The 60,948-nt window shown below is 44.5% G+C and overlaps 1 protein-coding gene and 1 long non-coding RNA gene across 5 annotated transcripts; both read right to left on the reverse strand.

Annotated features, from left to right (window-relative positions):
- Window positions 1–18,883: 18,883 nt before the first annotated feature.
- On the reverse strand, window positions 18,884–46,285 carry TMEM260 (transmembrane protein 260). Of its 2 annotated transcripts, XM_085549637.1 has the most exons (16): window positions 46,164–46,285; window positions 42,678–42,709; window positions 41,723–41,874; window positions 31,201–31,378; window positions 29,688–29,801; window positions 27,669–27,848; window positions 26,316–26,356; window positions 26,051–26,134; window positions 25,557–25,674; window positions 24,809–24,981; window positions 24,004–24,175; window positions 23,116–23,264; window positions 21,935–22,111; window positions 21,309–21,362; window positions 20,887–20,977; window positions 18,884–19,380 (listed from the first exon to the last, which is right to left on the reverse strand). In XM_085549637.1, exons 1-16 carry the CDS (start codon window positions 46,279–46,281, stop codon window positions 19,108–19,110), a joined length of 2,106 nt encoding a protein of 701 aa, XP_085405763.1. In that variant the 5' UTR covers window positions 46,282–46,285; the 3' UTR covers window positions 18,884–19,107. The 2 variants fall into 2 exon arrangements, with proteins under 2 accessions (XP_085405763.1, XP_085405764.1); XM_085549638.1 differs by lacking the exons at window positions 41,723–41,874; window positions 42,678–42,709; window positions 46,164–46,285 and adding an exon at window positions 36,809–36,879.
- Window positions 46,286–49,834: 3,549 nt separating this feature from the next.
- LOC146760851 (uncharacterized) lies at window positions 49,835–60,651 on the reverse strand. 3 transcript variants are annotated; one of them, XR_014946838.1, is made up of 6 exons: window positions 60,577–60,651; window positions 58,676–58,872; window positions 56,544–56,654; window positions 55,786–55,864; window positions 54,649–54,742; window positions 49,835–50,358 (listed from the first exon to the last, which is right to left on the reverse strand). It is a non-coding gene; the product is annotated as an uncharacterized LOC146760851 (long non-coding RNA). The 3 variants fall into 3 exon arrangements; XR_014946839.1 differs by lacking the exon at window positions 58,676–58,872; XR_014946840.1 differs by lacking the exons at window positions 56,544–56,654; window positions 60,577–60,651.
- Between the last annotated feature and the right edge of the window lie 297 nt (window positions 60,652–60,948).

Raw genomic sequence — 60,948 nt, forward strand, 5'->3', positions numbered from 1 at the left:
GCAGTTCCAGTTTCCAGTAATGGAATCTGCTGCTTGCAGCTGGTCTGAGGGTAGGACCACAGAGCTGCTATGAGGTGAGCACACCAAATGCAAACTGGCCTACAAATGAATCCTTACAATACACGAGCCAGTGTGTTCATCTGCTTTTTGAGCAGAGGGACAGCTGCCACAGTGGGAGAGAACGGCTCAGACCCAGCACTGCCTTGGCTGCCATGACCTGTCTCCTCAATAGCCACGTGTGAAATTGCTTCTAAGATGAATGAAGCATCCCCACATGCAGAACAATTACAAAATCAGAGCTGTAAGATGTTCATCCTCGCTTTATCTGGGCTCTTGCTGAGGTGTCCTTGGGGACTGCATGGGATCCACAGCTAAAACCCACATTTTTCAACCAAGTGGGGTTCACAACCCCACCCAAGGCAGTGGGGTTGGAGGTAGGTGAACTTTAAGGTCCCCTCCAACCTCAGACGTTCAATGCTGCTATGATTTCACCCTCTTTTCTAGAATGATGTCCAGACACTGACCTAAGACAGCCGCACGGGGGATATTATATAACAATGGAGATTGTATGCGTAGTTTATGTAAAAACACTTAATCTCACAGCTGCTTCCCTCCCCTACATCCTCGGCAAAATTCTCCTTTCATCTCCCATTTAAATACCTGATATTTAATCATTTCACAGGGTTGGCAAAACAAGCACAATGGAGGCAGTGTTTCCTCAGACCTATTTTTGTGTGGATGCGCGCGCGTGAATTTTTGGCAGAACCGGTGTTTGCAAGGAGCAGATAAAACTTTTCTGTTCAAGAACCACTGACAGCCAGGAATTGCTGCCTGCCAGCAAATCTCTGCACACCAGGGGAGATCATGTCATTGTTAGCCAGGTAGAGGAGCCGGGGATGGAAATCTAGAGAGCTTCCTTGTTAGGCTGTCAATGGAAGGGTTGTTTAGCAATTACTCTAAGACAGCAAATCTCTGTGTGTGGACCCACTTCAAGATAAAATCCAGACTTGGTTTGCCCTGCTTATACAGCACGGATGCATATGCTTCCTGGAAGCGACATAACCCGGTAATATTTTATTCACATCACACTCCAAGGAGCTCACTGACTGGAATTCAATAGAAACTGTTCTCTGTGTGAAAGTAATTTCAGAAAGTAATCTAGTTTATGGAAATGAAAGGCATCAAAACACAAAAAACACTGTTTCTGTACAAGTGCTTTGCTTCAAATATTTGACATGGAAATTTATATAATCCCTCTGGGGCACATGGGTTTCACGAGTGTTAACATCTTTTGAAATGAATTTCACAAATGTTTATTTGGAATAGCAGGCATACAAATAATTTAGAATATCAAGGCATCTTGTTGAATCAGTCTTAATGATATAGATCTCAGATGGCTGCGGAGGTTAAAAGGTATGAATTTTAATTGAGTGTATGGGAGATGTCATTTCAAATCATTGCGCTGCACTGCCACAGCTATCACTCTCCAATTCTAAGCTCCCTGCTAACTCCTCCTCAACTCTCTGTTACTTAAAGACCAAAATGAAACATTTTTCACATTTTATTTGAGTGCTGGGCATGTATTAAATTCAGAGTTTTGTCTCCTATCTTGGTTCGTACAGGACCACATCATCATTGTATTGCAACACTTCTCAAGCAAGAAAAAGGGCGACTTTTTCTAGATAGATGGTAGCACATTGTTATTTCAGCCTTAGGAAAAAGCTTAATGATGAAAAGCAAACAGTGTTGAGGCCATCTACAGCACAAATGGTTGTTAAGACTCTGGCCAAAGTCAGATTTCCTTCCCTGCTCCCATGGTGGCCCCTACTTGAAGTACAGCATAAAGCCGAAGAGAAATTATTTTGCTGTTTAAAAGCTAGCTTTTAATTAGTAGATAGATATTTATTTGTGGCTTGGGGCAATGAGATGGATAAGCATGAAAAGAAAAATGAACTGGGTACCTGTTTGGAGATCTTTGCCCATCCTGTGTGGCAAAGGAGCAAGGATCCTGTGGGAAAAGATATCGTGTGATTGGGTAATTAAAAATTATCATAAGCCATAGGCAGTAGGAAGGCAAATTAAGCCTGCAAAGGCAGCATGCGTTCTGAGAGCTCCTCAGATATTGAGTGCTCAATATTACAACTTCAACGCTCGTTTAAAGTTCATTCGTAACCTAGATTTGTAATCAGCGGGATTTTATCCAAGTTCTTATTTGCCTGCGTGTGACACACACACACACACACATAAACTGGGGAAGAAAAATAAAAGAGCACTTTACTCACATGGAACAAAATGGTTGGGCCCATTGGTAACTTGGTGCTTGGCTAACCTTGTGCTGCTTAGAGCCTAGATGCGTTCCATCAATGCAAGAGGGTCAAGTCAGGCACGTTCCAGGGGGAAAAAGTCCCTCTGCCATTCAACAGACCTGGGCCAGAGCAGGTGACATGCAGACCATGCCTTCAGAGAAATGCAGCTGCCAAATGTCAGCAAACCTCTAAAGAACATGCACAAGGCTGATAACCTGGCCAAACATGGATGGATTTCAACAAGGGCGTGAAGAGCACTTTGTTTGCAGGCTGCATACGGCCAATTTCATTTCTTCTCCCAAGAGTGACGATAAAAGCTCAGCAAATGGCTGTGATTTTGTTTTTCTTTTTGCAAGCAGAAATTTATTCCAAGAAATACTCCTTGTTTTCATTAAAATTTCTTTTGTCAGCAGTAAGATAAAATATGTTTGAGGCAACAATCTGAGCCACACAAGTTTGAACCTCTAGCAGAAAAACATCGGTGTTTTTGTATGACACATTCAAGATGCCTTGCTATGGGCTGAATCATCACCTGGAGTGACTCTGGTTTCAAATAAATTTCTGTTTGCCAGCTTTTATGATCTTAACCAGTTGATAATAATAATTCTGGATCAGACAATGGGCAGTCATGTCACTGACTCTGGCAACTACTCAGAACAAGAAGAGAGTAAGTACATAATTGTGCTTCTTCAGAGTAACCTTCCAGCCTCTGGAAATCTTTAGGGATTTGTGAGGCAACTGACCCTAAACAAGTAGGACTGAATGGAACTGACCCCCTGCAAGGCAGAGATGATCCCAGGACATCCCTGAGAGCTGGGAATCCATATTCATAGAACCAGAGAATCATTTGAGTTGGAAGGGACCCTTCTGGGTCATCTAGTCCAATTCCCCTGCAAAGAACAGGGACAGGTGATCCTTTGGGGCCACTTCAGGGTTTCAACAGCTTCCACAAGCAGAAGGTATTTCCTGGCATCCTCTTTAAGATTCTTTCATCTTAGGGGAAATTGGGCACAACATTTGTCCTTGTTTCCAGCAGTGCCGTGCTCCTGCCGCATCCCCTCTCCATGGTGTTTGAGCACACCCTGCCCATTATCAGCCCTGAAACTCCCCTCTTGTTAGGGCAGGCTGGGAGGAACACAAAGCCCTCTGTTCTGCTTGATTCTCTCCTGTGAATAGGTGAAGTAAATGAGAAGCACAGAAAGCAAGAGAGGTCGTTCAAATGGGGAAATGACTTCTCTCAGGGAAGGGCTTTTCCTTCCTCTCTGGTGCTTACACTGCACTGGCTGATCCAAAAAGGTCTGCACAGGTATTATACAATTATAGAATCATTAAGGCTGGAAAAGACCACTAAGATGCCAAGGTGCCAGTTTGACTTAGCTGAAGTAGAGTAGGCAGCTACTGGACCTGCTACTCCAAGTGCAACTATAAAATGATAAAAATTGTTTTTTGCAATATATATCAAGTTGCATTAGAAGTCACTATTCAAGAAAGAGGATTCAAATGGATGGTTCCCTGTAATGTGTCTCTCAAGGGCAGGAAAGCAGTGCAGAACATTCAATTGTACAACAACCGCATCCCTTCCTTGCAAGTATGGCAGCACTCCTGGGGTGTACACCTCATCCAGGGCACCCATGCTTCATCCCTACTTGCCTGAGTTTGCATAAAGCCTAAAACAGCATCAAACTGCCAGTATCTCCAACGCATGATGGCAGCTCCAGGATTTTCTAGGAAGCAACACCAGCGCTGAAGAGGAAACTAAAGCATCCTAAAACACATCTGAGGACAAGAAGAGCCCCCTTTAATCACCAAGTCCTCCCATCACTTTCCACAGCAACCAAGGCACACAAATCCCATTTCACAGGCTGAACGAGCGTCAACTTCAAATGAACTGGAGCGTCTGCCCCAAGGCCATTCCCAAATCTCGGTTGTCTGAGAGTCTCAAACTCTCTTCTGATATCCAGCTTGAATATATTTCTCCTCACTTCATGTCTCTCCGTATTTGCAGCAGTGCAGTCCGTCAAAGCTAAACAGTTCCACTCCTCTCACAACCAGCAGCTGCAGCCTCTTCAGCCAACATCACACCAAGTTAAATCCTTCTGGCTCTGCCCATCTCTGCTCTTCATTCCTGCCTCATTCCAAGAAGTCCCTGCTCCTGGAGTCCCCAGCTCTTGCAAAGATCCATGTCAAAAAGCAGAGATGCACAAAGGATATTACATCTTTTCCTTGCAGAGACAAAATCAGGGGCAGGACAATTAGTCTTATTAGGTGGAAGCTAACCCTGGCTAACAGCCTTTCCTTCCCCTGAAATGAAATCCTTCCTTAGACAAGCCCTCAAGGTGGGATAGGAATTTTCAATAGAGTATAGAAATCTGTACGGGCTTTCCAACACCCAGATGGCCACTATAAAACACCTTCATCAATGGACACCATAAGTACTTTTACATCATGGTTGATCTAATGATGGGCAATTAGCCAAATCACCCAATGGGAAGGAGCTAGTCCTTGGGACAATTCACTCAGGAGAACAACCACATTTCTAGAAATCACTGAATCATCTGAGACCATTAAAGGCCATCTGGTCCAAACCAGAGCAGGGACACCCACAGCTCCATCAGGGGCCCCATCCACCCTGACCTTGGGCGTCTCCATGGAGGGATCATCCACCACCTCTGTGAGCAACCTGTGCCACTGCCTCACCATTCTTTTTGCAAAGAACTTCTCCGGTACATCCAGTCTAAATCTCATCTCTTTTAGTTTAAAACTATTTCCCTTTGTCCTGTCACAACAGACCCTGCTACAGAGCCTAAATGCAAGCCTTCTAATGAAGAAGGTGACCAAGCATCACTGAAATCATTCTGAGTCATTGGCTTTGTTTCAGTGCTGCTTAAGTACTTCTTTGGAAGGATTTTTAACCCATTTCTCCACTCTTGTCTGTTTGATGGCACTCATTGCAATCAGTGTTTATTCTGATCTGAACAATTATTGTTGTGTAGATTGGTAAGGAAGGATCACATCTACAGCACATCATCTTGCTTGCAGAAAAATAAGTTAAAAAAAAAACAACCCACAATCAGCATCAAGTGGATTGCTTGGAAAATAATTTCTCGTCCAAAATGTAATCATCTATATTGGATGCAATGTTTATTTCTTAAAAAGAGAATAAAAATGGAGTTTGGGAGCTCTTGTGTCTATAAAAAGACTACTTTTCCCAGCATTTATAAATATTAATATGGAACGCCAGTGAAGAACAATACATAACAATAATGAGAATCACCAAATCCCATCATTTTTGACATCGTCATATCAACAGCTTAAGGATTAGCAGGTGAACTTTAAACATATTGCTTCCAAATAATAATAATAACAGTGGCGATAATAACATCAGGATGAAAAAAACCCTCTCACCGCATTATATATTCTTGATGGCTTTCTTCTTCTAATAGCGTTTACGGGATCATTGCTTTGAACATTTGGATGACATGCTTAAAAAATTAACCTGAAGAAGGGGGAGGTCTTCTTATCTCCTTCCTTTCTTGCGAAGCTTTGCTTAGCCCCGTCTTTGTTTCCCACTAACCCCTGACACTGACAGAGTCAAAGGCCTATCATCTAATACCCTAATTTCAGTGGGATTTTATATATACGTATATCTATGCATGTCTGAAAATACTGTGTGTGCCATCTCTATGTCTGTGCACGAACTGAAGCAGCGTTGTTAAAAGACAAAGTTGCACCAGGTGCCAGTTCTCACACCTTCCGCTGAATACATACGGTAAAAAACGATGCCATAATTTCATTGGAAATCCAAGCTATTGAGATCTAATCGCTGCTTAAGCTGTGGCTTTATTCAAATCTGGATCACCAATAGGGCTCAGGATGTAAATGAAGTGCAAAGAGAAATAAAGCAAAGGGGGAAAAAAAAAATAAATCTATGATAGCCCTTTTCCTTCAGCCATTTGATTCTCAAGTCCTTATCAGTCAATTAATGCATACTAAAACTTTGGTGGCAGCCTCAGTTTAACAGACCTAATAGCTGCAGCAAGTCCCAAGCATTAGCCAAACAAAACACACTTTCAGCAGCCTTAATATGAGACTGAAAAAAGGTCAAAATAGACAGGCTTTACAGAATAAATCCCGACGATCCATTCTAATTTCCACTCAAGGATCTTTTAAGCAGTTCTTGGATGCTCTTTATGGTACTTTGATCCAAGCATAGTTTCATTAAAACTTTGTGGCTCGGTATTTTTAAACCTGATAGCTTCACTAAACTAGTTCTCAAAATGTTAGCTAAGCCGCTATGCATAAAACTACTTTACTGTCATGGTGTCTTCTAATATCACCTAAGTACAGGCTGCTGCAATTCTGAAAACGAACCTTTTCTACATTCACCAGATCTCAGCTTGGGAATTTTTTGCTTTCACACTTGAAGGCTGTCTCGCAGCATAAAGGGAAGGTGCTGCCTTACCCCCTTCCTCTCCCCCTCCTTGAAACCTAAAACTAAAATTAGCTGCTGTACCTTATTTGTTCTGGAAGCAAGTTACACAGTACTTCTATCCACCATGGTTTCCAATTGCGGGATTAACACTGGATGCTAAAAGAGAGAAAAAAAAAAAAAAAAAAAAAAAAGGAAAGGAAAAAACCCTCGAAAAAATAACAAAACATTAAATGGTGGTTTAAAATCCCGTTTAATGATGGCAAGATAAATTCCCTAAAGACTCAGGAAAACAAATGTTACTTCCCACCTTCATAACTTGGCATGTTAATAAATCTGATTTAACTGCCCGTGGACAAAAATCTCTGTGCCTCCAGAGAGTGTCCTTTGCTCCCCTGAAAATGAGGAGGGCTGTGAGGTTAGGTGACAATTTTCTTCCTTTCTTCCTGTGTTCACAAAAGCCTTGATTTCTTGAGGAGCTCTTGTGGGAAGCTCGCAGTACAGTATTTTAGAGAACTAAAGAAAGATGGCTTCAGAAGAGGCTGGGCTGAGTTCTCAGGAGAAAATACAAAGGATTGTTTTTAAAACTAATAACAATAAATACAATAATAAAACTGCTTTACCAGGCACTGAAGTCCAGACTTGCTATTGCTTGAGCCATTTGTCAACCTGCTGCCTGGCTTTTGTGGGAGCACATGGCTGGTGCTGGGAAACATCCAGCAGAACATATAAAATTGCCCAAAAAAACCCTCATATGGCCCTTGGGTGGGAGATTCCTTTCCTGTATGATGGACATTCAGGGAACCACACAATCCCATGCTGAAATGAGCATCTAATCCAGGGTCTGAGCCCAGAGACCCAGAGTCCAGCTGAGTCTAACAGTCCTCTGCTCATAACACCAAAGCCAAAGGAGGCAGAAGTGCGTATGATCATAGAATCATAACATTGGTTGAGTTGGAAGGGACCCTTAAAGGCCATCTGATCCAACCCCCGTGCAATGAACAGGGACACCCACAGCTCCAGCAGTGCTCAGAGACCCATCCAACCTGAGTGTGTCTCCAGGGATGGGGTACCTCTGTGGGCAACCTGTGCCAGTGTCTCACTACCCTTAGTGAGGATACTTTTTCCACAACAGACCCTGCTAAAAGTGTCTGTCCCCTTTTTTCTCACAGTCCCCCCTTTAGACACTGAAGGTTTGCAGCGAGATCTCCCCATAAACCCCCAAAACACAGGATATCCCAAACACTCATGAGAGAATAATAGCTTGGGAAAAAAAAAACCTGCCCCACTGACCATGTCTTGGGCAAGACTTGCTTCTGAATATCTCATGGGAAAGGCCACCGAACACTCCCTCTTTAATTCCCTTGGATGCTTACTGAAAAAGCCTATGAGTTACCCATTTTGCCAGCAGCCACAGTCCGGTGGGCTGGGACAAGGCTGTCCCACTCCATCTCCATCACCTGGCAGAAATATTTGGGTGTTTTCACGGCTTCACACACCTCACACAGGTCGGAGGCAAATCTGGTCAACTCAATGTCTGACAAAAGCGTCCTGATGTCAGGTATAAAGAATGCCACCTACAGCTTAACGTCTGCAAAAAACCCTCCGAGTTCGGGCAAACAATGAACGTTTTTGTCTTCTTAATGCCCTGTATGCAATCGAGTGGAAATGCTACTTCCATCCTTAATCTACAAATGAAATTAAAGTTGTTGAAAGACACATGATAAACCGGGATCCTTTGTTTCTTACAGAAGAAGGGAAAAAATTGAAACCACTAAATATTTTAGCAGATTTACTAAATTTCCAATTAAATCTGGAATTATGGCAGAGCCTGTATCTGCCTCTCACTCCACCACACACATTTTCTATTTGAATAAAGTAGGTTAGATGCAGCGCTCCCTCCACCCGCCTGCCCCAGCAAGAATATTAATGAAGCAGATCCATCGTGCTGGGCCAGCAGGGATGCTCGGGCATCCCTGTGCCCGGGTGGGTGGGAAGGGCTGGTATAAAGGGGAACAGCCCCGGCTATCCGGAGGGAGAGGGATATGCTAGGCAAGAGCACCCTCTGCCCGCTGGCAGGAGGGTCTGGCTCTATAAGCATGCCCCCATCGCTCCCCCTCCTTCCCTCTGCTGAGGAAAGGTCACGGGAAGCAGCTTACACAAGCCAGATGAGGTGGAGACCAAATCGGGACCAAGATTATGTGTCAGGGACTTAAAAGGAGGAGCAGAACGGCAAGTAACGCTGGTGCGTGATTTCTGCCTGTTTACTGCCCTTCCTTTCATCCCACATAGCCTTATAATCAAGGATAACTTCTGGTCCCTCCTGCCAAGCTTTCCAGCACACATGGCCAAGTTGGCCCCTGCTTGGCCAAAAAGGTTTGGGAGAGCTGGGTGTGCTTATGGCTCTTCCAAGCTGGCCCACATCTATTCAAAATGAAAGAGAAGGTAGATGCTGAAAAGGAATGGGGATGCATGGTTGGCCCTCCTGACTGACAGAGCCTCGTATGTTTGGGGGAAAGATGGAGATTTTTCCCCTGCCAAAGGAACCTCTGACCACAGAGCTCAGATCACCAAACCATAGCACTGGCTATTAATAACTGGGTATAAGGAAGAACCTACCTCCAACCCCAAGTGCTCTAGACACATCCCAAGCCTGGCTTTTGCATTTAAGGCCATCCCTCTGCATTTTGACTCCACATAAGTGGGTCTATCTCAGAGATATAACTGAGATACAACTGTTCATCACAGATCTCTTATTTCTCTCATGCATTCCACTTCTCCTCTCTGGACTCTGCACATCACTCTCAGATGCACACAAGAGGCTTTTTGCCCTGTGCAGCAGCTAAGCCCATGCCAAGTTACTGCAAGGTTTGTTGTGGCACAGAGCAGTTGAGCATAAGGCCAAAGAAATCCAAAACTGCACTTTATTTTAGTCTCTTATAGACAGCCAGACCGGTCCATTGCAACTCACTCCTACTGCCTTTATTTGTATCTTTGCTTCTAGGCAGCTGCCAATTGATGCTGCACATTGGCATTGGGGGGAATATACAACTCTAAAGTGATCTTACAATCATATTTTGATATTTTTCTTTACAGATGTCTTGTATGAGGACCAGTATTTCACAACCTTGTCTGCAATAGAACAGAGAAGCTTTACTTGCTTGCAGTCAGAAAATGCTTATTACAGCCACAGGAGGGTTTGCCATCTTGCATGGGATTTCCTACACTGCAGTTCTCACACCTCGGCTCCCTTCTGGGCTGGGGTGAGAAGGGGACCCAAACCTTATGATCTCCATGGGATGGCTGTGTTGGGATGGGATGGGGTGGAATTATGTGGGATGGGATGGGGTTCACCTTCTGGAGTCTCTGCCCAACTGGGTTTCCATCCTGAACCTCACCACCAGAGCAGGAGATCAGCAATGTTAGGGGCATTCTGGGGAATGTGGTCCAGCAACAACAGTTCAGAGATGAGTTATATTAGCAAAACCCTCATCCTCTCAATCACTCCCAGCATGCTGCCTATGATCTTGAAGAAGCCCACAAGGCAAATAAAATCCTTCAGTTTTTTCCTATTGTTTTTATTTCTCTGCTCTGCTAACAAAGGACTGAGAAATATATCAGCCTACCCCAACAAAGACCTGAAATCATGTTTTCAGACATCTATGAACTACCACTACCTGAATCAAAAGTAACCCTGAAACACTAGAACTGTATTCAGGTAGAATTCAGGACATTTCATAGAATCACATCAGAATCATAGAATGGTTTGGGTTGGAAGGGACCTAAAAAGGAAAGGATGAGAGCTATGAATTCAAAAGGCTGAAAAAAATTCTTCCATGTGAAGCAAACCATTTCACTGCTGGCTGAATGGAGAACTGCAAGGGTGTATTTTGACAGCAGAAAAGATGACCTAGTCTAACCTACACTGACCTCCTTCCAAAACCAACAGTTTCCAGAGTTCCCAGCAGGAATCCCTCTTTGTCATTGCCATGTGGTGACAGAGGTACCCACTACTATCAACCAACCTTGGTTGGAGAAGGACACTGGGACACCTGCTGCCTCATTGCAGTTGTGGGTTTCTACTTTTCACTACTCAGGATTAGAAGGCAACCTCCCCAGCCTGACAGTGACTGAGCAATGCCTTGGGGTTGTAAACCTTGGAGCCCAGTGCCTTGGGAACCACCTATGTTCCTACATATGGAGGAAGCAAAGGGTCAGGATGACTTGCTCCTACCGGGCTTGTAGACACTACCATAGGTTATGTGATTAAACAGCAGCTCTGAGTTTTGCAAAGCTGTCAATCCATACCTTTCATCAGCACTTAATTCACTGAAAAATAAAATAAAATAAAATAAAATAAAATAAAATAAAATAAAATAAAATAAAATAAAATAAAATAAAATAAAGAGGAAAAAACAAAAAACAAAAAAACAACCAGCCACACTAACCCTTAAAAGCTTTGGAGATGGCATTTCTCATGGCTGCAATAATACTTACAATATGGACTCTATAGCTGCTTTTTATGTAACTGCTGCTCTTAATCAGCTCAGTATTAGCAGCTCTAACCTGCTCTTCCTTGATTTATTTTATTTTATTTCTAAAACAAACATAGATTTACAATCTCTCTGATTTCCCAGCTTTTATGCCACTCCACTGAGGCGCTTTAAACATCTCATTTATCTCCCATACGTCGGGAAATTACAACCCCCTCCTCTACAAAACAAACAAGCAAGGAGAAAAAAAAACCTCCAGCTAAAATCTACACAGTTGGGAAGTGTTGATTTAAACAATAACCCTGAAACAAGATAGGGAAGAGATGAGAACATGAAAACAGACTGGTTGGGGTTTTTTTTTCCCCCTTTGCACAGATTGAGCTGTGAGGTTGTTTGCATCAAATGTTGACTTGTTCCAAGGCAGCATCCATTTCTATGTTGTGGAACCGCAAGGAAGCAGCGTGAAATAATAATTTCCAGTATTTTGGGGAAAGACTGCATCATTCCATTTGTTTCAGCACATGTTTTCTACCACGTTTTCCTACTTCCACATCTGTCCTTCTGCAAAGCTGGAAACCATGGCAGTCATTTTAAGTATTGGGCTGTCCAAGTGAGGTTTGGATAGGAAGTACGTGTTAACATTCTTTCTGATCTGTATCATTTATGAAGAAAATCCTTCCCTAATTAGGCAGACGATTTAAGCTGTGATTGCCACCGATGGGTGTTTGCTGAATACAAAGGGCCATACCTAAACAGAGTACCCACAGATTTTGCACTGGGGAAAGCAACTCTGCGCAGCAACGCCAGGATCTATTTTGTTAATTGCAAAATTCATAGAGTGCAAGTAGTAGATTTTTACATTTCTGCTGGTTTAGATGCCCTTGTGCCTTTCTCTCATTTCTCTCTTTAGTCTATATTATACGAAACTAATATGAAGCATTCTCTTCCCAATCAATATATTGTAATACATAAACAAGCAACTCACATTTTTCCATGAATAAAAGGAATAATATTCTCTTCCTCAGCATTACCTCCAACTTCTGCTTTTTTCATTCAAATGATGTTTTTATTTACCTGTGGCAAAATTACTGCCAGAAAACTCTCCTCTGTGAGATGCATCACCTCCCTGCTAGCAGTCAAGGTTGGGAATCTGAATTCAAAACAACCTCCAAACACCAAAACTGCTCCCTGTACTTTATGCAGCAAACCCAACAATTCAACACTCCCCCCTTGAAAAGAGAAAGCGATCAAACCCAAAAAGTCTCCTTTGTGTCAATGGGGGCGCAGGGGGGACAGTTACAAATCTAAGCCCTCCATTCCAGCGCACATCCCCAGATGTAAATAAGCACACAAAAGCATGTTGCTACATATTTTTACCAAAGCAATTACCAACAGCCTTATCAGCAGCGCGCTCCGCACGGCGCGCATTACTTATCCGTTGTGCCCTCTGCTGGATGCGGCACACAAGGCAAGCACTATTATTTCCAATTAATTTTTGGCATCATCACTTGGCATCTGCTTTAGGAATGCAAAGCGTGAAATTTGTAGTAGCAGGTTTAATATTTGATCCAGCCAAAAAGATTTTTGCTACAAGGACTTACCTTTGGTGGTGTTTTCCTCCCTGCCCCCTCCTCTCCGTGCTGCCGAGCCTTGTTTGTGGTCCAAACTCAAAAATCTGCCACCGAACGCCGTACGTGGCTGGAATAATTTTATGCTGTGCAAAATTTGTTTCATTTCACATCCTGTAAGAATAATTACTTAGCATAATGCCACTTAAGCTGCGTTTCTAGGTGCAAACATTAAGGAAATGGTAAAAAGCTTGATCCCGGTTGGGAGAAAAAAAAAGAAGGGTATTTAGGGGTTGGTGGGGTTCCATAAGGCTAGATGCTTTTAATGCCAGGGACAGCAAGGAGAATTAAAAGGTCGGAAGTGCTATCACCAAATTTAAAAAAACAATAAAATTGGGCACCTTGAGAGCACACTGCTTTCACACATACAGGACAGTGCTCCTGGTCTGTATTGCCTCAAGTTTCCTGTGTTTTCTGTAATTAGGTTTATTTGAAGGTGATAATTGCCCAAGCAGCCTTGAATAAAAGAGCAAGAGTAGATCTTGCTGGTGGCATGTTACTGACTGATTCTGACTGATTACATAATGGAGAACAGGAGAAGGTAGGTTTGGAGGAAACTTGATGTGGCACATGAGAGGGGTGTGTTGAACGAATTTCAGCATAAGCACCTTAGTGCATCGGGGCACTGTGATACACAGTACCAAGGAGGCTCTGATCTCCTCTCTGGACCTCCCAAGAGGGGAAGCTTCTCTCTGTCCTAAGAAATTACTCATGGTTCACTCTGTAAAGATGGACTTACCTCCAGCAGAATCAATCTGTAGCCAAATCCAAGGGCAATCCTAATTGAGTAACCTCAATTTTAAGGATCAAAATCTAAATTCTGATTCTTAGTTTTCCTTTTCTACATGGTGGTGAGAAATGATCTCCAGTGAAGAAGAACATCCCTTGAGAAGCATCTTATTGCCTCGTGCTTTATCTAGCAACAACAACGCACTTGCGCACCCAGTATCTTCATCTTCCTCAAGGCTGTTGTGTCTCTTCCTCATCTGTAGTGTGGCCAACAAAGATTTGCAAGCACAAATTCACTGATGACCGTTCAGAGTTTCACACTCTCAGAAACACAGCTTGAATTTTGGGTGGTGCTGCATGGAATCAGAGGTTGGACTCAATGAACTCTGTGGGTCTCTTCCAACTTTGGGTATTCTATGATTGTATGAAATCCCCTCACTTCCACTCACCTGGAACAAGTTATTCCAATTTGTACTCATTCTTGTTTTCACTCCATTTTGAACAGGCCTTTTTTGAAACACCAGGTTTGAATATGGTAGAAGAGTCAAAAGGCAACAAGGGATAAAAAATTACTTATTTTAGGAAAAAAAAGATAACAATTTGGGCACACAGGTCCTTCTTATGGTCTGAATTAGGCAGCAGACCCTCCCTGAGGAGGTTTCATGAGCAGCAGTTCTTCAGATGAGCTTTTTATACTACTTAGTACTTTGTACTTTTACTATACACTTTGTACAAAGTGGCTTTGCTGCTAAATCAAAGGCCAAGACAAAGAGGAGAAATAAACAAAAGGCCCCCAAACAATCTAAATGGAGGGCTTCTTCCCCTTCAATGAGTTTTTTCCTCTGGAAAATTGGCAAGTTGCTGCCCTATCTGACCAGCAGTGTGTCACAGCTGTCCAAAACCTGCTCAACTACTCATGCACAAGGGGCAATGTGTGAAGGACACGGTGCCACTGGTGCTCCTCATCCTCCCTGCAGGGCCTTTGGTGGCCACAAAGCATGGTCTCTCCATGTACAAACCTGGCAAGAGCAGTGCTGCAAGCACTCACTCCAGCTTTGCTGGGCAGATCTAAGCCAAACATCCTCTCGGAGGGTACTGACAAGGACATCTTCATCCCCTGCTGTGAGCAGAGCAGCTTTAGTCTTTGTTTGCTCTCATAGCACTGTGCCAAGCTCCAACTCTGCAGGTCCCTGGAGTGGGCTGCAGCCAGGCCATGCTGGGGGCTTCCTATCCCCATAGACATCACCCAGAGATGCCATCTGTAACATGGGTGCCTTGTTTCCTGAATCTTAGAGACGCTGGGGAACACAGCAGTAGGATTTTGAGCTCTCTATTCCCTGCCTGATGTCTTCAGGCTGAGGTGGCCCAAAACACCTCCAGTAGATGAGATGCTTATATGACCTGGCGAGTTTTATTCACTTTGAACATGCAGTGCGGAAGACAGAGAAGTAAGGCAGTAAATACATTCAAATTAACACAGCATTTACCAAAAACAACATAAAAACTCACAAAAGAACACAAAAGTGGTTCCACTTTGAAGCCCTTCCCAGCTATAACTTATTTCTCACCAAACCTAGGGATGAATCCAGGGTAGCCAGTGCTGTCCCTGGATGTGCTGTAACTTCAGCACCACTCTGCTTGACAGTCAAGAGGCTGCAAGCCATCCCAAATATCTGTGCCACCCTACAGACCCTCTTGAGGCTGCTTTGCAAAGTCTAACCATTAGCAGGTTTTGGTAAGGTATGTGTGTGTCTGTAAGGCACGGGGATTTCAGCTGTGCTTCAGGATGGATGGCCCCGCTCAGCATCCGGCTCCACGACGCTCCTTTCAGCAGCAAATATAAGTTACCAACATCTTGGCGAAGGCCAAGCCCAACGATTTAGCAATTGCCTCCCTTTATTTCTTTTTAAAGACCGAGCTGAATCACGATGGGATTTGGGGGTTTTGTTTTAATGGCAAGGCAAGAATTCGCTGATCCTCCCCACGGCGAAGTTACTTTCAAGTCAGGGAAAGTTCTTGGCCCATGATGAAAAGTCTTTGCCAATTAGCGCTCAACAACCTCAATTCATTCCTCCTGGTTCAAGATGAGTAGGAACCTAATAAGGCTGTGATAAAAGGGCAAAAGGCACCGAGTACCCAAAGGGGATTAATGGGCTCTTCCATTTATTTGTCTTCCCAACAGCTGAACTGTTACAAGTATTGACGGGCTTCAAACAGCCCCGCGCCCAACGCGGCCGGCACCGGCCCCAATGGCCACCTCCAGCCCCAGCCGCGCAGGGCAAGGGGCTTCCCCCTGGGCGATGCCAAAACCAACAAAGCGCCGGGGATCAGGTAATGAAACTTCAGCTTTTCCCCCTTTGAGATTTATTTACTGGCAGCTGACAAGGGGCAAATTCAGCTCGGATTGTGTAGTCAAGGCCCTGTCAAGCCTTCAGAGGCACCCTTATGTCGAATCACCTTCCTGACTGGCATGTCGCTGAAAAGCCCTCGGCGCTGGTCCTTAACAGCTCCCGACAGCACAAAGGACACTCCAGACAGATGCCTACATGGCATCCTGCAGCATTTTAAAAGAGAATTAGTGGTTTTAATTATGGTCGTCGTATGAAAGGAAACCATGCAAGCTCCGCAGGAGACCTTTGATCAAACCCTTTTGCTAGCACAATGCCGCGGAACTGTGACTATTCCTAGCAAGGGGCCTTTTCTCGCTGAATGACTCACCAGTGATCTTTGAATGCAGACAAGTTCCTCGCCCTCCCTCTTCATTAGTGAGCATTTCTATACAGGCCCTATATAGCGCATGGAGTCTAGGAGCTATACAATGGGGGGGAAAAAAGAATCCCTACAGATTCTGGCCTCTACTTAGGAAGTGCTGAAGGACTCTGAGTGACTTTATTCATTAAAACAGGTTGCTATTAATTAACTGTCATAATAAAATAAAGAACTATTATTTGCATTTCTTAGTGCACTCCCTTTAGTAATATGTATAAAAGATGCTTGTAACAAAAATGAATTTATAAGGGAGAAAAAGCCCTCTGAAGTCTCCCCCCCACCCCCCCTTCCCTTTATTTTTAAGGTCTAGGCAGCAGGAGTCTGACTAATTATTAGGGCCGGTTCTGCAAGAGAACAAATAGAGGTAAAACACAAATATGAAAGTAATTAGGAAAATGCAAAATCCTGTTTACTTGGCAACCAACGCATGCAACTGAGACTAACGAAGAGCAAATCAGCTTTGCTTGTTTGATAAACTTAGGGGTGCCACCTAAGAGGAGCTGATAAAAATTAAACTTCTGCCAGCATCCCTCAGCACTGCCTTTCAGCGAACGGGGGCTTACCAACACACACAGCTTCGTCTGAAAGCACCAGCAAATCTAATTGGAACAGATTCACAGGAGGAAATCTCACACTTCTTTCTCTGTTAAAACGTTTTCACCTTTGCAATCTGCCATTGCTGATACCTTCCGGCTGAGCATCCAGCACAGCCACCCGTGTTTACATGGGCGAACTCACAGATGCAAGCATTTCTGGTCTTGCTCCTTAAATAAAAGCATCAACGTTTCCACTGCTGCTCACACCTGGGAATGCATGTGCCGGTGGGAAAGTTCTGCTTGCAGTTTGCATTGCTGCTTATTACAATACACTGTGACACATCACTCGAAGCAGACTGCAGCTTACATACCTTTGTAGAGCCCCTCTTTTCTCCCAAGCAGATAGTAGAACCCACAAAAGCTTCCAATTATTTCAAGACTATGCGGCTAAGGAGAGGCATCTAATCAAGATAAAGAAAACTCTTGGCTCAATATATTTGCTTGAATGGATTTTCAATAATGCAGGTAACAAAAGCACTCAAAAATTGGATTCCTAATGCTTTTCTGCCAGCCTGAAGGACTGATTCTGAGAAGCGAGAAGAAAGCCAGCCTTGAGAAAGCTGCATGGAGGAATGTATGACATTCTCTCCCTCTGTACAAACACTTCTGCAGGAACTGACAATAAGGAAGAGATTTAAGTGAGGCACAGTCGACCTGAAATGTAGTCAATTACAACACAAAGAGTTAAAATGACACCCCTGAGACGCTCTTCTTCACTCTCCCCTCTGCTTTGTGGCTTTACAACCCACAAGCCTGAGTTTAATTTTTCTTTTTCGTTGCTCATTTCCTTTCTCCTGCTTGGACAAGGGGGTGAGCAGTGATAGGACAAGGGGGAATGGTTTTAAATTTAAACAGGGGAGGTTTAGGTTGGATCTTAGGAGGAGTTTTTTCCCCCAGAGGGTGGTGACGCACTGGAACAGGTTGCCCAAGGAGGCTGTGGATGCCCCATCCCTGCAGGCATTCAAGGCCAGGCTGGATGTGGCTCTGGGCAGCCTGGGCTGCTGGTTGGTGACCCTGCACATAGCAGGGGGTTGGAGCTGGATGAGCACTGTGGGCCTTTGCAACCCAGGCCATTCTATGACTCTATGACAAGAATTGTTCATAGATGGACAGGGGAGAATCACTATGGGAATCACACTGTGAAAAAGAAATAATCAGAATGAAAGGGAGAAAACCAAAGAAAAATGAAAAAATTCCAAAGAGCAGTTTGATTTGTATGTATACAGCACATAGCAATGAAATGAAAGTGCCCAGGTTTTCCCACAATGAGGTAGAGGGACCAACAAAAAACTCCTCTTAAAGGGATCTACTAAGTTTAGAAAGTACCCAAGCCTAAATCTGCACCTATAGGTGTGCACAGCACAGCATACCTGGCACTCAAACTATACACCAAGTTCTGCAGGAGAGCACCTCAGCCTCCCTACCCAGACTCACACAGCACAGGAGATGCCATGATGCTGCATACAGTCAGGCTGGTCTGTGAAGAAAAACAGAAATTACTTGCTATAGGAAAAGCAGTGCAATGAAGTCTATCACAGCATAAAATCCCACTGCAATGAAAACAGCCCTCTCTGCAGAGAGCTGGCTTTGTTTCCACCCAACACCACCTCCCCACAGCAGTTGCTGCATTTGTTCCCAGGGGGTCATTTTGGCAGCACCGAAGAGGCACAGCCAAAGCATGGAGGGCACCTGAAACAGCACACAGTCATGCACCTGCAAGGGCTCCATCCTGCATGCTTGTCCTGATGGAAACCCACCTACCCATGCTGCCCCATGACAACTGTAGAAATACACAGACACACAGACTAAGGAAAAATGTAGTAAAACTTTGCCTAACAACAGTAGCAATGTTTAAGGGCAAAAATTGAATTTTTTGCATCTATAAACAATGATGCATCTAAAAACAAATGTAAATGATATTCACAGTGCTGCCTTTAGGAGGAAACTCTTCTCAAAACATCGTACTTTATTTTGTGATGAGCTTCTTCACGTACAAACTGTTCATTTGGCAACAGCAATCAGATTCCAAACAACTGTGTGTTCCTGCAGAGCTCTTTTGGTCACCGTTTACCAGCATTCTCACATTGTCCATGACCAGCTCAAAGCTCTGGACCTCATAAACCTCAGCACCTGAGAAGGAGTGCAGTGGAAAAGGCACTATCCAGCTTGCCGCTTCAGCTCAGCTTTCATTCCCCTCAGCCCCTGCAGCTCTTTCTGGAGATGCTTCACAGCCTGTAGAATATCCTGCCGCTGGGGATCATCCTCTGCTTTCTGGGTGTAGAGGAGGAAATGTTTAACGGTTTCAGAGAGCAACGCCTCGGGGTCTTCACCCACACGATGGAGACGCAACATCCTCTCGCAGGCTATTGCGTAGTTTTTGTGCCAGTTCACTGGGTGATGTGGATGAGAGCTGACAATTTCTTTGTAGGACTGTTAAATGGCAAAAAAAGAAAAGAAAAGAAAAAAAAGGGGACAAATTAAGCAAACAAAGGGGACCAACAGCTCTTAACAGTGCTTCAGAACTGTCTGTAAAGGAACAGATGCTTATTTAGATGTCTACATCATCCAGAGTAAGAGCAGTTCTGAAACTCACTCTGTGTTTACCATGTGATTTGTGGTAGCGTGAATCCAAAATCCAGGGATTTTGTGCAGCAGTTGTTTGTTTAGAAACATTACAGACAACTGAGATAACCCCAGAGCACATTATGCCCTTCCTGAAGACGGAATCAGGCTGGGCAAAGAGGAATTTCCCTGCTGTGCCTGGGAAAACATTGACTCAGTGTTCCAGGAGATCGAGACATCTTCAACAGGACTTGTGTAGTTTGAATCATAGAATAATAGAAACACTGAATGGCCTGGGTTGCAAAGGCCCACAGTGCTCATCTAATCCCAACCCCCTGCTATGTGCAGGGTCACCAACCAGCAGCCCAGGCTGCCCAGAGCCACATCCAGCCTGGCCTTGAATGCCTGCAGGGATGGGGCATCCACAGCCTCCTTGGGCAACCTGTTCCAGTGCGTCACCACCCTCTGGGTGAAAATCTTCCTCCTCATATCCAAACTAAACCTCTCCTGTCTCAGTTTCAAACCATTACCCCTTGTCCTATCACTGTCCACCCTCATAAACAGTCATTCCCCCTCCTGTTTAAAGGCTCCCTTTAAGCACTGGAAGGCCACAATGAGGTATCCTCGGTGCCTTCTCCAAGCTAAACAAGCCCAATTCCCTCAACCTTTCCTCACAGCAGAAGAGTTTGCACAGGAGGGTTTGCTAAGCATCAGTATTGATAAGCTCAACAACATGCCTGGGAACATCGCAGAACAGAACAGCAAAAATGACAGAGAAATGGGCAAAATTTTAAAGGAAGCTATTTACAGACTATTTGCTGGGATATAAAACATCTCCTCTCTGCTGACACACACTGATCATTTCGTGCATCTGCTGGCATCTCTGGCAGTGCAGCATTTATTGAGATACCTACACCAGCTTACGTGTGTCATTCTCTGCTGTGAAATGCAGCAGAATTAATTTGCAGTGAGAAGACTGTCGGATTTTACACTTGCTGGCTCAGATGCACGACTGTGTAATGACAGAGAGGACAAGTGCATAGAGGGGACGTTAGGACAAGCAATCTCTTGGCACGAGTTCGGAGCCCAGCGCAGACAACATAATTATAGCAAAAGGAGGGTGTTGACTGGTTAGCTTTTGGCATCCTCCGTGACCAAGAGGGCAAGCAGGAATGGATAAAATCCCTGAACAAATCTCTTTGAATCTGCTATGCTACTGATTTGGATGAATGAGAGAGAATGCAGATTACAGGACAGCCTATCTAGATACACTGCAATATTTCCATGTGGTCAAAAGAATTAAAGGAAAAAAAAAAAACCAAAAAAAACAGATGAAGACTGCAGACAGTATTTGTAACAAAATATATTACTTACAGTGTATGCCAATGTGTACAGCCGTGATTTCATTTCTGCAGGCACACTGGCAGTTTCTGCAAGGCCAAATATAAAGAAAGCTGTTTTCATCCTAGGAGAACAAGAGAAGAAAACACATCATAGCAAGTGCTTAACATAACCAGCTCACATCCCTGATCACGTCTTCAACGTGTCCATAAAGCTCTTTAATTGTATGAGACAGTAAACAAGATTTTTTCAAGTCACCAGTGATACAGATTTCTTTCCATCGCATGCCCAAACTACCCTCTGTTCATCAAGATGCTTTGAGCAGAACCTTTAGGTGAATGAAACCATTGCTTTCCTTCTGAAGTTTGGCACGTTAAGATCCAATAAGGTCATGCACCATCAGGCTGCCTGCTTTGGTGTGTATTTCCACGCACTGGGGAGCAAAAGAGCATCACCTGGCTTGCCACATCTCCTCATTGGCGACAGCTTCCCAGGAAGAGGGCTTGAAACTAAATGGGAATTCAAATAAAATTCAGCCATCAGATCCATGTCACTGTGTTTTGCTCCCCGCACAATCATCCCTTCTAACCCAAGCAGCGACAGACCTCCCAGGCAGCAGAAAACCTGTCATGAAGCCTACGGCTCTGACAGCAGGGAATTCAGCTGATCCTCAGTCATTCATAAAACTTTATTCCTCTCCCTGCACATGAGGAGCCTCTGGTGTTTATATCAGGTGATTCACAGCATCCCAGCTATCCACAAGGCAAGAGATGATTTTTACCATCCCTTCATGGCTCAGCCTACAACATTTAAAGCTTTGGGTGTCCCATGTCCTCAATGGTTTTGGGCTCCCAGTCAAGTTTTAGGATCAGAATTGGACCTGACAGTTGACTAGAAACGTCCTCTTTGTTTTTAACAGTAGCAAAAAAAAGCCCAAACCCAACACATGCATAGCTATCATGTGTTCCAAAACACAAAGCATTAAGATTAAAGCCCACATTTAATTTCTCTAACACTGCAATGGATGTGGTCATGAGGAATAGCAAGCAGGAAGGCACAGAGCTGTGCCTCTGCCTCATACCTCCCATATTCTTCCGTCCAGTTATAGAGATTTCTTGTCAGACGAATCCACTCTTCTGGGTCAAAGACAGCATCAGATGGAACCAACTTTTCACAGGTACCCCATGGCCAAAGTGAGTAACTCCTCCTCCACGTTGAGTCCCCTTCATGAAGACCTATGCAGACAAACACTTCTTTACTGCCAAAAAAAGGAACAGAGAGAGGAATGGTGAAGCCATTTTACAGGCCCTGGGCAATCCCATGTGCTTGAGCTCCCCACCCAACCCATGTTGGTGCAGCAGACAGGTTTCAAGCAGCACAGCTGTACATGTCCCTGTTCAGTGCAGGGGAGCTGAACCAGATGACCTTTAAGAGTACCTTCCAACTCAAACAACTCTATGATTCTATTACTTTCTAAAGCACAGGTACCCACCCAGAGCATCTCACAGTGGTACATGCACGTCTCTGGGGCAGTTTGCTGAACAGCTCTGCAGACAAATGCCCCCATGGTACTACAAACCTCATGCACCTGAGTAGAAGGCACCTCCAGGGGAGTGGTCCTCTCTGTGTCACACCTTACATCCATGTCAAAGCAGGAGAAGCCCACTTCGTCCCAACAGCACCTGGCCCTGCTTGTCTGCCTCCCCACACTCACCCCAGCTAGTCTAACTGCAGATGCTATTCTTATTCATGGGAGTATCTAATCCTTTCTCCACTCTTACTAAGCTATTTTTATATGATGATTATTCCTGGAATACATTCATTCTATGCTAATCACTTGGCCACAATGCTCAGGAAGGAGAAGCTGCAGCAATTTACTCTCCAACCATCATCATTTTGAGTACACAGGAATGTTTCTTTTTTTGTGTGTGTGATGAATTGTGTCAGCAAAAGAGAAAAACAAACCAACAAACCTTATTTTTCCTTCCTAAAATCCAAACTTACCTCAAAACAATGAGAATTATTACACCTTGTTCAGCAAGATATAGTATTGTTCAACAGTGCTGAACAACATTATATCTGGATGGACTTACTTCTGTGCAGATATTTGCTTTAATTGCAAAAATAATCTCACCACTGGGGAGGAAGTCAGTAGAGAAAATTGGTCTTTTGGATGCAGCACCAAGCTGTTCCATAAACAATTTCAAGAGGAAAAAGGTTGAAGATTTTAGGAAAGCTGTTACATATGAAAGAAATGCTTACTGTTTGTTTGCTTTGAGGAAACTGTGGAGATTAAAAGTGAGCGTCCCATCGGGTAATATTCCTTCCACAGGGTTCCACCGGTTCCCAGGAAAATGAACACCAGGTAAATGCTTTGCCAGCTTGGGTAAATACCATTCATAAGTCATCATCTATCACCAAAAACATTATCGTAATTAAAATAAGAAGCACAGTTTCCATCCATTTTAAACTAGCAGCTGTAGAAATGCCTTCTGTGTGAATAATGATTCCATTTATTCAATAAGGGCTTTCTCTCGTCTCAGCAGTGACCCAGGAGGACCGGGCCATCAGATCAAACCAGCAATGGCTTCTACTTGGAGGAACGTGATCATTGCCACTGAGAATAACTCTATGGAGACACAAAATAGCTACAGCTGTTAGGAGACACAAGAGAGCTTTGGTTAGACATGAGGCATTGGGTGAAGGCTTCACCAAAAATGACAGTCCCCTGTTGGAAAGCCAATTGCAATGATTATGTGCTCGTAGAAGTACAGCTGTGTCTTTCTGCAAAGAGGATTCTTCTCTTGCCATTACTCAGGGGAAAAAAAGCGCAACCACAACCCTAGGGGACACAGCATCTCCATTTGAATTAAAAAAAAAGAGAGAAGTCTCCACAAGCACCTTTGCTGGACCAAAATAACATAGGAGACCTCAAGAAATGAGCTTCAACATGGCAGAGACCTAGTGAAAAAGCACAAAGCCCCATTGCCCAAGAGGTGCTGGCTGACCCTCAGCCCTCCAGACTGCTCCCAACATGCAATTTTCTGAACACAGAAAGGATGAAGCTTCCTCAGCAAGGTAAACATCAGCCCTGTACAACAATTGGATATCTGCCATGTTGTCTCCTTCAGTATCACCTTCTGAACATACCTCTTGGTCCACTAACGTGATATCTGGCCTCACTCCTTCAACATAATGCTGGTAACGAAGGGCGTTCCCAGGTAAGTCTCCTCTTAGCAAAATCACTGCACCCATTGGCATAGAGGACAGCAGGTTTCTTGCAAACTTATCAACGATGTCATTATTGCTCTGATCACAATCGCTTAAGGAAACAGATGAAAAAGAGCATTTCAAAGCCAGGTTCTTGCATGGTTTTGCCCATCTTTAGAACAATTTTATGCAATAAGCATCCAGTGGTGAGGTCTTTCCCCTTGGTCAGATCTGGCTAAACAGCATCATGTCCACATAGAAGATACAAACTGGAAGCCTTTAGACTACTGTTCCCCAGAAGCTAGAACCAGAGTCATACCACTACAGTTATGCAGAAGGACACACACACAGTGCATGCATTCATCTCAATTCTGGTCCTTTTTAGCTGATTTTTCTTCATGGGCTAAACCTAAAGATTTATTAGCTGGAAATGGAAGTGCCACTACATTGTAAGTATTTGAAACCCTCCCTACCCTCTGAACACTTTTAATTAAGATTAGCCAGTGGATGTGCAAAGCAAGGATTTCTGCCTATGGAGTCTGTGAGCTCCACCTGAGCAGCCCTACTACTATACTGATTTTTACCTAACCCACTGCAGAGTTCTCAGTGTGGTTATGGAATAAGGAAGATCACAACATGTAATTCATAAAAATATGAAAGAAAAACTAAGAAAAAGTACTAGGCACCAGGAAACCTGAAGTAAAGCATGGGAAAAGAGAAGGTGATGCCCCAGAGGATGTCTTACCTATAATTGGCCCAAAGTTGAGCAGTGACGAGAGCCCCAGCAGAAAGCCACTCCAGCCATGGCAACACCCGGCTGCCCTGCAGCACAGCACCTCCAAGGGACACAAGAGCAGGCAGTCCCAGCCCAGCCAGCACTGCCACAGCCGCATTGCTCTGCATCCAGAACCTCTCCACCTAGGACACAAGGTGCTACATGCCAGCTGATGTGGCAATGCTTCCTTGGGATGCAAGTCTACACTTTTGGAGTGGGAGTCTCCCAGCTGAAAAGCTCACAATTGAAGAGCAGACAGAATAAGGAAAGGAGAAGTTTCTTTCCTTTATTCATAGAATGGCCTGGGTTGAAAAGGACCACAGTGATCATCCAGCTCCAACCCCCTGCTGTGTGCAGGGTCACCAACCAGCAGCCCAGGCTGCCCAGAGCCACATCCAGCCTGGCCTTGAATGCCTGCAGGGATGGGGCATCCACAGCCTCCTTGGGCAGCCTGTTCCAGTGCGTCACCACCCTCTGGGGAAAAAACTTCCTCCTAATTCTTCCTCTTAAACACACATAATCTATCTCAATATCCAGAAAACATATTTATGCTTCCCCAGCTAAAAGGAACAGAAAATGTAGCTGTGTGTTTACACCCTGTGCATCTCCAAGACAACCACCTGCTCTTGATTTGCAAGGGACCCATCAGCCAACGAAGCATGAACGAGGCTGCTTCCAAAAACCAACACCCCAGAGCAATTTTCAGAGTGAAACTTACCACTCCCAGAAACAGAGGCTTTGTAACATCCAAATTTGCTCTCCAGGCGAAGAAGAGTGAATAAACACAGAGCATTCCAGTGAAGAGACAAATGACGGGTGATTTCTGTTGCTTTATCCTATAAAAGATAACACAGCACTATAGTGGCACGAGTAGGAAAAAGTTACATGTGCACGAAGACAGCTGTCTCTGTGCATATCTGAATGTATTTAATGCGAGGAGCTGGTGGGTCTTTCTCTACTTTTGCAATTTATGAAACTTTTGCTTTTCAGAGCATGCAGCCATCTGGATCTCAAGCTTTTTAAGGCATCTACAGAGTCACGGGGTAATCAGGTGCAGGGCTGTTTTGCTCTTTGTCAGTAATACAGGATAACAGCTGAAATCTCTGCCCAAGGAAGCAGTATAGCTCCCTGTGGCACAAGGCAGAGAAAGCACCTAAAGCTCATGCTCAGCCAGTAAGGAAATGCAGGTGGGAGCATTCCTCTCCAACTTACGGCAGTGCTGTGCTGAAACAGGCCATGAGAGCCAGGGCGAGGACAGGAAGAGACAGCTCTGATCTCATCTGCTCCAGCTGGAAGCTGTGGGGAAACCGGTGCATGTCTGCATGACCTTCAATTCAGTGCCTGAACTCAGTGCAGCAAGAAAACAGGGCAGCTGTATGGCACAGCACTCCTGTTCTGCTGGGGTTGAGTATACGAGAAACAGGAAGAAGCCAGGATTTTGAATCCCCAGCAGTGGAATGGTCATGATTTTACTCACATCAGCATCTCTCTCATACTGGATCCGGTCTCGGACTTGGCCTGGATTAAAAAGAAAGAAAAGCCATGAGAAACCCACACACTGATTGGAGAAAAGTCTTTCTGCTTTCTGCCTGCAGAGCCCTGAGTGTAAAGGGCTGCTCTAGAGCTACTTAAAATCATACCACAGCAATCACAGGGAACAGGAATTGCTTAAGCAGAACCAAAGACAGCAAATTACTTGAACCTTCACTGCAAAACTTTCCTCCTATTTTTTTGTTTTACATTTTGCAAATGGTGTGTGGTTCACCACCCAGATGAGCCCAACTCATTAATCTGTGACCAGAGCACATCATATGGCTTAGCTGTGAACTCCACTGTATCTGCGTGACCTGGGACATCTCCCCACATCCTGGGAGCACCATGTGGGCCTCAATTTCTACTTCCTTGCCTGCTTGGAGAAGACATCCAAGGTCAATCCTAGAATCCTAGAACGGCCTGGGTTGCAAAGGCCCACAGTGCTCATCCAGCTCCAACCCCCTGCTGTGTGCAGGGTCACCAACCAGCAGCCCAGGCTGCCCAGAGCCACATCCAGCCTGGCCTTGAATGCCTGCAGGGATGGGGCATCCACAGCCTCCTTGGGCAACCTGTTCCAGTGCGTCACCACCCTCTGGGGGAAAAACTTCCTCCTAAGATCCAACCTAAACCTCCCCTGTCTAAGTTCAAAACCATTCCCCCTTGTCCTATCACTGTCCACCCTCATAAATAGCTGTTTCCCCTCCTGTTAGACACTCCCTTCAAGTACTGGAAGGCCACAATGATGTTTCCCCAGAGCACAACCCTTTCTTTTATTCTCAGCCTTCTGCACTGAAATCTCTGATTTAGGATGGAAAGTAGGGGTGCTGGGTATTGCTCTCCTTTGGTTGCCAGAGCCCAACATCTAAGTTGGGACTGAAGCAGAAAGATGCAAATCCTACACTCAGTAAACAGTCACGTCGTATCTTCCTCTCTTTGCAAGAGCACAAAGCAGACAGAATAATTCAGAGCAAGGGACTCCGAGGTTCCCATTCACTTCAATGCAACATTACCGAGATGCAAGTTAGAGGAATCTCTTTTTTGTAAATATGAGACACCTGGACAGCCCCCAGTAAATGATACAGCTCATTCCTTAAGGACAAAGAGAATCAGGTCTTTCTTTCCCAGCCATCTAACCCATAACCAGAAAATCTGACCAATCCAAAGGTCGAAATCAGAGAATTGTTTTTAAAAGAAACGTCCAATTTTTTCACCTCTGAGCTATTTAACACCATTAACATAAAGGTCCTGCTACCGCGTCACTCCAAAGAAAGCCACATAGAAAATGAACTTTATTTACCAGATTGAATGTCCCATATTCCTCCCTGAGAAAATGGGTCAAAAATCCTCGAAAAGTCGTCTGGTCTCCCCATGTCCAACGGGCTCGATTGAGGTAGGACGAAGCCGGCAGATAGAGATAAGGCAGCAAACCAGCCAAGAAGCATAAACCCAACTTCAGCAAATGGCCTAGGGACAATTCCTGCACCAAAATATGTCATATTGCATAACAATGTTTATTTTAGTTTAATCGTGCTGGAACTTCAAGAACAGATAAAGAAAAAACATCAAATATATTTACACAGAGCTGATCTCTCAATTTATAGTAAGTCCCTACAAAATGCTATGTTAAACCTTACGATTTTGTGGATTACTAGGAAACTGCATCAAACTGATCTCCTTTGCATGGCAGGGTGAAATTTAAGTGAAGCAAATAATATTAGCTAGGACTCATGAGTATCATACTCATTGCATCTTTCACATTTAAATCATGGCATGACATGCATAGATGGCTGAAGCACTGCAAGGCTGAGATAACCCACTTTGCAGCGATTAAGAGTTGGCTGGTATTCCATCTGGCAAAAAAAAAATGCTGCTCTAGTACAACTACACACATCATCACCATCATCAGGAGTCAGTTTTGCCATTTACTTTATCGTGATTACACTGGCTAAATTGGATAGGCCAACTTTTGGGTTGGGATTTTCAAGACTGCCTAAGGGGTCAGGAAGACAAGACTTTCAAAGGGACTTCTGTGCCTAACTCCTTTAAGTGCTTTGGAAAATCCCACCCTAGAATATTGCACGCTTGCTTTATCATTAGCCACCGTCCTGTCAATCAAACACTTGCTCAGAATTTGGGGTTATGTGGAATAGACACCATTCAGCATTCAGAGCAACGACCTATGGAGCAGAGAAAGCAGCCTGATAAAGTTGGTGGCCAAAATTTCTTTAGAAGACTGGCTTTATTTTAGATTTATTTTTAACTGGAAGGCGCTGCTTGTGATCAAATATCTCATTACTAGGTGGCTTTCTGCAGCATGCTTTTCTGGGCTGTCTAAGGTATTTCGCAGGAACGCTGCATTGCAATAGCATTCGCCCTGCTGGAAATCACAGAGCTCTGTGCACCTCCCTGGTTAAAAAACCAACTATGTTTAAAGAAGAAAAATACACTGCAGGAACCATCACTTTGTTAAAGGGAATAGGAAGTCTGCAGGGCTTTTGCTTGAAGCACTGGACTTTTGAATCAAGCTTGTCTGAACTGCATCTTATCTCCTGCTGTTCACATTCTTCACTCTAGGCTTAGCTATAAGCTGTGCCACTGTGCAGAACCACACCTGATCTGCCAGGCTGAGGATGCAGAAATACAGGCAGGAGCATCCCAGCACAAACTTGCCCAGCTGTCATCTCATGGTAGAAGGTGCCTCATCTGAGAGTTCATAGAATCATGGCTTGGGTTGGAAGGGACCTCAAGGATCACCAACCCACAGGCAAGGATGCCAGCTGCTAAATCAAGTACTAGATCAAATTGCCCAGGGCTTCATCTAACCTGGTCTTAAACACCTCCAGGAATGGGGGATCCAAAGCCTCTCTGTGCAGCCTGTTGAAGCAGCTCACCGCTCTCTCTGTAAAGAAATCCGCCTGACATCCAACCTAAATCTCCTTTCCTTTAGTTTAAAACCATTCCCCCTTATCCTGCCACTACCTACCCATGTAAAAAGTTGATTTCCCTCATGCTTATAAACTCCCTTTAAATACTGGAAAGCCTCAGTGAGGTCTCCCTGCAGTCTTTTCAATGCTGAACAAGCCCAGCTCCTTTAGCCTGTCTTCATAGGAAAGGTGCTCCAGCCACCAGATCATCCTCATGGCACTCCTCTGGACCCTCTCCAAAAGGGACTCTTGCAGGTCACACAATGATGGACAACAAGTCAATGCAGTTTCATTTGCTACTACCAGGGAATCAACACAGAGAAACTCATCTCCAATCATAAAACAGTGCTTTAAAGAAAGCTAAAACAGCCGCGAGTCAGCAAAATACGCACCATCTTTCTGAAGAGCAGGAAGAGAACCCAAGGTACAATACAAGCAATATAGAGCACTATCGTGTGCTGATTGCACAAACTGAGGCCGCAGCAAAAGGCACCAAGTTTGGCGACCTGAAAGGGAAAAAACAAACAAGCAAATAGCTTATAATTACTCTTCAGATTGCAAAAGCAGCCACACAACAAAGCAGCATGAATGCAACCCACAGTACACTTAAGAGAATAATGCAATATACACCTGTGAGCAGTGGTCAGTTGTAACACAAACAACACAGGTTACTTCAGTTAATTTCCATGCCATAAAATTAACTATGCCATTTCTATGTACGGAGATATAACAGAAGTTAATTCTGTCCTCTTGTGCAGGCACAGATGGCTAAAGTCAGGGCTACACAAACTCGCTAAGCAAAGGGAATTATATACAGTATCACTCAGTAGTATAATTTCATTTCAGAGTGTTTTCTGATAACAGAGATAACGTGTCCAGTGACTGAATGGCATGTGAGGTATAATCCTTTGCCTTGGTGTGGAGATGGGATCACTTGGTAGTTTTTAATTAGAATTTAACACCGGATGTTGGTTTGTCAAAGGAAAACCTGCTATAACATCAGATAAAATCTTTGTGGTCTTCAGAGCTGCCCTGTAGGACTTGGGACACCTTAAAAGTTCTTTGGTGAACTCCAAGAACTCCAAGGACTCTTTAGCCAGTGGCAAAACATGTTAGGTGATAACTCGTGAAGCTGAGTAAACTACCACTGCGGGCTCCTGAAATTCTAATTGTTAACCCAACAAAAATCCTTTTATTCACACAATTTACAGGAGTCATAGCAGGCAAGTCAGTGAGAGGAGAGATCAGATGTTCAAGTAAAGTAAAGCAGAAAGAACAAGGCTGGTGAGTGAAAACCATCCGACCACCCGGCCTGTTCCCAAAGTAGTAAATACAGCATGAAACGTCTCTGTGTTTAATAACAGCATTATTTCAGGGGTACTTTTCATTTCAAAAGAGTATACACTGAACTGCACAGGACTGACTGAAAAATCGGCTGTTTCTGTTTTTCATTAGAAACGTGGGTTTTTCTGACTAGATGAATTTTCCTGTAAGACGTATCTATTTACCCTTGGGAAAAATAACTGTTCTACCAACAAAACCTTGAACGCTCACAGCCTACATTGAGTCTTTGATGCAGAAAATTAAACTTTGTGCTAAAACATTTAGATGGAAATGATTTTGCTTTTTCCATTTCTATCCTCTACGTGTAAAGCAACACAAAAATGCCCATCCAGCACGTCCCAACAAAACCCTTCAGCAAAGTACACAGGTTTCAAAATGTTTGGCAACTTCCAGATGGGTCAATGATCAACATCATTGAGCTCAGACCCAAAATCTGCCCTCCCTTGCTTAAACCAAACTGAATCAGGACTAAATGAATAGAAAATTAAACACTCATCATAACTAATTGAAAATAATAATAATAATAATAAAGAACTATTCACTTTGCTTGAGATGTTTTACCTTTGATCTCTCTTTTGCAGTGGATGCCTCCTCAAAATGCACGGTAAGAGCCATAAGCAGCCCCACAAACAGATTGTTTAAGCTAAAAACCTCCGCCGTGATGGACCACTGCCATGTTAGACGAGAAAATGAAAACACCCCCGCAGCAAGGATTCCTCCAGCATATGAGCCAGAAAGCCTGCAAACACAGATAACATGAAATCTTCTTTTCCAACAGAAAAAAAAAAAAGGCAAAAAAAAAAGCCTACTTTATTGTCCTTTTTTATTTTTAAAAACACTATAGCAGCTGAAATTATGACTGCCACCCAGCATCCTTCCAGAACATTATATGGTTAATGCGTCCCTAATAATTTCTTTGCAAAGGTTTGCAATTAGGAATAGCACACCTTAGCCATCCCATGTATTTGCAAGGCACCAAATACTGGTGAGCCAAGCTGGCTTTTTCTCCACAAACACCACAAAAACTCCTGGTATTCAATTCAGTTCCAAAACCTTGATGAGCAATGACACAGCAGGTCATGGTACGCTGAGCCAGAGAGTCATGCCTCTAACGGGATGCTCTGTGCTGGAGGACACATGAGCAGAGTGGTGCAGCCTTAAGTTCATTGAGGCCCCGCATAAAGAGTGGATTAGAGCTATTGGTGATGGACAGCATTAGCAGAGCTTTCCTAGGGCAGGTTGGACTGTCTCAGGGACAGGCAGGGATTGCAGCATCCATAGCCCTGGGATGGAGAGGTGCCTACTGGAGTCAGGGAGAGGGGACAGTGGGTGCCATCTCCAGCTAGATGAACTTCAGCTCTTGTTCCCAAATGAGCTTGGGGAGAGCAGAGGTCGGATTTAGCCCAGGAATCCCATTGCACCCACTCTGCTGGTTGCATTATGGGTGCTGGTCTTTGAGCTCTTTGGAAGCTTGGCTGTTTCAGAGGTCTGTCCCATAGGAAGTCACCCGGGAGAATGGGATGGAGGGTAGCACAACCAGCTCAGCCATGTCTCCTCCAAGGACTAATAGCTATGACTATGGTTAAAGCTGCTCTCTAGAAAATCTCAAGCTCTATACAGATTGGTGTTTTTCTAATCCCACCCCAGGTATGCATATTTCCATTTAGATATAATATTCCCAGCAGGTTTAAAACAAAAGTAGTATATTCTAGTCAACCTCTTTCTCAGGCTGAATCATCAGCTTGATCATCAGTACCTGAACACTGACCGTATCCCCTACTGCATGGTTTGTTCTCCCCATCAAAGATGAGGCATCCATGGAAGAGTAGCTTATAGAGTTCCTTGGAGAACATAACTGAAGTAGATGTAGATAAGCAAACAGAACCTACAGCCCTTGCAAAAAGGGACAAAAGGGATTCTGAGAAAGCAATCTCTCCTCTCCTTCATCATAAGTTTCTTTCACTTTCCCAAAACAATCTAAGCTCTTCCAGCAGGCTGAAAAGCTGACACATTTCTGTAGATGTCAGAGGACTCACGCAGTTAAAACTGGGAACTGTAAACCATTAAAAATGAGAGATGGCATCCATGAGGAGAAGACAATTAGGATAAGGAAGTGGAAAGATCTGACCTTCACTTCTCTTCCTAACATGGGACACGCTGGATGGCCTGTGGCTGCCCCAAAGATATCTGCAAAGTAGAACTTGTTTATCCTCTTTGTAAAGATCTGCAACTGCAGGACATTGCAGGACACTTGCAGTGTGTAAACTTCACAGAGCTCTTCACAGTCTGAGCATTCAGCACAAGAAGCTGTCACTCAATACCCATGGCACTCAGCAAAATAAAAGCCACATTACGACCATACTGTGATGAAGAAGTTGCTATTTAAGTGTTTTTTTAGGCACAGAATTCCATTGCGAAATCTTCAATAAACTGGATGCTCACTAGTAACTAAATGTGTCAATTATTACAGGTTTTCCAAGAGCATTAGTATAAAGTTTCAAGTCACACAACCACATAGAGGTTTTCACAGGCATCAGTGCTGCTCCACTGATCCTCCTACGAAGGCAGCCTGACATGACAGACTTTCCCTTAACCAGCAAAAACTTATAAAGAAATAGGGTTGTAAATCCACTTGAAATTCTTGCAGGGAAACACAGTAGAAAAGATAAAACAACTTTCTCAAACACCGTGGGAAAGAGGAGCAGAATTTCAGGCAATCTTCTCAATCACTGACCAGTTTTCTTCGTCTTCCCTAGAAAAGAGCATCTTAGTAGAGTTCAAATGAGATTGAAGAACTCCCATCCCCTGATAAAAAGTCTCAAACTATGCTTCAAGTTTTATGAAACAAGGCTTATGGAAAAGTTACTGAACTCAAAGCTTAAAAGCCTTATCCCAGCTATGTGGGCAGGGGACACACCTACTCACCTTCCAGCCCCGAAGTAGTGCAGGTTCAGAATCCAACACTGGCACAACCCATAGGCTTTTGGGAAGAAGAGCTGACATCATCTTTAGTTTCCACTGAAACTTCCAGGAAAAGCTTCCTGCTAAGGAACAAGTTCTCTCTAAGAACTTGTTTTTCACCCAGAGGGTGGTGATGCACTGGAACAGGTTGCCCAAGGAGGCTGTGGATGCCCCATCCCTGCAGGCATTCAAGGCCAGGCTGGATGTGGCTCTGGGCAGCCTGGGCTGCTGGTTGGCAGCCCTGCACACAGCAGGGGGTTGGAGCTGGATGATCACTGTGGGCCTTTTCAACCCTGGCCGTTCTATGATTCTATGATACATTTACAACTGATGATTCAGAAGGAAACACTCTGAGAACTGTTAGTGATAAGATCAGGTATTTCCAATCAAAACCTAACTGTCAGAAAATAAGACAGCAGCTCTACTCAAGACAACAGGTGATGGAGCAAAGCAGCACCAGCAGAAATGAATCTCACACAGCTATACCACACAATGCTGGCCCCAAACGCAATGAAACCTGCCTCGTGGCTGAGCTAACGTGACCCACATGAGGATTCCTATGTACGTGGTAGTGGGAGAAGCATGAAGATAAGAATAAAATAGAGAAAGGAAGAACTGGAAGAGCAAAATGACGGAGACTGGACTGGAGGTCATGAAACTAAGAAGCATGAAAGCATGAAACTAAGTTTCACGAAGCATGAAACTAAGAGGATGAAAGGATTTGCAAAGCAGGACTGCAATCTACAAGTGAAGATGCTGTTGGTGACAACATGTTGCAGGCAACAACTCCTTTAAAGAGAGACACAAATGGTATTTTAATGAGTAAGTCACGTTATGGTGTGGAACAAGTTGAACATAAGAGATGAAGGAGATATAACTACAGCAAAAGCTCTGGGACATTCAGCCTAACTGGAACCTTATGAACGTGGGCAGGATCCCATCACCCGATAATGTGCTACGAGGGGCAGAAACAGTGAGCAAAGAAGAATCCACACTGTCAAATGTGAGAAGTATTTTCCCATGGCATCCCTAAATATCAAAGACTAAAAATATATTTAGTTTTCAGGAGCATGAATATTAGAACACATACCTGGGTTTCAACACCAAGGACACAGGCAACACAGACTACCTTTAGTCAGGTGTATTGGGGCTGCAGGTTTTCATATTAAGCGCTAAAACAGCAAGGAAAATTCAGATTGGATGTTTAAATGTGTCTTTGCAAGACTTTCCATCTGCAGGTAATCGCTAAGACGTGTCAACAGGCAGTTCTGTTCAACATTCAACATTCAGCCTCTGTTCTAAGTTTGGTAAAACTATCTCTTAAGCCAAGAGTACGGGTTCTACCTATGCTCAGTTAACAAACATCTTAGTGGTTTTGCTATTTATTTAAAAATTAATGCCTGAAACTTCGTATTTAGTCATTTGCAAGAAGCTATTAAACGATTTGGGTAAAGCTATATGGGTACAGGAATTGGAACTTAACTGGAATGTTTTAGTTAAATGCAATCTTCAGTGCACTGGCTTCTTAAGAAAAGTCAGCTAATCAAACCACATTTTATATTTGAAGCTAATGTATTAAATGCTGGAAACACCTATCTACTAAAATAAGCTGATTATTTCTGCCTTCTGTTTCCTCCCAAACTTTAGAGGGTAGCCGATCTGTGTTGATTTTTCTTTTTAAACACTTTTGGGTATAAGGAACAACTCTCTTGCTTTTAACCATCTCCATCACTGAATGGATTTTTTTCCCCCATTTTCTTCCTGCTAAAGGGGAGCCAAAGGAGAACGGGACTGAGAAGACTCAACAGCCTTATTTTAAGTGTCTCTTCTAATCAGAACAACTACTTTTTAAAAGGAGAAAACAAATAAAAATCAAACATAAATTTAGGACCGAAGTGTTGACAATCATCCCCCCAAACGCCAGTCCCTCTGGGTCTGCCTGTCACAAACACTCAACAGACAAAAGCTGGTTTCTCCTGCTCTCAGCCCTGAAGAGCCGGCACAGGTACTACAGGGAATAGCAACCCAGATTTTATTCTCCCTTAAGGACCTCATGCTCAAGAGCCACTTGAGCTATGCCTGCAGCCTCCAATCCCAGCACTGGAGGATGAGGCAGCACAGAACCCAGCTCGGTTCGCCAATCCTGATGGAGTCCTCACGGCCACAAGGAGATGATAATAATAGAAAGCATGCAAAGAGACAGGAACATCACAAACAAAAAGAAGGGACTGTCAGAACTGGCTGAGGAGTACTGATGCAGAAAGAATTTTGGCTAAGGAAGGTGATCTTGCCCACATCCTCTTACACATCCTCTATGGGATGAGAGGCTTGCAGTGAAGCCACCACCACTAGAGCTCTGTAGGGTCACACTGAGCTCCTCATGTAGGATGACCCCAAGACACCACGACCAACAAGGGGCCTCAAACACTACCAGCACATGCAAGAGGTACCCAACCAAAGGTTGGGAAGAGGGGGCTGCACCCCTACCCAAGGAGTATGGCAATTGAGTGCTACCACACCGAGCCATCCCAGGGCAGCTCATGGGGCTGAGCAGCTCCCAACAGGCCAATAAAACCCATTAGAGCTGTGCTGCTCTAGGAAATGCCCTGCTGTGCTTGCAACTTTCTAATAAGTCGAGTAAAAACTGCACTTCCAGCCACCCAAGCCAGGAGGGAACTTCTCTCCCTGTGTCTTTGTAAGCAGAAAGGGAGCATTAGTTAGGCTTGATTCACAAACTCAAAAATCCTTAGAAAATAGGTATGGCTTGATCCCGGGTGCTCAGAATAAATGGTGTCTGCTTCCAGCAGCCAAAAAAAAAAAAAAAGAGAAAAAGAAAAAACTCTCGGTAGGAACCGGCTTTAGCAATTTGAATGTTTTATAAGTTTTTTTTTTCCTCCTTTTTTTTTTCCCCTGTAATTGCAGAAACTTTTCCTAATCTGACATTTGTTAAAACCCCTTATTAGAAATTATGCAGCTGCGGTAGCTGCGGCGAGAAGAATCCAATGGAAAAAAAAAAAAAAATTAAAAAATAATTTTTAAAAAAATTAAAAAATAAAATACTGGAGCTGGCTTCACAATTACCAAGTCAGCCCATGCAGCCCTCTGCTATTGTGCGGGGTGGCATAAACCCCCCGGCGGGCTATCAGCTCCCTGGCAGGCAGGGGGCTGTGCTATTCAAAGCGCGAGATACAAGCTGCGGGGCACAAACCTGGCAGCTCCCATCTGACCCCGCAATCCCCGGCTGGTGACAGCTCCAAGCTCCATGGCAAATTAGGCCTTCTCACATTACAATTGCAGGAGACAGATTCCATTAGCGGTATCTGAAATTGAGTGGAGAGCTGCTCTGTTATCAGACTTGACTCATAAGCGCCGCTATTAATCAGAGCTATGATAGCATTTATATATTTCAAGCTATCTGCTGCCGCTGTGATATTCTGCTACAAAGGGTTGATGGGACTTAGGGAAGTGAACAATAGAGCTTTCTGGGAAAAGCAGAGTAAATCAAGAAAGTCTGTGACTTCCGCACATTCTGAAGGGATTGCGGTTTACATAAATTTTCTCCCAATTGGAGATTGAGCTCTTCCTCATCTTACACATGGGATTTAGTTGTCACTCAATGGTAACAGCTGTGAAAAGGTGAAGCGGCCCACCGCTCAGAATATTGCCTCCGCTTTTAAAGCAATTAACCCATGAACAGGAGGATACCTGGTGATATCAAAGGGATTAAGCCAGGCAGTGCATTATTAACATTTCCTTGAACTAATTCTAACTCTGACTAGCTGTCAGAAAAGACTCTTCAGTCTTAAAAAAAAAGGGGGGGAGGAAAAGAGAGTTTTTGCCCTGCTTTTTCTATCCCCCCTTCCAAACGAAGCAGTTATTTCAGCCTAATGTGCGTACTTCAGAGCCGAATGCAAATGAACAGATTTGTTCACGTCTTCACAGCGAACTCAATGCTGCTTTATTATGGCTGCACGGGGGAAAAAAAGATATAGATGATCAATTAGTCGGAGGTCACAGTAGGTAGTCCCCTAAAAGCAAATCAACACTGAAGTACTCTCCATTCTTCACTTCGTCATAAAACTTAGTAACTACTCGTTATGTGCGCTTCTGAGCGTGCATTTGGCTACAATGGCAATAATAATCTAAAATAATCTGTAATCTGGAAAATCCCAATGTGCCCTAATAAATGATTTCTCGCTCTGTGAAGCTCGGCGTTCTCCTTTCTCATGCCTACAGTCAACGGGGCAGCGATGGCTGCTGGAGCATGTTCTTCTCCCTCAATCTGCATCCAAAACCCCCTCCCTGAAGCCACATCCCATACAGTGAGGCTGCTCTTCTACCCTGCCCAAAATAAGGGTCAGGCTGCTGGGAACTCCACCACTTTGCATACCCAAAGGATGCAGAGCATCTCTCCACTCAATACATGCATTAAGCATATTTTTTTGAGCACCTCTCAATTCTAGGGGGTTTCCAGCCTCTGTTTTTCCTCCCTTTAGCCATGAGCATCTGCAGGAAAAAGTCACATCCTCCCACACACCTTGCCCATCAATGGGTCATTCCCACAGGCGCATTGGAGCAAGGAATCTCAAAGGGGTCAGGACAGTAAGTCAAGAACACCTCTACCATACCCTGTGTACATCACCATCAGCCCTCATTGTCAGCATGGGGAAAACAGTGGGCTCCAGCTTTCACGTACAGCTACGGCTTGTAGCTTGGCAGAGTGGTGAGGGATGCATATATCTATTTATATACATATACACGCGTGCACATATATTCCTATATGCATAAATAGAAATCCATATATGCTTTTTTCTAATGTGTATAAAAGTCCATATATATATATATGGATTATATATATATTTTATTATATATTATATATATATACACCTATATATATTATATATATATATATACCTATATATATATATATAGGTATAATATTCTCCTAATATGTATAAATAGAAGTCCCAAATTTAATGCAATACGCAGAACAGCAGCTGAAGAGAAGTAAGCTGCTCATCTCAGTGCAACATTTTCCTCCTTTTCAAATGCTGATGTATAACAAGATTGCAAGAAGGTGGAAACAACACCTTCTACCCTGCGACTGCACCTGCAATAGTTCAGCTTTGTATGTCTGCACAGAGCAAAACAGCCACGCTATTGGAAGGTAGGAAAAATGCACTTAGAGCAAGGAAAAGAGCACCATTTCTATTCATAACAGAGAATGCAAAGAACGCATCATCTGTGCAGAAAATTACACTTCACATTATAAGAATCACATTATAAGAACATAATTGGTTTACTTTGTCAACTTGCTATGCTTTGCCTCCCACAGTAAAACAAATAAATATTTGTTCAAGGAAACAATCGTGGAGTCGCACTCGCTGCGTCCTAAAAACATAATGCTGCTCCCCCGTCTTTCAAAGCAAAGATGAATTATTTCCATCAGTTACAAGCAGTCTGAGAAAACTCTTTGTAAATGCCATTTTACGATAATTACAAGCGATTCCTTAAGACTTGCGCGGAGGGGAAAAACAAATTTGATAAGTAATTCAAAGGAGCAAAACGCTCATTCAGCGATAGTCTGGATTACTGACAAAAGGGCTTTTTGCATTCGTGCGGTCCGACGCAACTTTGTTGGGAGAAGCACAGCTCTGCGTTTAGCAATGAATCAATCAGAAGGCTGAGCTGCTTCCTATCGCCCTGCAGAGCATCCCGCCAGCGAGCACCTGGGAGAGGAGAAATCTGGTTAAATTATGAACGGACCGAGCATGGTTTGGTCCTAATCCCACACGCACTGCAGCGCCCTAAATAATGCCAAATCATAACCCTTGTGTTAAGCAGGAAAATAAATTACCCCGACCCAGTGTTGGATAAAGTCAGGAAATGCCTCTCTGACAAAAAGGAGAGAGTGATCTACGAGGAAAAGATGTACTAAAGGCAAGGGCTGGGAAATACAGAGCGGTCCCCTCCCAGCCCCGCGCGATGGCAAACTGCACCATGCCAAGCTGGTGGGTTGGCGGGGAGAAAAGAAAGGTTTTAGAGGTTAAGTTCAGGTCAGACGACAAATGAAATTGTAACAGCCCAAGTGACATTGTATAATGTCTTCTTCCACTCAATCAATAGGGCACTGTGAGCCCCATTACCATAGAGATGGCTTCCTCCTTTCTGAAGGGTGTCTATTGTTTGACGAGAGAGATTTGCCACTTGAACCGTGCTGCTCCCAAAGGATGTGTACTTCATCAATTATTTGTATTCCTAACATCTACATATTTTCATATTAACGTCCCCAGCGTTCGCGCGGCAGAAGGAGCGGCCGCTCGCTTTTCCTCTGGTACCGAAGGGCTTTCAGGGGTCACCCCGTCAGCTCAATTTTAATTAAAACACAAAAATGCAGCAGGATTTGATAGCCTGGTTTAAAGCTTTTGTGAAGACACACAATCCCGGTTCAAAACAAAACAGATATCAGAGGCTTTGGAGCAGACGGTGCCAAGCAAAATGCTTTCGGAAAGACTTCTGTTTGGTTTAAGCAGGTGGCAAGAGAGGAAGAACTTTCTTTTTTTACTTAAAAATAATAATAATAATAATCGATTTTAAGGTGCTTACAGGGAAAACCACGACATTGTAATTTGTAAATAAAAGTGACCCACAACACCTTACAAAAATCAATCACCGTGAGGCTGAATAATTGATTCTGTCACTCACTGTCTTACAGCCAGGAAATAATTTTCCGCAAGCCCCGATAGTTTCCACCATCTCCCACTTCCAGGTTTTCCGTTTCTCGATGCGAGTTTCATGTTTGACAGACGCAACCCCTTCCAATCCCGATTAAACAACAACATTAAAACCTCTAGAAGGAGAAAGGAAATCCCCAAACTTCGCTCATCATTGCCCCTTTGCATTCCTGCATCTCCGAAGCAATGACAGCATCCCCTCGTACACACAAAAGGGTCATTTGGGGAACAGTCACGTTTGAGATAGAACTGTAAAACAGGGCAGATCTCTACAGTAATTGGAACAACTGTAATTAAAAATATAAAAAGCAGAATTCAATGCTTGAAGGATTCAGACTTGGTGATCCTTACAGGTCCCTTCTAACTTAGGATATTCTATGATTGAAAATACTGAGTAGTTCCACACAGGACTTCTTAATGTAATTGGAAAGCGGGCTCACACAGGAGGGCAACCCCTCACCAAACACACATTACGATGTAGGATGCTACATAAAAAAGCACTGACTCAATCTCACATCTGACCCAACACTAAAATCAATCCTACTCCGTAAGACGCAGCACAGCAGCTCCTTCAGCAGAGAAAAGTGCACCCGCACACAACCATGGGCACTTCTTGCTCCCACCCTTGTTTTGGAGCTGCACAGGATCTGGTCCCATTTATCTCTGCTTTTATTCTGAGGCTTCCTGGGGGTGGGCAGGGTGCTGTGAGCTGGGTTAGAAAACAGCTTTGCTCAAAAAATCAAAGCACCCTGTTTTTTCCTTGAGGACTGCATCCCCAGTCCTGATACCATTTCAGATTTCACTGCCATCCACAGCCTAGAAGCGTGCCCTATTTTCCCCGTCAAAGAACATTAGAAATTGTTTGTCGGGGTTGCAGTAATCCTCTCCAATCTGGGTCAGGCGGAGGTTAAGTGCGGGGAGAACTCACACATCAAAGGCTGTCGGGGTGAGCGCAGCCCGGGACCGCACACCTCCCATGGGCAGGGTGTGGGGTGTAGGGATGGTGCCGTGGACAGGGGACACAGGTACCTGCCTCCACTGGGAGCTGTGATTAAACCCAGCTCTTGCTTTAGCCACAGGTGAAGCTCATCTCGTTAATTCAAACGGACCATCTGCATCTTCCAAGAACGACAAACTTCATTAGTTCTGCTTAGTTAGAGCGCTTGCTGATTTGCGATAATGAGCCCCAACAGCCTGTCACCTCTTTGTCAAGGGAAAGGGCATACTTTTTTCTAATCGTTACTATTACTATTTCAAAAAAAGAAAATATATAGAGAAGAAGCTTTTGTGCAAAAAAGAAGGTCAAATTCAGATTAAACTGCTCCTTTCACCCGAGGAACTAATCCCAAGCAGGCGCTGCCGGTCGGGGGGGGGGCTCAGCCCCATACCTGAGCACGGTGTAGAAGAGCAGCATGGCCGCTGCAGCTCCCAGCACAGCACACAGCAGGTTGACACGGCCCGCAGCGGCCCCGCCGGGCAGCAACCTCATGGCCAGCCCGGCCAGCAGTGTGAACAGCGGGTAACCAGGCGGGTGGGCGACCTGCAGACAGAGGGATGGGCTCAGCAAGAGGACTGCAGCATCCCGATCCCAGCACCGCATCCCAGCATCCCGGTATCCAGGTATCCCCGTTCCCTGGCATCCCAGTGCCCCAGCATCCTGGTACCCCGGCATCCCAGCTGTTTCCCCCCCCCCTGCTGAATGCTTTTAGTTTTGGTGCCAATTTTTCACTCCGCAAATATTTTCCCCCTTAGTGGATTTGGCGGCAGGCGTCACCCGCGATAATGAGCTGCAGAGAAAAGAGGTGACACGTTGCATTATCGCGCCTTAAACTGCTTGTTGTTTGGGTTCACAGTATATTAGGGTCATTCAAAAGGCTGGTTTTTTTTGGTTTTTTTTTTTTATTATTATTATTTTTAAAAAAAACCCACACAGATTCTCAACTATTTTATTGGGTAGCAAGTTGAAAGACCACACTGCTATCGGATTACCACCGCGCTGACAGTCCTAAGGTCTTGCCTAAAGGGATCATGCACCATAATAAAGTTTATTAAATAATAAAACTTATTAAAATTGTTAACCCGATTTATTTTATTCTCCCCAGCTTATACAAAATTTGGGTTGATAATAAGCCAGCTACTGTATATACAGTAAAGCCTTTGCTTTATAATTTAGTTTAATTGGATTTAAAACTTGAAGTAAATTGTCGCGTGCTGTACTTATAAGTTAGTAAAAACTGTGGTTTGAAAATAAATTAATCTACTTTACTCCATGCTTAATTAAACTTCCTTAATTCCTAAAACTGTTAATGAGAGCATTGATTAAACAATAAAACTAATACTTACTCCAAGCTCATATGCGGCTGTGATCAGCTCCCCTGTGAAAAAATAATGTAAAACCAATAATTACTATTAGGAAATGACACTCCTCCAAAGTTTTCAAAATCCAAATGCTTGCATTGGGGTTTTGCATTAATTTGACTGGATAAAACTGTAAATCTGTGGAGATTTAACAGCATGAAATTTTCTAAGAATATTTTCTCCCTCTGATGTCATGGCACAAAATATCTTTTGTATGTTTCCGCACGACTTTTATGAACAGATAAGGGAAAGCAGAGGTGAGCTCGGTTACAGCACAGCCTCAGACATCCCAGTTGCAGACACCTGCACGCATCAGTGTGTTTTTAATGTAAAACCCATTGATTTGACGACTCTCGGCGCTTCCGTTGCGATGCCTCCTAACAAACTGGGTGTTTCTCATTAAGAAAAAACAACCGACTGCAACAAGCAAACAGAAGTACACACGGCTCATATTTTAAAGGGGTTTAAATGCAATCACTCTGCAACGACGGTGCTAAAGAAATCCCTGCAACTTTGCAAGCAACCCTTTACCTGTCAGGATGATGCACTCAGCTCCTGCTCCTGTTACACAACAGCACCAAGATTTTGCATTTCATTTGTACTCGATGCTGGGATGAACGACTGTCACAGAACCACACAGCAGCAGAGAATCCTTGGCATTTTTAGAGCACTTGGAGCTGCAGTGCTGTGGAACTGCGTGCATTAAATCCAGCCTGTGCACACAAGCACATTCAAGCTCAGTGGGCTCAACAACGAGCCAACAAAATTAAATATTACAGCACTTGAGGCATTGATTCTGTGATTTTCTATGTGATTCTATGATAATTTTATGCCATTCTGTGATACTTCTATGTGATGTTTCTATATGATATAGTTTCTAAATGACTCTATGAAATAGCATAGGCTCCGGTTGGAAGAGGCCTTAGAGATCATCCAATTCCAACCCTCTGCCATGGGCAGGGTTGTCCCTGTATCATTTCCATGTGATTCTATACCATTTCTATGCTATTCCATTGAATTATCGTGCAACATTTGCTATCCCAGCTAAACCAAAGAGAAATTGCTGTTTATGGAATCAGAGCCTCATCTTACTACTGTCTTGGAAGGGCCAAGTTTGAGGCAGCTTCATCCCATCACTGGATGGCAGAAATGCAAAATAAAGGGTGATGTAGGATGAATTTCTTCTCCAAATAAGCAGTGATGCAGTGGCAAAGCTGGGTGCATCTGCCCAGGGAGCAGTGGGGTCAACATCCCTGGAGGTGTTAAGAACTGAGGGACATGGGCAGTGGGCATGGTGGATGTGGATTGATAGTTGGACCACTCTTTTTGAGAAGTATTTCCTCATATCCAACCCAAAACTACACTCACTGAGCTTCCATGTGTTGTGCTGATGTCAGTTTGCACCACACATACAAGCAACTCCAAAGCAGCACAGCCACAAACCCAGCAAAGGTCCCAACCCCAATAAAGGTGGTCAGACAGTGGGTCTGAACACGCCTGAAAACTGACTTATCTCCAGCATGAGTTGGAAGCAGTCTGAAACATCAGAATGAAACTTCTTTTTGTGCTTGAGTTTATTTGATCCCTTTTGTAAGCAGTTTTAACATCTGTGGATGTATCCCAATGAGCTCTAAAACTCATTCTCTTGTTTCTTTATTGTAACGCTAAGTAACACAAGAAAGCTGCCAATGAAAATATCTACTGCCTTTTACACTCCAGGATTACTGCAAGCTTCAGGAACAATTAAAAATATACGGATCACTTAAAAAGAATAAGAATAGGCTCCCTGCCTGAAAGCAGATACAGCAAATCCTTAAGCACCTCTTTACTCACACAAGTAGCTTCAGCGATTTCAATGGCACAGGCTGTGAGCCCATCAGTGCTTCGAGCAACACCACACAGAGATCCCAGAGACCACAGTCAGGGCTGCAGTAGGGCTGTTATCCATGAGAAATGAAGGGAATAACCCCAAAAAGCCATATTAGCATATGGTGGTGGGGCTGTTTGCAGGGAAAGCCCAAATAGGCAGCTGGGATGAGGTCATCTACAATGGCTGGACTAAATGATCTTAGTGGTCTTTAACAATCCTAGCCTCACATACCTCACCTGGGCTGTAGGATGCAAGGGGGGATTTGGAAATAAATTCTTTTAACACTTGGCATCTCAAAGCACAACAGAGTCCCTACAATCTCACACGGGGGTGCAGGGAGATGAATAACACCTAAGTGTAATCACACCCATCTGAATGCACAAGCTGTGAAAACATACAAACCCACAATCTGCAAACCCAACAGCCCTCTCTTGAATATTCCATTTCTATTTAATGTGCAGCATGGATCTGAAACCAGAGTTTGGCTGGAGTTTTAACACTCTTTCAACTCCTCTTTGCCATACAAAAGAAGGAAAGCACATCAGTATTCTTGTTCTGTGAGCAAAACATTAGGGTACCTAAAACATCCCAATCACAACCACAAAGACATATAGAAGCTGGATGTTTTTAAACACAAAATGACACTAAATTCACACAACTGCAGAAGCCAACAAGGGAACCTTCTTCCTTCTGCTCATGTCAGTAAAGCAAGACACAGACTGTGAGAGAGCCACATTCACAGAAGGGCAAAGGCAGAGATTTCTGTGCACTGTAGGGCAATTGGAATCCATGCATCTGATGAAGCCCAGGAGGTGGCTACAATGTGCTGAGCCCCAAAGATGAATCCCTATAGGATGGCTGCAAGGCCCCAAACCCTGTTGGTTAGCAGCACCGTAACAGGGGACTGTAAGCAACAGCCTACACATGATGAGCATCCTTATGGGGTGACAGCAGTGCAACAGCCTCTATAGGATAAGCATCCCTATGGGGTGACAGCAGTGCAACAGCCTCTATAGGATAAACATCCCTATGGGGTGACAGCAGTGCAACAGCCCCTATAGGATAAGTATCCCTATGGGGTGGCAGCAGTGCAACAGCCCACACATCATGAGCATCCTTATGGGGTGACAGCAGTGCAACAGCCTCTATAGGTTAAACATCCCTCTGGGGTGACAGCAGCGCAACAGCCCCTATAAGATAAGTATCCCTCTGGGGTGACAGCAATGCAACAGCCTCAACAGGATGAGCAACCCTACAGGATGAGCATCCCTAGGGGTTGGCAGTAACACACCAGCCCCTGTAGGGTGAGCAATCCTTCTGGATAACTGGAGTACACTACAGCACTCCTACAATACAATCAGCCCCTATACTGTATAGATCCAAATGATCTTTAAGGTCTCTTCCACTATCGTGGGGCATCAATGCAACAGTCCCTACGTAGCACACCTCCTACAGGTCAAACATCCCTATGGGGGTGACAGCAACCACACAGCTCGGGCCCTCCCCCCGCTGCCACCACCCCAAGGCCTCCCCCCGGCCCGGCCCGAAGCGCAGCCCCCCTGCCCCGTTCCCTGCCCCATAGCGGGTGCTGGGTACGTTACCCGCATCCCCTCCGGGCAGGCCGGGCGGCACGGTGCCCGCATACACGGCCACAACAGCAGCACCCACCGCCCCGGCAGCGGCCACAACAACCGCATCGCTCCCGCTCCCAGCGCCCATGTGCGGCCGCTTCCGTCTTCAGGGTGGAACCACCACTGCAGAGCCAAATGAGGAGGGGGGCAATTGGTCATCCTCTCATTGCCTTCTCCTTCCAAACAGCCTCCTGGGAGCCGTCGTTATTTATGTAGTGATAGAGAATGAGGGGCTGCCGAGTAATCGTTCTTCATCACCACCATCATCCCCCCCGCCCTAAAGGACTTGGTACAGCCAGGAGGGAGGGGAGGAGGAGCCGCGCAAGGCTCCCTCATTCCCTCAGTTCTGCTTCTATCACACAGTCAATCGTCTGGTTTTAAATACGGGTTCAGTGAGTTCTTTCTCTTCAAACTGGTGTAAAACCAGAGTGAGAAGCCAGCTGGGCTCTGTGTGGAGACGCTATAGGTGTATGCAGAGGATATAGGCAAAAATAATAAAGGTCTATGCCCTGAGTGGAATCAGGCATGTCTCTATTGGGAGGCAGGTTTGTAGGTGATAGTGTGTACAAGGCCCTACAGAAAGACCTGGGCAGGTTGGATCGATGGGCTGAGACCAATGGGATGAAGTTAAAGGAGACCAAGTGCTGGGTTCTGCACTGTGCACACAACAGCAGTGTGCCCAGGTGGCAAAGGAAACCAATGGTAATCAGCACTGTGAGGCTGTGCCTTAAGTGCTGTGTTCAGTGTAGGGCCCTCCATTGCAAGAAAGACACTGAGGCCTTGGAGTGTGTTCAGGGAGGGGAATGGAGCTGTGAGGGCCCTGGAGCACAGGGAGCTGGGGGGGGGTGTCAGCATGGACAAGAGGAGGCTCAGGGGGGCCCTCATTGCTCTCCACAGCTCCCTGACAAGAGATTGTGATGAGTTGGGCTGGATAACATTGATAGGACAAAAGGTGATGCCCTCACGTTGTGCCAAGGGAGGTTTGGGTTGGATATTAGGAAGCATTCCTTCTCAGGAAGAGCAGTGATGCAGTGTGGTGGGGTCACCGTCCCTGGGGCTGTTCTAGAAGGATGGGTTGGAGATGGACTTGGGGATCTTAGAGGTCTTTTCCAGCTTGAATGATTCAATGATGCTTTGAGATTGCTAAAAAGCAACAGTGTGACCCACTCAGAAATTAATCTGGTAGCTCAGGGTTCTGCTGCCGGCCCACATGGCTGCTTTCCATCAGAACACAAGTACTGGGCTCTGTGGTGACCAAGCGAGCTCCAATACACTCTGCTTGCTGGCAGGTTCCTCGTGGTTATTGGCTGAGGTTCATCGGGGAGAAGAAAAAAGATACGTTGCAATCTTCCACCAGCCATTGTCACTATGGTAATGAGAGGGGGTCATTGTGCCTGCACCCGTTGGGGCTGCTAAAATGTAATGTTAACAGCAAAGTGTGCAGTCTGTGTGTGAAAGCAGGCTGGTGGCGAGGCTCTTTATCCCAAGCGTGGCTTTTTTCTTTGCCCTATTTTGCTTTCTTTGTATTTAACTTGGAAAAGGCATCCAGAGACAATGCGAACTGTGACTGATTACAATTATATTGATGGGGGTGGTAGCAATTTGAAGGCGAATATCGAGATGTGGAAGAATGGCTGGTAATAATATGGTAAGGACAAACTATTCTTTAATTGTCCTGCAAGTTGTTTTAGATCTTTGTCATGCAGAAACTGGAACTTTTAGGGGGCCAGTGACAAAGTACTTTGCTCTAATATGGTAGGGTAGGCTCACAACGGCTTTTCTCTTATTGAATAACTACCACCGTTTCAAAGGCCAGGATTACAAACCCCCTGTATGTTGGCACAAACGCTTTGGAGAGTGCATTTACCAAACCCAAATCAGAGTCACCTGACCCCAGGCAACAACACTCTGCCCTTTCTCAAAGCCTTGAGGATGGGCTCAGCAGCGATGACAACATTTAAATATGTATATATATCTTTTGCAGGGGGAGGAAGAGGAAAAAGCACCAGGGGAAGTGGAAAGCTTTGGAAAGACGGGTTGTGCTACACACATTGATTTATGGAAATAAAATAATAATAACTGAAACTTGCAGCACGAGAGCATACTCTAGTGGTAAGCAAGCACAGAAAGTGCTGGTTGGTTTTGCACTGTGCGTGTGCTGGGTGCTGCTGTATAAGACTCCTGCTGCCTTTCCATGGGAGGCTTAGTGGCTCCTATCTCCTGCTTCATGCTCCGCTCAGCCTGGCAGGAAATACCCAAAGCAGGCTGAGAGAATAAACAGGAACTTCTGAAGTCATTTGAAAACACAGCTTGAGAACGTATCTCCAAAAATGGCTGCATACTCAGAGAGCTGCCTTTGTACCAGGCTCTGTTGCAAATTTACTCCTGAGAGATGCAGTTTAGAGGAGGCAGGAGATAGGAAAAGGGAGAATAATACTTAAAGCAAATTCTCTTCACCCATGGCAGTGTCATTACAAACTTGAATGAGCACAGTTATTGCAAATAAATAAAAACAATAGACCAGAACCAGTTTTACATAAGAAAATACTGGAATACTGTTCAATTAGTCCTAAGCTTTAGTTAAACCTTTTCTTTTGCCCATCAGGTGATAAGGTTAATACAGAAAGCACTCAACTGCTGTACTTGTGTAACAACAGTCAGCATCCATTTAATGAACTTGCATGTATACACATTTAGCAAAGCTTCAATATTGTCAGCACTGGACTGGCACAGAATTTTAATGGCAAAGTAGCCAGCCCTTGTCTTAATCGTAAACAGTGTCCTTATGGAAGAAAAGCTTGTCCTCATGGGGAGAATTAACAGTACAAATAAGCACTGCTTCTATATTTAAACAAGAAGTTTGGCAGTGTTTCTGCTGACAATATATGTTTGCCTGCAAAGCATGAAGAGGAAGATTATGATACTTTTATTTGTTCTTAAGTGGCTTGAATAAGCTGCATTTTATGACTTCTTGCTCTGAGGAGGATGGAAAGACCAGACAACTGATGCAGTTGAGTGTGGTGAAGAGACCTCCAGTGTCTGCCTGCTTGCCACCATTCTTTGCAGCCTCCCAGCTGATTTTCTGATGCACTGAGCAGCCACAGATCCCATTTGTCTCTGCTGGTTTTCTGACAATCAGCTCTATGTTTCCACACCTGATTCCCTTAAACTTATTTATTTCTCCCCATGCCTTACTGATAGATAGACTCAGGTCTGGTGCCTGATCTGCACACTGTCAGCACAGGAGTTTTCCAGAGAGCACCTTCTCATGTGTGTGACTGATACACCACATGAGGGCCCCATTCCCTTCATCCCCAGGCTGCTCAACTACTCTATGAGGAGTATTTGCAAGCACGGTATGCTGGAAACACCTTTTACCACCACAAAACACATTCAAATGTGTTTTTTTCCCTCTTCTTTTTAATTATATGTGCCAGATATCAACTGCTGCCTTGTATCTTGGTTGCCAAACTCATCAGCCTGGCTTGAGAAGTGCCCAAACATAACATGGATCTGAAGTCCTGCAATAGCAGGTGATGTTCCAGGCATCTCCATGGTTCATTCTCTTGGTTTTTTACCCATGTTTTCAGTGCCTGTAAAACTCATCAGAACTCACTTAGGCGAAGCGAATAAAACACTCCTTTCTGCTTTATACGTATTTATTGAACTGTAATAAGAATGTATCAGCTCAGGGAATTTGCACAAAGGAGGAGTATCAAGCAAAACAAGAATTGCATCCCCCAAAATCTCTCTCTTTTCTTGGTTTACCAGTGTCTTCTACTTGGACCTGTCATGTCTTCATTACACTCCCGTACTGAATCAATCTCCAGGGCTGCTACTGACTTCAAGTCCTGTCTCTTAATCTAGTTGGAAACTGGTGGAGCTTCAGAGGCACTATTCTCCCCTAAAGTCACTATCTTAGTCTCATTATGGTAAGGTCACAGCACAAACTCCTCTCATTCCTCTAAGTTGAGGTCTCTGGCCAGGACTGTGATATGTCATGGCCAAAATTAACTTGTCTGTCATGAAAGATGTTCATTGGCACAGGCTGCCTGGGTAGGTGGTGGAGTCATCGTTCCTGCAGTTGTTCTCCTTAGAGGTCAGGAAGCACAAAAACAGAATCAGGATATTTTGGCTCCATCTATATTTCCTTCAGAAGGCCAGGCTAGGAAACAGATTAAATGGATTACATTAAATCCAGACTAAATCCTGGCGTGTACCCAGACCTGATTTGCCCATTCACGTCGCCAGTTACTCAACAGCCATGTGGCATTGACATTGCGCAGAGGATCCCAAATTCAGTTTATCTGCTGGACTGCTGCTATGAGGTGTCACCACAAGGATCTATGGCCCACAAGGCAGAAGACCTGGTGAGGAGCAATCATCCCAATGTATCAGAATGAAGACCACCCCTAAGAACACATTAAAACAAACAGAACCCAAGTCTCCTCTCTGTCATGCTCATGAGATTGCTTCAAGACGAGCATCAGCTTATAACCTTGTAAGGTTTTTCCCACAGGGTCGGTGCCTCGTGTGATGCTGAGGATGGATGGTGGCTTAGCAATAAATCAGGGAACATATTAATTGAAGAATGTGATGGAGTCTCTCAAGGGGCAGAGATGAGGGGCTGCAAATGAAAGGGAAACCAAGACGTAGCCCTAGTAAATTGTCATGTGGGTGTTGAAAGTCACATCCAAACAACACATAACAAGGCCATGGCAGACATAGTGATGTTTCCTAGAGCTGTTATTTCAAGGGTGAATGAAAAGAAATAATATCTAGGCAGGGTAATCCTTGAGACCTTCAAAACCTTCTTTTAACTGAGAGGGAACCTCTTCTATAGTCTTGTCCTCCTCCTCCTCTCTTGCATCTCAGAGCCCAGGAGAAGGTGGTCAGCAGCCACTGTAATGTCTGCATTTAGGTTAGTGCACCCACTGTTGCCACTGCTTACTATTTACAAGCCTCAGATTCCTCTGCTTTCTATGGCCCAGCATTTTCAGGCTTTTCGCAAGCCAAAATGAGAAAAACATGTCTCATTTTTCTAAGGCTAGAATTGCTGGTGCAGAAAATAGCGAAGTGCTGGGGACTGAGCTCTGCTTCATCATGCACTGAGGGAAAACCTGCATCCCTGCTGCCTTCAGCTGATTTACACCAGACTCCCTGTCACCGAAAGCAGAATTTGTCTCTTGCTGGGCTTTTTTTGTTGTTCTTGACATAAGGCCTTTAAAGAAAATCCTGCAACAGATTTAAGCACAAATGAAATCTGCTTTCCACAGATCTTCCTGAACCTGCACTATGAAAGGAACAGGAACCTCTTGCAGGGGGATGTGGACATAAATAAAACACATACATAAAACCTTGTCTATAGTTTTCACTTTGAGGAGAGAACTCCTGTTATTCTCTGGAAGACACCACAGGCAGGATGGAGGATCTCTTCTATGATCCTACAAGTTGGACTCAATCCTTATGGGTCCCTTCCAACTCAGGATGTTTTATGATTCTATGATCTTCCATTTCCCACCTCCTTTGGCTCGCTTGAGTTTCTCCCATCATAGAATTAAACTGAAGAGCCAAATTCCCTTGGTTGTAGTCAAAAGAAGTAGCTGTCCATCTCCCCTCCTTACCCCCATGCACACAGTGAGTGGGTTTTGGAGCTGCTCTCCCAGCCCAGGACTGGCTGCAAGCAAATGCCAGCTGGGGAATTCATTCCAAGCAGGCAGGTGCAGTGGCTGGAGAGCTTGTGGATTGCCCTTCTGCCTCAAAACAGCATTACTGCACATATGCTGCAAAGACAGTGTTGTCGAGCAAAAGCTGGGGGCTCATTGCAATTTGGAGGCTTGCTCTCACAGGGGTTCAGAGCAGGAGGTGTGAAAATAGAGGATGCTCTGAGGATGAAGAACAAAGCATTTTGGCATCCGCTCCAAGTACATATGCCCCAAGGAGATAGCAGGTGTGGAGCCGTGTTCCTGTGCAACAGTGCTAAGAGCTGGGCTCATGCTTCCCAAGGAGACTTGTTATAGCACAGGGGAGGTCAGAAAATTGCTACAAGCAGCAGTAGGGGTGCAAAAAAACCCACCCATCCGCTGTTACATCTAGCAATCTGCAGTTTAGCTGAGAGAAGGGTAGGCGGTAAGTTGACCGCAGACTGTAAGTACCACATGAGGAGAAGATTTCTAATGGTGGCAGGCTGATTAATTGAGCAGAGAAAGGCAAAGTGAGCCTGAAGTGCTAAAAGCTGCAATTAGATAAACTACACCTAGCAGTAAGGTGAGGTCCTGAGGGAAGGCAATGAAATGCTGGAGAAATGTGCCTGGGCTGGCAGCTTGTGCTGCGTTTTGATGGCCTCTTCCAGCACTTTCTCCTCCTAACATCCCCTGTTTCTCTTCCAGCCCATTTGCCTTTTCTAGCGAATGCTAGAAATCAGGGCTTGAGATGATTTAAATATTCCTAAAGCCACGTATGGAACAGAAGGCCATAGATTGATAGAATCATAGAACAATAGAAACACAGAATGGTTGGTTTGGAAGGGACCTTAAAGTCCCTTTAAATCATCTGGTTTTAACACCCCACTATGGGCAGAGTTGCCAGTCACTGGATCAGATTGCTCAGGTCCCATCCAACCTGGGCCTATCCAGTGGTGTTCAGTGCCAGGGTACCTCGGTTCCCAGCTCAGCAGGAACCACTTAGCTTTTATTCTTAATGCATTTGGTTTTTGGGTTGGAGACCCCACATTTCTGCCAATGTCCTGTGCAGAATTTCTAAGGGACTATGGCAGGGATAGCAGTCCAGCCCCATACATAACAGATGACCCTGACATACATCCAGTGCCACCACTTGTTGGCTTTGGCCTTATGCCACCCTATAAAGCAGCATCTGCTCCTCAAGTCCATGGAGCTCCAGGAGACCAAGCCTGGGAGGAGAGCGAGACCTGTTTCTAACAACCTCTAATCCCTGCCCTCCATAAGCAGTTTTAAAATGGCCATCAAATCTTCCCTCTGCCTTTAAATGAAAAAGTGATGTCAGCAGTAATCTGCTGCCCCAATTTATCCCCATATAGTTGGGCAGTTTGGGCTAATGCATTGTTCCATAAACATATGTTTTAACGCACCCGTGCGCGCATACGCACAAAGAGAAAGCTTTGAATACGCTGCACTAGCTATGGAGACTAATGCCTTAAATATTACTTTTAAGACTAATGTCAGATTATTAAAAACATAATCCATTCTCCTGATTGGACCTAATGTAAGCAGGAGGATAAGAGGGCTTCTATCCATGCATTAACACATTTCATGGAGTGTAAAGCCACTTTCTTCCTCTTAAAACATAAGGTCAGGAACTAATAGAATCTGCACTTCAAGTGTTTTTTTTCTGAAACATATTACATAGAAACTTTAGTGAAAGTTAATCTGTTGATAAGTGTTGGCTGGAGCTGTGTGGGTAAACAAGAAATAGATGTAATTCACATGGCATTTTTTCCCCCCGTTAAAGACCTATCTGTGCACTTTAAAACATTTATGTTTAAATAGAGCAGAGACCAGCACTAAGAAGCACTCAGCCCAAAGCAGCTTTATGTAAATGTGTTGTAAGGGACTAAAATAAAGTAAGCTACCCAAATCTCCCAAAGCTAACAGGAGAGGGGCTCTGACCCCATGGGAGATCTCCCCCCACCCTGACCACCACCAGACCTTTCTGGATTTCATTCCCTTTTCCCTTCTCTGGCCTCTTCTTTTTTTTCCTCCCATTCCCACTGTATCAGGTCGAGTTGTTCCCCAAAACAGTCCTGTTTCCCTATTTCCTTTGCCCAGCCTCTGCAGAGTGATTCAGAAAGCCCAAACCAGGTGCTGACACAGAGGTGATGTCCACAAAGGGCTGGTGTGGTGTTGCCTAGGACCCATAAATCTGGCAGGAGCACCAGTTTTCAGCATCCTCAGCTCCTCAGTGGTGCTGGAGGCCAGGCAATGACTCAGCTGCAGCAGGAGAAGCAGGAGGTGGAAGCCTGTGCTGGCAAGCTCCAGGGCTTTGGCCCTTGTGCTCCCAGCTTCATGCCAGGGTCTTAAGCTTTGGAAACAGGCAACAGCCACCAGAAAGAGATTGATGACATATGGATTTCATACATTCAGCAAATGAAGGAAAAGCTCGCTGCGGCTGCATGGGATTAGAGCCATTCGTGTGGAGTTCCTTACAGGGAACCTCCATCTCAGGAGATATTGATAGAATGACAAGAATCAGAATTTGGGGCTTTAGCCAACACCAAGGAAACAGGGAACAAAGCAATTTGGCATTTCCCAGCCAACCAGAAACACCTGCCAAGATGGAAGTAAGTTGCTGGTGCTGCTTGCACCCCAAGGCTGCAAATCCTTTGGCGACCAAAGTACCATCAAAAAGAAGCAGAAGCACCTTCCAGTCAAATGCAAGCAAAAAATGATCCCAAGAGAACCCAGACAGTTCCTTTTACCTTCAATATCCTCTGGATGCAACTGCTTTCCAACGTATTCATCTCTGTCAGATGTCATGCACCGATGAGACTCTGTAGTTGATAAGCAAAATTACTAAAAAAAGAAAGAAAAAACAGTAAGGCAAAGAGCTATGATGCTAAATATTGAGCCTGCATTGTGTGGTCAAGGTAGTTCAGTAAAACAATAAGCCATGACTTTGCAAAACAGTGGAAATTGGTTTGTGTGTTTGGTGGTGGTAGGGAGCAGGAGGATACTGCTGTCTAAATCCCTTCTGTGGCTCCTGTCCTTAGCAGAAGCTGATCGTGCCTCAGGGGACCAAAAATCCTCACAAATGGGAATTCTTTGGCCATCTCTGCGTCTCTGATTTTGTCATGGCAGCCACAGGAGCCATGAATTTGAATTAACTCCATGAAATCTTACAAATGGATGGGGAAATATATCTAATTCGTCAGGTCCTTTCTTTCCTTTCCAAAAGACCGTGTCCCACCGATGGCAATACCAATCAGTAGAGGCATCACTCAGCAGGGAATTAGCTCTGGTAGCTGTGCCCATCCCCAAGGCACGCAGCTGAATGGGGAGGTGGGAGCATTGGGAATGCCACCAAGGTCCCAAAGGGATGGGGAGTATTAAAGCAAGTACAGCATGGCCGACTGGGCAGAACACTGTTACTGTATAAGAGAGAACACAGCAGCTCTACAAGTTTTGAAGAAAAGCAGTAGGGAAAAAATAAAAGGTAAAAATGATATGATAATAATAATGAAAGATGCTGAGTAGAGACTTTTGCCAATGAATTCCCAAGTCTTTGAGTGGTGACAAGAACTTGGTCCCGGTCAGGCCAAGCCTCTTGACCTGACTCCAATGTACACTTTTCCCATATTTGAAGGGCACTGTGTTTGGCCAAAACTAAATCCAGAGCTTCACAAGCACAATTCCCAGTTAACTATTTGAAACCCACTAGAAGTTCTGTGTGACTTAAGCAATAGCACTCTCTCTGCCACCATTGCCTCTGAGAGGTCCATCAGGAGCCATCAATGGGAACGAAGTCGCAGATGGCAGCCTCAGCTTCCAATCACACCTCCATCAGGTTCTCTGCAGAGTAAATTAATGCCTCATCACACTGTTAGAGAAGGACATACCTCTCCATTATGTGCATATGTAGGTCTGGCAGGTGTGCGTTTTATTATTTTAAAGCCACAAGGCAACCAAGATGCCCATCTGAAAGGAAAGCAAGTGATTCAGTAATGATGGGTAAAAAGCATGCAATTAAATTACCATGCATTTTAATTTACAGGCCATAGAGACAAACTGATTAAAACACATTTTCATTGCAAAGTAGGTAAAAGCATTGAAATATCACCCTCAGACTCAAGGACCAGCTCTTAATTCCTCATTTTCCTTCTGCTTAGCCTTTCCTCTGGTTTGGTTCAGCTTCCTGGCTGTCACAATGTATGTGTATAATCCTGTAAAGACTTGGCTAAACTGTCAATCGGAGTGGCCTGATGGAAGCCATTGCCAATAGATGAATGAGCTGACAAGGCCAAAAAATGCTCCAGTCTGGGTACACGGCAGGGATGGAGGAAGGTCCCTGTGGTTACCTGTGCCCTGAGAATAGAGACACCTGCAAGGTGAGCATCTTCCTAGGGTCCCTCTCCTATAATCATGGTCTTCTCCAGCCCCTGCCTTCTTACTGAGGAAGAAGAATATGCCAGACCCTCCTTAAGCCAGCTTCCCATTGGGAAGGTCATCCACATCTGTCCCTACCATGGTAAGAGAGAAAAGAGAAGCAGTGAACACAACAAGACAAGGTGGATTGTAAGGCTGTTGCATGGGGCAGAAGGTGGCCACATCATTAAGGAGCAATCTGTGCACTACCCACACAGTGAAATTATTGCACCTTCTTTACACATAGCATAGAGAAGGAGGTGGCTGTGCGCTTGTTTGCCAAGTGTGGGTCCCACCAGGAGCAATATAGTGGACGATACTGGAGGAAGAGGCTGAAAGTCACCTGCAAACAAAGGCAGCTGAAATTTAAAACATAGCAAGTTAGGCAATGTCTCCTGTTTAGAAGATCAGTGAGTATTGAGGCAAAACGAGGCCAGAAGCTAATTATATGGAAATATTTCTATTTGCAGATTTCACTGGAAGGCAAAGCGGAGAGTGCAACTAATACATCCCTACAACTGACAGGAATATTAAATTTTATGTCATTTTGCTACCACGGCTACCTTTCTCAGCATGCATTCTGTCCTAGTTCCTATTAAGGTGAGAACAGAATCAAACTCATTAATTGTCTGCATTTTAGATATGATAAGAATTTAGTGGCTGGTCTTAATTAAACTACAAAACAACTCCTCTTGCTGCGGTGTGCATTCCAAGTTGGAGCAATTAATTCACTCACTTAAACTGATCAAGATTTAATTACCATCACTCTGTGCAATTACTCCATAATTAAAGTAATTTGGTTCATTCCACTCACTGACAGTGTCATTGAACAGCCATTCATTGTACCAAAAGAAGTGATAATTAACTTAAAGAACAGCTCAAGGCAGTTCTACATGGACTTTTAGTTATTCCTAAATATACCTATACCAGAGAAAGCAACCTATAATATAATATGTTTCCCTTATAAATGGTTTTTCATTGAAATTTCGTGTTTCCTTTCCCAGGAAGGGAGGAGCTCAACCAGAGAGTGATGCATGCTACCTGAGAAGGACTGAAGGCACTTGGCCATCTTCTCAAAGAGCCCATTTTGCTCTCCAGCATCATGGGAAGACAGATCACTTCGATAATACCATCTATCCATGCTTAACCTCGCCCTGTAGCATCCCACAGCGTTCCCAGCTTTCTCCTTGGGCTCACAGATTCTCTCCATCAGGCCCCGAGTTGGGTGATTATGTGAATGGTGATGGTGGTAGTGTATGCTGTAATTTCCTATTGTAGTCTGCCCGCGTCCTCCCTGAGCATCCTTTCCTTCAGGGGACCTCAAAGGACCCATGGGTGCACAATCAGCACAGAGCATGGGGAGCAGCATCAGGCTTGGGGATCTCATTTGTGAGAAGAGGTGAAAGGACAAGAGCTAATGGCTTTTTAAGTTGTACCAGGCAAGGTTCAGGTTGGATATGAGGAAAAATTCCTTCTCATATAGAGTGGTCTGGCATCAGAACAGGCCGCCCAGGGAGGTGGTGGAGTGACTGTCCCTCAAGGCTCTCAAGAAAAGGGTAGATGTTGTAATGAGTGACATGGTTTGGTGATGGGTTGATGGTAGGTCTTGATGGTCTTAGTGGTCTCTTCCAACATTAATGATTCAATGACTCGTGTAGGTGCCAGGAAAAAAAAAGGCTTTAGGTATCTCTGGTAGCACCTAAGCCCAGGTAAATGTTAAGCTTGCCACAAATGATCCCTGCACCTGCACCCCTGGTAAAGCCAAGCTCTTTGGTTGGGCTGCTAGCTCTTGTTGGCCTTTGGTGACTTAGTTGGCTGAGTTAATATCAGCTCTGCCCAGGGGAACAGAGGCAATATTTCTTTTTTACTTAAAAAGAAACAAATCCCAAACATTATTTTTTAAGCTCCTAAAAGAGCATTACAAAAGAATGAAGAGGAAGAAGGAAAAAAAGGAGACTACGTAAAGATTGCTTACCGGAGTCCTTTTACAATAGTCAGCCACACAACAGAAATAGGTGGACATTAATTCATGCTAACCTTGCACACCTAAATACCATTAATTCATCAAAACTAATAACATTAATTCCTTCAAAAATGAGATTAAACACAGGCACCCCTTGCAGTCATAATCTGTGGCTGATGACACTAAAATGAAACCTCCGCTATACAAAGCTACCAGCAGAGCTTGTAGAATCTCATAAATTGCAGCTGGCAATACATAAATCCTCGAGACAATATATATTATTTTCCAGGGAGCATGCATTTGCTTACCAAACACCAAACAAAAAGGAATGCAAAGTTGTGTAACTTCTCTCTCCGCAGGAGCTGTCAGAGCAGTGGGAGGCTGCTGGGAGCAATACTCACCTAAATGTGTCACAGCAGGATTGAGGACACCCGGCTGGGACCACATTTGTTATGAGCTGGGTGCACAAATGCACAAAGCCCAGGACAAAGCTGAGGCTGACCTCCTGGGATGGTTCCCAGCAGGGCTGCAGGGATGACAATGGGGCTGTCCTCTATTATCATCTGGTTGGGGGCCATTGGTTGTGACACGGAGCATCCTAAAGGTAGGATTTGACATAAGAAAGGAGAAATATTCCATGAGATAGCACAAATTGCTGCAGATCTTCCTTCCCCAAGGAATTTGAGAGTTTAGCTCCTACACTTGGGGTCACCAGGACATGTATCTACCTGATTCCTTTCTTAGCCCCATCCCTTTCTATGATACATCCTCACCCTGTCCCCAGAGGCATGGAGGGGATGAGTGAAAAAAGAGGAGAGAAGACACTGTGGCAACATTTGGAAGATTTTGAATCTTGCTCCTTTCTGAGCTGGTCAGGGTTTTCAATGCATGCTCAATGATGGGGATAGACCAGGGCTTGCTCAGGTTAAATGAGAAACAACCAAACAAGGGCAATGTGGGAGCACTGATACATTCATCAGGATATGCATCAGCTCCAGGTTCTGGATCCATGCATCACCTTCAGGTGCTGGATCCCCAGCCAGGAGCTACCTGCAGCTTCACCTGCATGATCTGGGAGCATCAACAGCTCCAAGCAGGAATTAACACAGGCATGGGCTCATTTTAAACCCGCAAAAATTCAAACTCACAGTTTTCCATAGATTGCACCAAGAGGTGTCCCTGTCACAGCTGACGGCCAGATTGAGAGCAGGACCACCTGCAGTGGGATGGATGCTGTGCCCCTCTGGCTTGCCCAACGTCATTGCCCCTTGGCCCTTTGGAGAAGCATCGATGCGTCCAAACACCGGAGGTATTATTTCAGATTAAACCCAGATTAAGCCCATTTAATTTTAACTCAGATTAAGCCCCTGTTTAGAGTCTGGCCCCGTTTCCAATGCAGTCAGGCTCCCTGCAGCCAAGTACTTTGGCCCTGAAGAGAAGCAGAGCTGCATCTCCTCCTGCCTGCCTTGGGCTCATGGTGCACTGGGGCTGTGCTTAATGGTTTTGAGTGGGCACCCCTGCAATCCCCAAGTGATGGAGGCACCAGTGTGTGCACTGCTCCAGATGAACGTGTAACCCACACATGTACACCCCCTGCATGTTTAATTACGCAGTGCTTTTCCCTCACAATCCATCAGCGCCTTTCAGAGAATAGCTGTTTGCAATGAAATTTAAGGAAAGAAAGATTTTGGACCTATTCAACCTAGCTGGAAAAACAGCAGTAGGGAAAACACAATCCATCTCACACTGAGTTATACTGTCCTCATGGTGTTACAGATCTGATTACTGGGATATCTTTGCTTGTCCACTCAAACATTTGGTCTCTTGAGGTGAATTTTGGGTCTCCTTAAGGGCAGCACCGTCCATGGAATGCATGGGGCCTGAAAAATGGAGTCCCAACCCAATGGGAAGTGAACTGTGGTAATGCTCAGCTTCCCTACTTCCCCTTCTTAGTGCCCTCTCCTTAAAAATATCAAAAACAAATCTGATATTTTGATGCTTCGTGATAAATCTTCCATCTGTCAAAATGACCTTTTGGTGAAACAGCAATAGCTGACATTAATCCTATTATTTCATCGTGATTATTATTATTTTATCAATGTAACGCAGCTGCCATTTCATCTTGGACTAAGTGAATTGAAGTTCTCAGCTGGGGCACACCATGCTCTCAGGTATGTGACACACTGATAGCCACAACAATGAATCACGGCTCCTTCCCCTCCTGAGCCCCCAAACTTCTTTCCAAGTCTGCACTGAGACCTTCAGAAGAGTCAGCTCAGCATTGAGAAAAATCATCTCTTACCATGTGATGGAAGCATCAGATGAAATTCATGGCTCCCTCTCAAATGAATGTTGAATAATGTCGTTCCAGGACTGAATTAAAAGCAGGTAAAGACATGAGCTAAAGTGTTACAAGTCAGTTAGACAAATTTCTTTCTGGTTCAGATATCACTGCTCTTACCTGAGCACCAGACGTGGGTTGGGTGGCCTGGAGAGGTCTCTGCCAGCTGTAGTCTTGGTTTCTGTGCAAGGAAAGGGTCGGATTCTCAGGAGGTGGCTATACAGAGCTGGTCCTGCTGAGCTGTGCATGGGTGCAGGCTGTGGAAAGACATAGAGGTGGGCATAGGTATCAGCATGGGTAAGGGTAGGGATATGGCTTTGGTTATGGAGAGGG

Source organism: Coturnix japonica, chromosome 5, assembly GCF_054131305.1.
Source record: "Coturnix japonica strain WE chromosome 5, WE-NBRP24, whole genome shotgun sequence".
NCBI lineage: Eukaryota > Metazoa > Chordata > Aves > Galliformes > Phasianidae > Coturnix > Coturnix japonica.

Bases quoted from the DNA above. Each gene is read 5' to 3' on its own strand.
- TMEM260 (XM_085549637.1), bottom strand. From the start codon at position 46,281: ATGGGCGCTGGGAGCGGGAGCGATGCGGTTGTTGTGGCCGCTGCCGGG. The intron at 42,710-46,163 runs GTAACGTACCCA...ATTTTTTCACAG, and splicing joins CCTGCCCGGAGGGGATGCGG to GGGAGCTGATCACAGCCGCA. The intron at 26,357-27,668 runs GTAAATAAAGTT...TTTTTAATCCAG, and splicing joins AATATGGGACATTCAATCTG to GCCAAGTCCGAGACCGGATC.